This window comes from Lactuca saligna, chromosome 1 (genome assembly GCF_052625555.1).
Source record: "Lactuca saligna cultivar CGN05327 chromosome 1, ASM5262555v1, whole genome shotgun sequence".
NCBI classification, from domain to species: domain Eukaryota; kingdom Viridiplantae; phylum Streptophyta; class Magnoliopsida; order Asterales; family Asteraceae; genus Lactuca; species Lactuca saligna.
In genome coordinates this window covers 58306011-58378099 of record NC_136417.1, presented here as the reverse complement: position 1 = coordinate 58378099, position 72089 = coordinate 58306011, and the positions used below count along the sequence as shown (strand labels likewise).

The following is a 72089-nucleotide window of genomic DNA, read 5'->3' as shown; positions in this document are numbered from 1 at the left end:
GGGTCAAGTACTTACCATATATGGTTACGGGCTTAGACACTAATCCAACATACAGTATACGATTGCTTTTGAGAGGAACCACTGAATTTGGTTCTCTTTTTGGCTTGAACTCTTGAGGGTGATGTTTTTCTTTTCTCCATCTTTTTCTTTTGGCCACCAGTAGAAACTGGTTTGTTCGTATCTGAGGGTTGTTCATTCGAGATTGGGGCAGATTGTGTGCGGTCATACACAACCAAAGTCTCTAGATGGTGTTTTAGATAAATTGAGTCAGATGGAACTGTTTCCTACATATGTTTTGGCAAGCGACGAAAAGGTTCGAAAGTGGATTGGTTCGAAAGCCTATAAGTTCTAGTGGCTTAAAATATATATATATATATATATATATATATATATATATATATATATATATATATACCTCTTTAAGATTCGAATTGAGAGGAATTGATTCTCGTCTTTCTTCATATAGTTATTGAAGCGTCAGAGCCCAAAATCTCGGACTCGATATCTTGTTTGGCTTCTTTTTGATGGAAAACTTCCAAAATTTCTTGCCATAACACTTCTGTCATGTCAACTGCATTGCTTCATCCGGAGTAGATGATGTACACAACATACAACCAGTCCTTTCTCATGATGTCATTACCATGATGCTTTCCTGATAATACACTAAGAATTAGGTGAATCAAAATAGTCCAACGACCAGGTACAACTGGTTTGTTGAACTTCTTGGCCTTGAATTCACTGCTATACCGAATATTATTAAGAAAGGACTGAAACTCTTCAGAGGTAGTTTCTTGAGCATGAAAACCCTTGGGGTTTTCTAGAATACCTTATGGCTTTGAGAAATGTTTTATTGTGCAGAGGAACAATCTTGTTATCGACGAGTTTGGTTCCCAGCACGTCATTCTCGATCTTGATTCTCTCAAATGCTTTATGTACAATACATACAAAGAGTTTAGGGTTTGGGGTTTTGGTGAGTGGAACTGTAACGAGACAATGAGAGATGACCTTGATCATGACTCAAATGGATTCGTCGTAATCCATGGGATCTAAAGACAAGAGTTGTGTTGTTTCCATAATGATAGGCTCAATTGATAGCGAAGAAGCGAAACCCTTGGATGATTTCTTATTGGCTGCAGGTTTGGAAATTTCAAGAAGATTTTCTGAAATCGACATTGATGAGTGCTTGAATGCTTCGAAGAACAGAATATAGAGAAAGCTCTAAGGATAAAGATAGATAATGGTGAAAAGTAGGAACAGTTAGTATTCAAAATCCTTTTATAGGTTGGATACTCTGGTTCGGGTCGAAAGAAAAGAAATGATGATACCCGAACACGAAATGGGTTGCCGAAAATGGCATCCCTAAAAACTGTTACACACAAAAGATGGGATGTCCGTTTGTTCAAAGAAGAAATCCATCGTTTCAGTTCTGAGTTGACATGCGCTTTATAGGAAAGTGTGCCAAAGCATGTTTATTGAGCATTAAAGGATAATCATCATGAAAAATTACCTTTAATATAAACGAGAAAATGTTTTTCATAAAAATAACTTTAATAAACCTTTGAAATTCTTTTATAGCTGAGGATCTCAGAAGAATTGGATTTCGAGATGAGATGTCATAACATACTTTGGAAAGAATATAAACACATTATTAGTACATAGTATAGAGTTCAAGATGACACAATCTCAAACTGAATATCAGAGGTGAAAATGCATGAAGATCTTAGAGGACCGATTTCAAAAGATTTAGATGCTGAGACTTGAAGGATCAGAGCTCAGACAAGGATTAGAGATGAACGCACATTACAGTTTCTAATTTGATTTCTGAGATGAACATCATAACACACTTGATTTTGAAATAAATTCTAAGATGGTATTATTGCAAAAACATCAATGTAACTATATTGACCAAAAGCTTCAAGAGTCGTGGAAAGTTGTACAACTTAACAACTAGAAGAAGTGGTTAGATAAAAATAGACATAAAATGATCCTATATTTTTTGAGAGGAAACGATTCCTAGGTGAAATTAATTTGACTTTGGAATTATTTCACTTTCTGATGTTTCCATCAGAGAGTACAAACCTTTGGGAAGAATTGTGAATCGAGCATCATCATACCCATTTTGTCTAGAAACCCATTAAATTTGGTTTTGTATAATGCCTTATTAATGACATCAACAATTTCATCGTCAGATGGAACAAAAATAAGTTCCATGGTTTCTTTTAAAATGTGATATTTAATGAAATCGTACCGAATATCGATGGGCTTGGTCATGGAGTGCTGAAATGGATTGTGATAATTCACATTTGCACTTTGAGAGTCAAAATAAATAGGAATTTGTTGAAATCGATAACCATAGTACAGAAGTTGTGATTTCATCCAAAGAACTTGTGAAGTACAGCTTGCAGCAACGATGTATTCAACTTCGGTTGTTGAGAGAGCAATATAGTTTTGTTTCTTAGATGACCAGCTAACCAATTTCCACCCAAAAATTTACAACTTCCTGAAGTTATTTTTCTATCCAATTGAACACCTCCATAGTTTGAATCGGAGTATGCCTAAAGAAGGAATCTTTTATTTTCTGGATACCAAATTTCATGGCTCTTTGTTCCTTTGAGATATCAGAATATTTGCTTGACAGCCACAATATGAGACATCTTCTGTTTGAACTAAAATATGACACATAGGCATATAGAGAACATGATGTCTGGACAACTTGCAATAAGGTATAGTAGTGATCCAATAATTCCCCTATACTTCTTTTGATCAAAAATAACACTTGATGGGTCTGAGAAGATCTTGTGTTCGAAATCCATTGGAACCTTTGCAGAGGCACATGTGTCCATTGAATACTTTTTTTAGAAATTCGAAAATGTATTTATCCTGGTGAATAAAGATTCCTCTATTGGTTTTCTTGACTTGGAGTCCGCGGAAGAAACTTAATTCACGATTCATGCTCATTTGCAATCGACTAACCATTAACTTAGCAAAATTAGCTACAATTGTTGAGCCCGTCGATCCAAAAATTATGTCGTCAACATAAATTTGGACAAACGTGAGATGGGTTCCATTTGATCTTCGGAATATGGTAGGATCAAGAATTCATCTTTGGAAATCAGAACACTTTGGAAAATCACCAAGTGTCTCGTACTAGGCACGTAGAGTTGCTTGAGGCCATAAACAGCTTTTTTGGAGTTTGTAACAGTAGTTTAGAAATGAAAGATTGACAAAACCAGGGGTTATTAAAGATATAACTCAGTATCCAGTTGACCATTAAGAAAGACACTTTTAACGTCTATTTGGTAAACTTTAAAGCCTTTGTGAGCTGTATATGCAATAAAGCTTCGGATGGCTTCAAGATGAGCAACAAGAGTGAATGTCTTGTCGTAATCAAAGTACTTTGATCTGAGTGAATCCTTTTCCCACCAATATTGCTTTGTTTCTAATCATAACTATGGCTTCATCGCGCTTGCTTGGGAAGACCCATGTTGTGCCAACAATAGTGTGATCCTGAGGATGAGGGACGAGAGTCTACACTTTATGGATTTTAGTTTAAAATGTTCTAATGCTTCCTTGATGGATTGTAGTTCAACCGTTGAAATGAATGTCGAGAAGTGACACTCATTTTGGATGTTGGTAGTAGAATGAGTTTGACTACTAGTGTTGAGATTTTCGATGACTTGATTTGGAGGATGATCCTTTGTCCAGATGTGTAATCTTGGAAGGTCTTATGTAACGGATGATCCAATATCAACAATAGTGTTGTGTTTCTCCCCATGAACAATTTTAATTTGAGGATGATGCTCCTCCCTGAACTTCTGAACTGGATATGTCGATGTCGTCATCGTTTGGAAAATCAAAGAAGTTAGCATCGTCTTCATTGTTGTTCAAAATGGAATCAAATTTAGTGAATTGAACTCTTAGAATCCATCAACATTTGATTCAAGGGAAGGATGAACATTCTCCCCCTCAACTTAAGAAAGTTGAAATGGATCGGAATAAAATGGATGAAAGGTAGGTGTCGGACTAGAAATGTTTTGAGAAATTGGAGCTATAGTTGCTGAGGATGGTCTAGATCGAGATTCCGAGTCAAGAATGGTTTCTAAAGGTCTGAACAGGCTTTCAAAGTCAACTTCATAAATGATTTGGGAATTCAGAGATCTTGGTTGTGGAGCATCCGACTCCATGATGTGAGTTGTAACATGAGTTGGACCAGAATTCCGAACAAAGTGGTCATCAAAAGTGACATCAAATCTTTCTTCAAGTATAGGAGTTCAATGATTCGGAACTATGTAGGCTTTGGATTTGGCTGAGTATCCTAAAAATATTGCTTCATCGACTTTGGATTGAAACAAGTTGACCACGATTGTTTTTGATAAAGCATCTGTAGCCGAAAACATATAAGAACGAGATACTTGGCTTGCGACCATTCATGGCTTCATACCATGTCATGTTGAGACAATGATTAATGATGCTTCGATTTTGAGTGAAGTAGGAAGTGGACATAAATTCAGCTCAAAGATAAAGAGGATGATTATAAAAGTTCAATATTGATCGAGCCGCTTCAATGAGAGTTCAGTTTCTTCTTTCAACCACACCGTTTTGTTGAGGAGTGTAGGGAGCAGAGAAATCATAGTCGATGCCTTTTTTGGAGAGGAATTTCTGAATGGTGACATTGTTGAATGCCAAGCCATTGTCACTTTTGATTCTTCTAACAAGAAGTTTGAAAAGAACTTCAATTCCTTTGATGAAGCTAATAAGTTTTGAGACTGTTTTGGATTTTAGCCTAAGGAGCAAGACCCAGGTGAACCTTGTGTTGTCATCAGCAATTACAAGAATGTAGTTTTTGTGATGCAAACATTCTACTGTGGAGGGTCCACAAAGATCAATATGAAGTAATATTAATGGTTCCAGAATTGACTTTTCAATGATTATAGATGACTTTTAATGGATTGCTTTCCACATTCACATGCATCACCGATTTGGGACAGGCTCAAAGAACTCTACTCAAGTGATGTAGATCTAGAGCACTCTTCTCGAACACTTCTACTTTCGAAATTTGGAGCCTTCATTTAGAAGCCAGAGGAGATTCTAGATCAAACGTTCAACCAGTACAATCTTATTTTAAGTAGGATGATGAAACACAAAATTGGACGAGAACTGACAGAATAGAAAGTCACGTTCATGAACGGGTTAAGATCTGAATAGAATGTTGTGGTGTTGACGGTTAAACCACATGAGCAGTTCAAAATCTACCCCTTGGGAAAGCTTGTTGGTATTCTTAGGTCACATGAGGATGAAGTGACAAAGGAAGGAAATGTAGTGTCTGAGATGGATCGTTGGCCCTAGTTACGAAGGGAAAGAAGGTTGTAGAGGAAGAAACTTCAGAGTCTGATGTCTCCGATTTTTAACTCACAAAGGAAGAGTATGCTATGATGGTGTAGAATCCTAAAAGGTTTGCAAAGAAGAATTTTGGACACAACAAGAACCAAAACTTCCAGGGAAGTTATAGTTCTGAGAAGGTGAAGGATGAGAGTTTTAACAACTCCCAAAAGGAAGAAGTGAAGAAGGAAAAGAAGCTGATGGGCTACACTAGCTATGACTCTAATTATTATCATGGTAAAAACCATTTAGCTAAGGAGTGTATGCTAAGGAGAATTAATGAGAAGAAATAGGGGGAGGATGATGAGACCTACTATCTTAGAAAGATGGAGGAGATCAATAAAAAGAAAAATGTTGATAATGTTATGCCTGCTTTAATTGTACAGGAAGACAAAGATGAGTTTGGCAAAGTTGAAGTATGCTCGACTGACTCTGAGGATGAAGAAGTTCGCAGGCCAAATCATGGGAGAATCTTTATTGAAAAAGATGATGTTTCACAGTTAAGTGGAAGATGCTTGATGGTCAGCAATAACATCTCAGATAAAAGGTGTTACACTACTGATGGCAGCAAGGTCTCGGATAACTGCTTCGCTGCAAAACCAGTCCCAGAGCAGATAAGTGAATGCAATAGGATGATCAACAAGGTACACTCTATTCTTGATTATCTAAATTTCCTATCTCTCAGTATGTAACTGAGTTGGATGATTTAAATTTTACAGTCTCTAGTTTAGGTGAAAGTTTAAAAATAACCCATTTGACTAATTCTAACTTAACCGATCAACTCAACAGGGTAACATCAAAAAGTGAAGAGAGGCGCATGTGGATTTAGAAGTTAGAGTTATATTTGTCTAGGTCTAGGGATGATTTAATTTATTCGCAACGAGACAATTTGGGGTTGTTGATACAACGAAACATCTTTTGTTTAATTGCTAAACGTCTATATATCAATATCACCTAGTTCCATCTTGATTGTGAAATAGGGAAGAAAATCCATAAAATGATGTTTCCCTTTCTTAAATTGAAAGAAGACAAAATCTTGGATGCTTACAAGGTTGTACTGGACAAAATTGAATCCTACATCCAGCCCAAAGACCATAAAAACATGTTGAAACATATTTTCAATGAAAAAGATAAAAAGAAAATTAAGTCTCATACTATACAGAAGTTTGACTCTTTATGCAGTAAGTTGAGTTTAGAAAATAGACTTGATCTTGAAAATGTATCTAAATTCGAAGATGATAGTGATATGAGTGACATCTCTGTGGAGGATGAGATTGATTGCTCATAATTTGTTAAAAACGAACTTGAATCTGCAAAAGTTTTAATTTCTAAAAATTTAGTTGAATTTGCTCGTATTTCTGAAAATGGTTCAAAGGTTTTGAAAGAAACAACAACTGTTTTCCTAAAGGTTCAAACTATTCCTAGCCAGGATTTTGCAACTAAGGGACTAAACAGAAATCAGACAATTGAACTAACGACCCTGGTAGAAGAAGAAAATGATGATTGGTGCGAAAAATATTTCTAGTCAACTCCCATTGACAATGAAGATGAAACCAAGGGTCTCCCTGAAATGGCCTCCTGGAGAATGAAGGGAAGATACATAGCAGAACCGCTCAACAAGGTCAATTCAATCTATGAGAAAGAGAGTCTAAGTGGAACTAAGAGTGTTCCATCAAAAACATCATCCTAGCTGGATGAAACTCCTATAAAAAAGATGAAACCTAAGGCCAGTGTTCATAAGTTTGTTGAGCAATTTAGTGCTCAGAAACATCAAAGAAATGCTAGATACAATAAAAACCTAAAAGAAACAAAGCATTTCTAGAGATCCAAAAACCCTAACTACGTTTGTAAACAAAATTCAACTAATTCGAGTGCGAAAGTCTCTTCACATGCGAAACCTAAAAGTTTTCCAAAATTCCAGTCCTCATCTCCATAGGTTTCAATAATAAAAGTTTTTCAAAAACCTACTTTTTCAAATCATGCGAAACCTTTGTAGAAAGCAAAATCTCACCTTTCTCCTAAATCTAATGTGTCCTAAACTGCTAACACATCGAAAGATGTTAAGGGCGAAGGAAAGATAGTTTCGGAGCCTAAAATTCCTTTCAAGAGTTTCGAAACTAACTCAAAGGAGTTTGAGAAGAAGTTCTTCAAGCAGTTAATCCCAAATAAACATAGGAAGGTATCCTCAAAGGATAAGAACTCAAAAGATAACAGAATCACTGTTTTTTCAAACCACAATGAAAGCTAATACCATCTTGATTAAACGAACTTATTTGGTTGATGTTGCTGTTACTTTTCCTATTTCTGTGAAATCCTCATGTGGACCCAAACAAATTATGGTTCGTAAATCTATCTGGTTTTTGTAGGTGATACGTGACGAACAGTTTAACACTGAATGGTACATAGACAGTGGCTGCTTATGTCACATGAAAGGAAAGAAGGAAGAACTTCACGAGTACAGAGCATTAAAGGATGGAGGAAAAGTGAAATATGGAAATAACTCGCATGGAGAAATAAAAGGGTATGACATGATAACGAATAGAGAGTTTTACATTCGCAAGGTAGCATATGTGGAAGGCTTGCAACACAAATTAATATGTGTTTCGTAGTTGGTTGTAGGTACCGGTTTAAAATTTTCATTTGATGATGAGGGATCTGAGATCATTGAAAAGGAGACCAAGAGATTACTCTTAGTCAAAGTGTAAAAGTGTAATGTATCCACTCAATATGAACCCCATCAAAGGGAAGCCTAGTATCTACTTACTTACGAAAGCTTCTTCTGATGATAACTGGCTATGCCACCGAAGACTCTCACATCTTAATTTCAAAGACATCAATAAGTTGGTTCTTGGTGATCATGTGAAACGGATTCCTCTATAAAAGTATGATAAGGAACATCTTTGTGCAACCTTTGAAATGGGGAAGCAGAGCACGAAGAGTCATCCAATAGTTGTGAACACCAAAGTGATAGAACCACTTGAACTTCTGCATATAGATCTATGTTGTCCTTCTTCAATTGAACTATTGGTGGTAACCGATATATACTTGTAATTGTAGATGATTTTTCCAGATTCACTTAGGTGTATTTTCTTAAACAGAAAGCAGAAGCAACGCCTAAGCTCAAGGATTTTAAAAAGCAGATCGAGCTTCACCTACAAAAGCTGGTATGCAAGATTCGCAGTGACAACGGTTTGGAGTTCAAAAACCAAGCGTTTGAAGAATTTCTAACCGAAAAAGGAGTAACTCACAAATTTTTGGCTCCTTACACTCCTAAATAGAACGGGTTCGTTGAAAGGCCAAACTGGTCTTTGTGTGAAGCTGCGAGAACCGTGCTCTCATTTGCAAGTCTGTCACTCTACTTCTAGACAGATGCTATTGGAACAACCTGCTTTACTCAAAATTGATCAATCCTCAGTAAGCAATTTTCTATTACTGCTTATGAAATATTGAATATTTGAAAACAAAATGTCAAGTTCTTTCATGTATTTGGTTCCAGGTGCTTCATTTTCAATTCCAAAGAACAATGGAACAAATTCAATGTGAAGACTGATGAAGGTATTTTCTTAGGGTATTATCTGATTGCTAGGGCATATAGGTTGCTCAACAAAAAGTCTAAAAAGATAGAAAAAACCTACTATGTCACTTTCGGTGACAATTATTTAAAGAAGTGTCAAAAGGATGACAGTCAATCAAAGGAGATCTTTCCCAAGCCGAATCCAACAACGATTCCACTCTCCAATCTCTACAAAAATATTGAATCTCCTTGATGAGCTGGAGAAGGCGATATCTTCAGAGTCCAAAGCAGGAGATAACAAAGAGGATGAGTTAAAGAAAATATTATCAACGAAGCTGCAAAGGATCTAGATAAGAGCCTTAGACTAAGAAAGGGCCACAAGCTGTAAACACACCATGAAAGTCCGGATACACATTTTCAGGGGGAGCATTCAATTCCTCAGATGACCCATGAAAGTCCACTCCAGGGGGAGAATCCTCTTCCATAATAAGGAGAACATACATCGGAATGAAAATACGAATGATGATTCAAATGTGCAGTTAGAATTTGAGGATGTAAACAATGAACTGGATTTAACTTAGGATCCATATTATCCTCCCTTGACCAAATAGACCAAAGATTATACAAAAACACAAGTAATAGGAAAATCATCTATGACAACCTGAAATTTCTATCTTGTACAACCATTCAATTCAATCAAAGTCAGACTCGGTTTTGCTAACTTTTAGCACTATTTAGAGTATGTTTGAGCATTTTAAGCGTAGTACCCACCATAAGGAATGATAAGAAGTATATTCTAGAGTTCAGTACACTGCATAAAGCCAAAAAAAACTCCAAGGATTGGAGTTTACGGTCGTAAACTAGAGTTTACGGCCATAAACTCAAGGCTGGCCGTAAACTCTTGGCTGGCCGAGAACTCCCCCTATATATATGATACTTAGCCATTTTTCCAACACTTTTACCACTTCGAAGCCAAGAAAATCGGGTTTTGCTCTCAACTATCATCAAGAATCTTCACTTTTCTTCCAAAAATATAAGTGTTTTAATCTCTTGTCTAGTTGATACATCTTCTTATCTAGCATTACCCCTTGATTCAATCAACTAACTTCATCTTTTGGGGTTAGATCTTCAAGATCTTTAAGAACACCAAGAACATATTTGTGTTTTGGTCCAAAATCACCCTTTTTAAGCTTGTATATCATAAGTATTACTTGCATATACTCGATATCTAGTTGAATCGCATGCTAAACACCTTAAAATCGTCCATTCCCAAGAACATGAGGTGTGTACGGCCTAGAGCATCTCCCTTGGCCGTAAACCCTAGTTAGAGGTGCTTATGAGCCTTAAGCTCTTACTAAGGCTTGGACTTGAGGCTAGAACCCTTCCTTGTGGTTTGTAAGACCTTAAAACACCCCCATTGACACTTTTCATCATGAGTTTACGGTCGTAAACTCATTGGCCGTAAACACATGTGGGCGTGAACACTTGGTTGTAAACTCCAAGTGTGGCCGTAAACTCACCTTACATGCAATCCTTTGTAATTTTTACCTTCCCATTCAAGGGTACCCTAGTCCCTAAGGTGTTTCCCTTACCTGATTAGTTGGATAAACACTAATTTTATACATATATGTGTCATTATATACTAAATAGGATACGTGTTTGTGCTTAAGACTTCACCTAACACTTAGCATCCTATACCACTCTTTCATCCGAACCACTCACTACAGGTGAGTTCATACCCCTTAATCTACCTTTTAATTTATTTTAAATGCTTTTGTGGGGGGGGGGGGGATACAAGTTGAATCATTATAGTTATTATATCAATCACATGTGTTAATAAACATCTACTTTAAAACATCTTTATCAAATTCTTTTCATACTAAAACTATTTATTCAAACTCTTTTAACCTATATATTGTCAAAATCATGTCTATATAGATATAGTTATATAAGTAAGGTTGAAAGGACTTAGGACTGATAACTCGCTTTATTTCCCATTCCTTGTTTGGTTGTGGACTTAGAGTATTCGGTTGTTTGCCCCAGTGTCGTTTGAACCTTAGTTATATATTATGTATATGTATATAGATATAAAAGATTTTCTTTTAGTTCAATACACACGCAGTCATTCGAACAACATTACTAGTTAGCTATAATAGGTATAGTTTAAGAGATTACTACTCACTATTTCTCGTACAATGAAACATACAAGAGTCGGTTCAATTATGAGTCAATACAAACTTAATATTTTGAGAAACAGGAAGAACCTACTATGAAGAGAAACTAAGAGAACAAACACTATCCTATACAAGAGAACATTCTATACACTATAACATACTATACAAACACTAGAATACGATATTAGAATCTGAAATACTACTTCATGATACGACAGTACATTGTTGTATAACTTTGTAACCAAAGTCTCCTGAAGGGAGAGTGGGCATCGTGTGTATTGATCTATATGGGATAGACCCTTCCACACCCCGACTGCTGGCTACAGTCCCATCCGGTAAGGCCAAGGGGTGACAAAATGTCACCTCATTATTTTATGATACCGAAAGGTCGTCAGGTATTCACCCGTCAATCAGCATGGTTATGAACTAATTCACATCTAAACCTTTAATTAACCAAATAGGAATTAAAGGCAATAAGACTCCTAAAGAAGTATAGTACATTTAATACAACCTTGAGTCTTAATTTTATCACTTCATAGTCATTAGTGTCACTATTGAGATAAAACGTTCTATTTTCCTAATAGATGATAGTGATAAATGGGAGAAAACATACTTTTTACAAAGTAACAAAATACTACTATATTTTTCCTACTATTACAAGTACATATACAAACATTACATTTTTATGCAAAAACAAACTTGTAAAACAGTCGGGCCTCGGGTAGAAGGCTACTTTATTTATAAGTAGGAAATACAGGATTTTATGGGAAAACTTTACAAAATTTTCAAGGTTTTAAAACAAACATTTCGAGGTTTTTAACTACTAAATTACACTAAATACTTATGAACTCACCAACATTTTATGTCGATACTCACTTTCAAAATAACTTGTATTCTCAGAGAACCAGTAAGTCAAGTACAACCATGCAGCTTTTGAAGGATGGAGTGGATCCAAGACTCGTCTTTATTTTGATTGTACATTTTTGGTGTCATTTAAACCTTACAAAAGAACACACATGTATTCAACGGTTCTACTAATGCAATGGATGTTGTTGCTTAGTCTTACTATTATTCATTGTTATGATACGATAAATGACGTCGTCCACCCCCGAATGTTTCCACCAATTCGGTTTGGGGGTGTGACATCATCTTCAAGAGTTTTTACGATAGCACAACAAAAGGCAAAGCAGATTGCATTATTCTCTAAAGTCGAGTATTGCATGTTTAATTCATTTATCTCCAAAATTGAACCCAAAAATGTAAAAATCGATGTTGACCATTATGACTGGGTGCAAGAATTGCAGGAGGAGCTCAATGAATTCAAATGCAACAAGGTCTGGAGATTGATACCTACACTGAAGGATGCATCTGTCATAGTTCTAAAATAGGTGTTTCGTAACAAGCTAGACAAGGATGCAAATGTGATACGAAACAAGGCTCGGTTGGTAGTTAAAGGGTATTGTGAGGAAGAAGGTATAGACTACGTGGAAACAGTCACACTAGTTGGAAAACTAGAATCATTTTGCATCTTCCTAGCATATGTTGCATACAGGAACCGTGAGGTATATCAAATGGATGTCAAGTGTGCCTTTATGAACGGGGAACTAGAAGAAATTGTATATACGGAACAACCCCTAGGTTTCATAAACGAAAAGTATCCCAATCACTGTTACATTCTAGAAAAAGCAGTTTATAGTTTAAAGCAAGCTCCAAGAGCCTAGTACGAAACTCTTACTCGATTGTTTAAAACAAGCTAAATTTAAACAAGGATCGGTCGACCCAACCTTCTTTCGCAAGAAAGATGGTGCCCACTTCATGATAGTCTAAATTTACGTTGATGACATCATCTTTGGATCCACTAACCCAAGCTTAACTCCTGAGTTTCGAAAGTTGATGGAAACTAAGTTTGAGATGAGCTCCATGGGTCCGATTATCTTTTTCCTTGGTTTGAATATAAGATAGATTCAGGAAGGAATCTTTATCAATCAGGAGGCTTATACAAAACGCTTACTTGTTAAGTTTGGAATGATGGGAGATTCGAAGGTGAAGGTTCCAATGGCATTCGGAACGAAACTAACACCGTCTTTGGACAAACCAATTGCTGATATGACACTCTATCGTCAAATGAAAGGTTTATTGATGTATCTAACTACTAGTCATCCATACATCATGTTTATGTTTGCTATTGTGCGAGGTTGCAAGAAAATCCTCATGAACCCCACATAACTGTTGTTAAGAACATATTTAGGTATCTTAAACGAACCTCCTCACTCGAAATATGATACCCTTCAAGCTCAAGTTTCTTGGTAAAAGCGTTCTCTGACGCTGATCTCGGAGGTTGTGGTTTGGATCGAAAAAGTACAGCGGCAGGATGTTAATTTCTTGATGGGAAACTTGTAAGTTGGCAATCCAAGAAGCAAACTTGTGTCTCCCTATCAACTATTGAAGCTGAGTACATGGTCGCTGCCTCTTGCACTTCACAAGTAATCTGGATTCAAAGTCAGCATCACGACTATGGTATTAATATGAAGCGAATCCCCTTCTATTGCGACTCTGAAAGTGCCATGCACATATGTCACAACCCAGTGTAACACTCAAAGACCAAACACATCGCACTGAGGTGTCACTTTATCTAAGACCACGTGGAAGATGGAAATGTCGAGATACACTTTGTTAGGTCTGCTGATTAATTGACCGACATCTTTATGAAAGCCTTACCTGAACCAACCTTCAATCGCTCTCTTCAAGGCTTCGAAATGATAGAGGCTAAATCAGTTCCAAAACCACCTTCGCACTCATAAATTTTTGGTTCACCTACAAATTGTTGCAAATGCTCGCAGTGACTCGTAGTCCACTATTCATTTGGAGGTTCAAAGCTTTATGTATCCTTTTGTATATTATCTTGTTATTTTTCTATTTTTATTACTTTTTCAGAAAAATCAAAAATTCAAAAATATTTCATTATTTCCATTTTTATTTATTTTTCAGACGACTCAAAATACAAAAATATTTTCTTTGTTTTTATATGTTATTTCTTTTCATAAAATTATTAAATACCAAAAATATTAGACAATTGAGCAGGATTGAAGGAACACATCATAACACTCTCAATTGCGAATGATGGGGAAGATATTTAACTCTTAATCTTTACACTAGTTAAGTGTCCCTAGAAGCATGTTGTTGCGTGTAGTCTGAATCCTATGAGACTCTATGTTCAACCCTTAATGAATTGATAATACCAATCGATTCTTCCCAATTAGGCTGTTTATTCCCATAAGTCATTGAGCTACCTTACTCTTCTCACATTGAGTAAAGAGTTGACAGCTTGGTCACTTTCGTATAGCAAAAGTACATTTCTCTTCGGAACTATCTCTAATATTTCTCCATTACTTTCGTATTCATGAATGTAACCCTTGAGACTCTCAGATATTACCACTGAGGTTTATGGTTACACACCATCTGTGTTTATAATCTTAAATTGATAATCACCACGAATTGAGTGAAGCCCAAAATCTGACACATATTTACGAATTAACGATGAACAAGTAACATGTTCTAGAATAATCACCCTCGAATTAACGAAAAAACAACCTTCGTGGTTAGTACCTTGGAATATCTTTTTCATTTTTGCGAGATCTTAATGAATTGTTCTAGACCTAAGATATTTCTTCCCAAAAGATCCAATTTTTATTTTTCTTGAGATTTCCATATTATCCAACCACTCAAATTGCTCCAAAGCATACTTGATATTATGACTACACTAGTCAAAAAAGTACTTCATCTGAATGTTCCTACTTAGGTAAAGTTTCAGAGTACGGTTGAAGATTAAGCCACCCTTAAGCCTTAATAAAAGATGTCTTTCACTATTTCTTCACAAACTGATGATCTCATTCAATGGGACACCACACAAGCACTTCAAAGTCTCTCTTAACTGCGAAGGAAGAGATCGTTGCCAGAGATCCATCTGCTTTATCTCTTCAATGACGTCACTAGAATTCCTTAGTAAACTTGTTTTATTTCTTTATCTTTGGAACACTCTTAAACGAAGATCTTTATGATTTTCTAAAGTCTAGTTTGCAGTTCTATTGGTTACTGTCAGATTCAGAGAACAAGCAATGACACTCAGATACAAATGGAGTGATCAGAAAAGGTGGTCTTTCAGGAATATGATGTGGAAAATCTTTTGGATAAGATTGTGGTAATGGCATGTGCAAATTGAAACCTCACCTGATATCACGCCTTATCAGTTACACCACCTGACATCATGTCTATCACACTCGCTTTTTCAGGAACTTTTTTAGGGAAAATGAACTGTCTCTAGCTGTAATTCTCTCTCCTACACTGGCGTATAAAATACATTTGATGGTTCTTTCTCACATTACCATTTTCACAGCATTACTTAGAGGCGCAAACAAACCCTTTTTCTCTCGAGCACTATTAATCTTCTTCTTCGACAATATCTATGGCTTCTTCATCTGAAACTCCATCAGGTGCTGATCAAATTGCATCATCTGGTTTATTGGGCATCAAGGCTGATCAAAATATTATTTTGGATCTCGACCCATCTAAGTAGGATTCTTTTCTTCAACCTCTCATAGAGTTTTTGAAATATTCTTTGTTGTTCATCGCCATCTCGAAAACAAAAAATGTTCCATTGTCTCTTCTCTCCAAAGCATACTCCTATGCCTGATATGAGGAAAGTGGACTAGTCATCAATTTTGAAATTGGTTCTGTCAAGACCACTATCACTGAAGCACTTTTCAACCGACTATTAGGGCTTTCAGATGCTCAAGATCTGATTGATCCTGAAACCATCTCCTTTTCTGTGATTTTGGGGATGTTCTACCAAATAGGTTATAAAGATCATCTTGTTGTTCTATTAAGGTTTATGAATCCAAATCTTCATCCAATATGGAATGGGTTAGTTACTTTTATGTTCAAGAGCTTTTCTAAAAGGACCATGGGCTCAGAGAGTGCAAGTAAGTTATTCCTCAAAATCTGTATGGTTTACACTCCGGAATCAACTTGGACTATAGTTCAATTCTCTGGACTCAACTAGTTCAGAGTATCCTAACTGTAACAAGGCACACATAGATCTCATGTGCTCGATTTTGGGCCATCATAGTTCAGAGGGAAATCACTTGTCATCACATCCATGTGACTGAAGGTTCGGTGATTACACATATTTCGATCATCCATACTTCAAACATTATCGTCTCCGATAGCTCGCGGTTTGCATTTATCGGATTTATTCCAGATGAAGAGTGAAATCATTGCTACCTATCGTAGCCTTCCAGCATTAGATCCTCATAACTTAACCCATGAAATGCAGAAAGTCTTGGAGGAGGCTGAGAAGCCTAAAAAGGGGAAAACGCAAACAAAAGGTTGGACCTTCTGAACCAGTCAAGGCTCTAAATAGAAAGAAGATAAAGAAAGCTACTCACAGAACACAAACTCCTACCCCAAGTGATGCTGAAGCTTCGGAGTCCCAAACTATTTTAATTGTTCGAATACCCGAGCAAGAGTACCAAGAACAAGAAGATGCGGCTACAACTTCTTATCCGATTGTCTTGGAGTCGGCTACTATAAATCCTAAGGTAATATTTTCAGTGCCAACTTCTGTTCCAATAACAGATGACTTTTTCCAGGACTTCACTCCACCTTCTACTACTACTACAACTACTCCTATCTCCATAGCACTGTGTCCAAATGTCTCGGTGGGAGTTTCGCAATCACAGGTTTCCATGGCTCAATCTTCTCCACTCTTCATTTATTCAACTTCCATCACTACAACAATAACAATGACACCACCAGTCAATGTCAACTTATCTGATACGGGGGACAGGGGCTTCTGGTTTTACATCTGGTGCTGCTTTCACTCCTATCTCTCCGCTTCGTCAAGATGATCCAGACATTGTGTTTAGAGATGATCAGGATGATCTTGAGGAATTTCATTTCAGTCCTTTCAATGTTTAGTAGTTTAGTGATGAGGATGCTCCCATGACTACCCAACAATTCAAAGTTCGTCAAGAGAAGTTGGACACTTTAATTGAGTCATCCAAATCCACTTCCAGCTCAGAGTACTCTATGGCAGCTCAGAAAGCATTACTTGAGTCAACACTGAAGGAACATGTTACGTACTTGGAAAAAGCTAACAAAGTTGTTGTTGACTCTTTGTCTATTTGCAAGGAAACGATCGAAAAAGTCGAAATAATACTTTATGATGATCAATCGTTTATGGGTACGTTTGAGACATCATTCGAAGCAAACATTTCCAAAGCAAATCAAGTGATTTCTAGCCTTGGAACTACCCTTCATATTGAGAAGGATGCTCTTGAGAAAATTCACACAAGTATTCACTCTGACTATACTACATTTCACACTTCCACCTCTTCCAAAATAGACAAGCTTCATGAGGATTTGGCACTTGAGAATAAAATCATGGATGAACTTGCTGTCAAGAATGAGAAGATGAAAGTTTTGTCCTTAAAACTAGCGAATGAGAACTCTCAAATTGCTGAGCTGAAATCTGAGAAAGTCATTATTAGAAGTTGCGTGGCTGACGTGAATGCTGATTTGCACCAACTTATTGACACTCGTGATTATCGCCTCACCGTTTCGGTTCATCAACATTTTGACAGAGAAAATGAAGCCTATCTTCTTTATTCTTGAAAGTATTGAATGTGTTTTAGAATCCTTTATTCCAAAACAAGGGGGAGAACATGTGAAGATTCCTGGTGTTGGTATATCAACTGAAGGAGGTAACGATGAACTTGAGCAGAAATCTAAGATGAATGAACTGAAGGGTAATGTATCTTCGAGTTCAAAACGTAAAGAAAAGTTGTTCGGTGATGATGATGAGGAAGATGAGGATGTTGATGCGTTGCTAAGGCTCAAATTCTGAATGAGGCCATAAAACTATCATTCCTATGTGGTCACTTGAGCGAATTCTGAATGAGGCCGTAGACAATCCGAATACTTATTTGCTAGAACTAGTTGGCTCATTCGAATTAAAAAAACTCTAGATTTGCAACTGGATCTGCCTATCACTCTGAAGGCATTCCAGTTTTGTGGTTTCAAAAGGGTTGCGAATATCGATCTATCTGATTCGGGTGCTGATCACATGCTCTTCTCATTCTATTTAAAGCACATGTTACCATATTTTAAAACCTTGAGCTCTAAGAAGTTCTCTGTAGTGAAGGTTTCGTGCCCTATTGAAACTGAAAGCTTTCCGAATGCAAGATTCAAAGTTACAAGGGTTGCTACGATTCAAGTTTACAAATTCAATCTTGCAGATCTTCTATTCCTGAACCTGTATGATTGGATCTTGCTGATCAATCTATTGATGAAAGATGAAAAGAAATTTGAACCAATCATTTCACATTTGAAGAGGATGTTGGTCTTGTACATCTTGGAGATTGGAAAAATGGGTGTTGAGATTGCAGTAGTGCTGAGAAAGAAGCCAACTGTACTATCCAAGGAAGCTTCGAAAGATCATGACAAAATGAAGCCGGGCAGGATACAAAATGATGGATGGTTTATGTCTTTCCACATCTGAGAACGACCTGATTTTGATTATCAAAAAGATTTCTTCCATCTGCCTGATAAACATCTTTTCTCCACATCTTGCCTTGAAAATATTTTGGGGATGATGCATAAAACAAAGCGAACAACATCGGAGACAAGAAATGCTTCTCAAATATGATTCTTTGGTATATATAGGTTCGCGAGACTCTGATGATCATCATGTCAAAACTCTTTAAAGTTCAAAGGTATCAACCACAATGAAGAATCTGCCTTCCTTATTGACACAAAGGGGGAGCTTGTTGGGCTATATTGTGTTGTGTCAATTTTGTATTATCTTAGTATAGTCCTCTTATAATGGGTTGGGCCTATCTAACTCGGTTATTATTGTGCTAGGGTTTAACTATTTATAGTGCATGCATGCACCGTATCTCAAGTCGATACTTTTTGTAACCCTAAACGTGCCTCTACAGTAACAGGTCTTTATCGAGCTCTTCTCACGCAGTGATATTCAATCATTCAGAAATATTTTTATCATCGTTTTGCTTTCTTGATTCAATTACCTTTTTAGAATCTTTTGATCATCTCTAGATTTATTCTAACATATTTTCGTATGACTCTTCCGTGTGTGAACTAACTATTGAGTGAATGCGTTAAGTCACATACTGCATGACTTAAATGGCCTTAGGTTAAGGGATTTGATCCCTACTGCACAACTCTTGTATGAGTCCAACAGTTGCATGATTGAATCTTTTATCCTAATATTGTTTAAGTTGTGTTTTATGTGATAGTGTTCATGCGATAGTTATTTGGCACCGATGGAGGGTCGTAGGCAGTTGGTGGTAGGATGATTTATGTGGGATCATCCGACCAATCGCGATATGTTTAGCCTTACTATAGGGAGTGAGGATGGAGTGCATGTGTATGCTAGTGTGTATCTGGGACGCTGGGAGATAGAGTTCGGAGCTTCGTATGAGAATCCATCTAATTTTAATATGTTTTAGTGCCAGTCGACTCCACTGTTCGAGTGTTGCTTCCTTTGTGATTTGTGGGCTCTTAAGTGATGTGAGTTAGTTGTTAAGTGAATATGTTATGTCACATGTAATCAAGCTTGAATAATCTCAGAGTGATGGGTTTGACCCTATTGCACAACTCTTGTCTGAATCCAACCGTTGTAGGGATGGGTCTTTTACTTGAAGGATTATTTGAGATTTATTACACAACTTAGGTTTTCACTTATTAACTATGATGTAGCAAAAAGCTACTAGTTAAGGTTTGTTAAATCTGGTAGAATTAGAATCATTGCAAGGTTAGGGGGAAAATGACAACGAACCTTGTATTATTAGTGTGAATATAGCATGGTTGTACAATGAAAGATCCATTCAAATAAAATTCATGGTAGAAACACATATTTGTGCTAGAAGTCACCAGTTTGGGTGTTTAGTTAGTTGTAACTATTTAGCTAAACATGATTTCAAATATATCACTAGGAAGCCCAAAATGAAATTAACCCAAATGAAGAAAATGTCCTGGATACATTTAGAATAAATACTTCAGAGGGTCAATGTCATAGGGAACTATGAAGACTAAAGAAATGATTAAGAGTAAACTTAAAAAGGGTTATCAAAATGTTTGGGATTATGCAAGTGAAATACTTATGTCAAATATAGGAAGCACATGTAAAGTATGTGTTATTGTTAATCCAAATGGAAGGAACTACTTTTACAGAGAATGTGTGTATGTCTGTGTATGTGAGTATGTTTTAAGGCTCTAAAAGATGGTTGGAATAAATGATGTAGGTATGTTGTTAGGTTAAATGGTTGTTTCCTCAAATTTCAGATTAAATGTGAGCTTCTTACATCAATGTAAAGATGTTAAATACCTATATCTTCCCAATAACATGGGTTGTAGTGTACATTAAATATAAGGAAAACTGAATTAGTTTTTTGAGCTACTGGATGATGGCTTAGATGTGTCATATAGTTGGGGTCTAATTTTTATTTCATATAATGTACATTACTAACATGATCCATTTTTATTTGTATTTATAGTTCTAAACATAAATTTCATCTAACAAGCAATGTGTTAGGTATAATTTTTTCAATATTGAAAAGGTTTATACAAGTTTAGAGTTTAAGAACTTGGTTTTGAGGGATACAATGACTTGTGTGGAAGGTTATTTCAAGAAGATGATGGAAGACATAAATATGATTTATTCAAATCATATGAATGGTTGATTGCTAAGGACCCAACTATTGGGCCATTTAATGTCATTCTCAACAACTCAACATGCAAATCCTTGTGAAAAGAAAGCCTTACACAAAGTAGTTAGGTTCATAGCAATCAGCCATTTATATGAAATGAAATATTATGTAATTTATTTTGAATAAATTGATTGTTACTAATACTAAATATAATATGTATTTTGAATAAAATGAAATAGCATTATATATAACTGATGCGAACTCAGAATCTGGCTATCGGGTGTTGGTGTCGAATTTGAATCGTGGATCTTGGATGAGCATCGTTAATAGGTTCCCGGCGGGATTCGTAGCTCTAAGAGGTAATAGAACCCTTAGAACCTCCCCATGAACTGTGCCCAAGGAGTAAGCTCTGACAATTAGGTAGGTGTGATACGGAAGTGTATGGGCAAGGTGTTTTATCACCCAAAGCGGGAGAAGTCTTAGGGAAAGTAGAGGTTGATATTTGATAGTTAAAGTTGATATGGGATCTAAGAGAGCTCCCTCTCATTAAGGAGGAAACATTTTATTTATAGGGAACAATTAGGTCAAAGGGAATAACATCATATCTCAAGCCAGCCCGATTAAGGCTCAACTTGTAACACCCATAAAATTCATAAAAAAATAAAGTCTTATCAAACATCCAAAAGCCATTAGTTATTACAAAATGTTATCAAAATAGTTTCATATCAGATCATATTGCCATATTTAAACATACTTTTAGGCAATACTGGATACATTTTTATACATATTTTGGTTATTTACATGGAATAACGGTACTTATAAGAGTAAATTGTATTTTGCAACCAAAATAAGTCATTTTGAAGAATAAGGACTAAAAGTGGCAAAAGAAGAAACTTTGGAGGCTTGGAATATTAAAGAGAAGAAAATCCACGAAAACAGTTGTATGCACGTTGTGGATAGCCTTTACACTACGTGGAAAGGAAAATTTTGTAAGATGAGTACGCGCAAAGTCTAAATCCTTTCCCGATAACGATTCATCTAAGTCCATGACGTGGAGCCCAATTCCACGACGTGGAATGTAATTTCATGACAAGTATATATAACTTTAACACTTACGGGTTTGAGGTTGTTTTTTTGGGAAGCATAGAGTTCTAGAAGTTGTTTTTCAGAAGAATAAAAGTCAGAAATCTTATAGCTTCAACTAAGGAAGAGGAAGGAGATCATACATTGTTTGTAGTTTTGTACATTACTATGCTTTTCAATATGAAGTTTACTAGTGATTATTTTGATGAGTAACTAAATCTAGCTGCTTCTATTAGCTAGATGAAGTTGGAACTCATGGGTTGTTTATATTAATTTAGACTTTTCTAGTTGGTTGATGTCTTATGTGTGATTTTTTATACCTAGCATGCTTAACATGATACTTGATTGCTTTAATTCATATCTTATGTAGTTTAGTGACCATTAATCTACTTGAATTTGACTATCTAGTAATTTAGTGAACATTATATTATTAGAGCTAAGATAAAACCAATCTTAGATAAGCAATTGAAGTATTAAATTTGGATGTGTTAGAGAACTCATATTGTGACCAGAATTGTGTTCGTTGACTCAATCTTACATAGCTCCAATCCTATCTAATAAATGATTATGTATTAAATTACGTGTGAACACGCATAACTCTACATGAATTAATTGAATATTGGTAAATTTGGAATTGAATTTCTAATAATATTCTAATTGGTAACAAACGGGAATTGTCATAATTAATATTTAAACCATTGAGGGAATGTGGATTTAAACTAACAGAAGTGTTTTTATAAGTTGATTGGATAGTTGTTGATAAATTAAGTTTATGTAAACTTGCAAAATTAGATAAAAACCCATTTTACTTTTGTTAGAATTTTAGATTAATTTAATAGTAAGTAGGTTAAATAATTGATTTTGTTCCCTATGTTCGATACCCGACTTTTGTGTTATACTATTTGCGAGGGGTACATTGCTATGAGTCGAATAGCTAGTAGAAGAGTAGGTAAAATTAGGTGTAACTATTTGCACACATCAAGTTTTTGGTGCCGTTGCTAGGGAATGGCTTATTTGATTGTTAATTTATTTTTTTGAGTTAATCAATCCTTTTTGTAGGGTAAAACCTGTGAAAAGTTAATTTTCTGTATTAATTTTTGTTTCAGATCTGATACCACGGCATGGACCTTAAGTACACGATGTGGGTTCAGTTAGGAAGGTATTTTTAGTTTTTTTTTTTTAGTTTTTGTTTAGATTTACGTTTTTATTTTTGTTTATTTTGCAGTAGTTCATGACTAGAGGTTCCAACAAACCTTTGTTACCACTTGAAGGGTCTAGGTTATGGTTTGGTCTAGGCTTTGCATTGTAAAAGGTCTTTTGATTCATTTCATGTATTTACAAGTTATTTAGGTGTTTACGGCCGTAAACAGGTTTACGACCATAAACCGTGTTTACGGATAGAGTCTTCTCTATATATAGAGTTGGTCAAAATCTTTTCTGGTTGTTGATCATTTAGTATTGACGGCTAGGGTTTCTGCAAGTTGTACCAGACGTTTTATAATATAAGCGTATGCAAGCTTGTTTCTTCTTCTTCTTCTACTTCGATTCTTACTATTGTTGATTTATTGATTGGTTGATCACTGGTTAAGATCCGTTTATAGGACCTTACAATTGGTATCAGAGCGGAACCGGTGTCAAAATATCTCACAATCCAGTTTTTGGTCAAAGGATATTGGCTTCATCATTGTTCGAGATTACGTTTGGTGATTTCGTGACTAAAGGGGATCAAATATGCTTACAATTCAAGTTTTCGTCAACTTCTGTGAGTTTACAGCAAAGTGTTCACATCCGTAAACTATATTTACAACCGTAAACTCAAGAATCTTCAATAACCGTAAACTGAGCATCTTTAAAGACTGGAAACAGTGAATCTTCATTGACTTTAATCTCCCTGACCGTAAAGTACGTGACCGTAAACCCGACCGTAAACAGAGTTTTTGAATCTTCATTGACTTTAATCTCCCTGACCGTAAAGTACGTGACCGTAAACCCGACCGTAAAGTACGTGACCCTAAACCCTAAACCCTAAACCAATATTTGACTTTTTCTTGTTTTTAATCTTTTTGATTTAAAAACAAAATTAAAATTAAAAATGGATTCTGAAAGTCAAGTACATCATCACGAACTGGATTCAGTTATGGGAAAAACCATGTGTATTCCAAGATTGTTGTCTATAGATGGGTTTCCTTAATAGAAATAACGAATTGAAAAGTATATAAAAATGAAAGACTTCAAGATTTGACGAAGCATTATCAAAGATCCGGTCAGAATTACTACCATTATTGCGGGACAACAGTTTGACAAAGCAGTTGAAAATTATACTGATGAGGATTTTGAGAAAGTTGAAGAACAGGAAAGGTCTTTAGCCACTCTGACTATGGCTTTATCTCTTGATATAGCTCAAGGTCTTAAAGAATATACCTCAGCCAAAGCATTGTAGGAAGCTTTGATCGTGGTTTAAAAGGAAAATGAAGACATGAAACAAAGCCGTCAGGATATGCTATGACAAAAATTCAACATGTTCAACTACATCGCTGGAGAAACCCTGGAAGCTCAGCTACAACGATTCACCACACTCACTACTGAGATGAATATAGCTAGGATCTTCTTGACTGAGTCCAAGATAAATAAAAAGCTACTGAATGGATTTCCAAAATCCTGGGATATGAACGGAGCTGTTATCAAGAAGACAAAAGATCTAAATTGTCTCACTCTTGTTGAAAGAATGGCGATTATCAAAGTCTGTGATCTTGATGATAAGTAGTGAGAGATTAATCATGTGAATTCATATTCGACTGCAAATCTCAGGATTTCTTCAAACAATGCTCTTTCATCAATCATCTTATCTCCAGGCCAAGCGTTTTCTGTTCAACAACATCATATTCAAACTTTTACTACTCCATCAGCAACATCTTTTACTGCTGCGTCATCCATGCCTTACTCACAAAGCCAGTTGTCTGTTACCCCACAAGCTGTTCCCTCCTCCAATGTACCAGTTGTGGCGTCTTCCTCAAACTCCAAATAAAATGATGAAAATCTTGATCTTGCCGTTGGACTTATCAATTGTTATAATGCCCTTTTAGCCGGAGAGCTCCCACCTCAACTATCATTTGCTGACTTGGATCAAATTCATGCAGAATATGTCGAAGAGATGGATATTACGTGGCAAATAGCTATGGCAGTGTTCAGGGTGAAGCAGTTCACAAGGAAGACAGGAAAGAATAAATGGGGTATGAATGCCGACAAGAAAGTAGGGTTTAACAAAGGAAAACTGCGATGTTTCAATTGTGTCGAGCCAGGTCATTTTGCTCATGAGTGCTCGAAACCAGATAGAAGGATGAACAATGATAGAACGATGGTTACTGTAGGAAATAATCGTGGAAGTGCTGCTATCAATAGTGAGACTGCAATGGTTGCTTAGTCTTTTGACTGGGAGGACCTGATTTAAGCCCTGAATATTTCACGACCTGCAAATACTCACTTGGCCCAAATCAATGATGATGTTCCTATGAAGAATGATGAGGCTGATCCAGAAGAAAAGATGGTGGAGTTGCAGTTTGCCCTAATGTTATCCTCTACCTCATAATCCAAGAAGAATGAGGTAAGTTTATCTTCTTGTTCTCACTTAGAAGCAAAAATCAAAAACTTTAGGACACTTCAGGAAGACTATAGAAAAAAATGTGAAAATTATGACTATGTTAAGAGACAAGTTGCTAGATTGACTACTGAGCTTGACACATTAAAACACAAATTTGAAACTGCAAATTTTGATTTTAGAAAATTTGATGTGTCAAGCGAAGTAGTTGCCAACATGATAGACAATTGCTTACAATTTAAACATAAACGACAAAAGGGTTTAGGATATGATAAAGTGCCTCCTCCTTTTAATCATAAATATCAGTATCACCGTGTAACTGATTAGGAGATTGCCAATAAACCATTCATGGTATATGGCAAACCAACTGGTTTTGTTTCAGGATGATTTATTAATACTGAAAGTACTAATGTTTCTACTTCTCTTGCAAATCAATCCTTAAATCAGTCAAAGCACGAAGCTGAAGGATATGTTTCTGATAATAAAAATATGTCTGAACTTGATAATAAATCTGTGTCTGGACCTGCTGTTTCTATTTTGAATGAAAAATTTAATGTTTCTAATGTTAAAATTGATGATATTGCATCGGAGCATGTTGAGTTGAATTTTTTGACATATTTGATGACTTGTTTGATAATCCTGATACTTCTGATGATTCTGTTACAAGCACACCCACTCCACAAGTCACACAATCTAATGCACCCTCACTTATCGCAGAATCTGGTTCTTGCACTTGTTCTTGTGGGAAAAGTAAGGGTGTCATTGAAGAAAATAAATCTGAAAAACACAGTACCAGTTTCAATAACAACAAACAGATTTCTTTCAATTGTGGTACTGGTGGTCATATTGCTAGGAATTATCCCAATTGGGCTTTTGTATATTTTCTGTCACCAAGAGGAGAGAATGAGTCTAGAGGAAGGCCTTTAACTAGAAAGTCCTCAAGAAATCGCTCTCGAGATGATGATTGGAAGGATGATCAAAACAAAAAAATGGCAGTTTTTCAAAAGAATAAATAGGTTTTTAATAACAAAGTCACAAAAAGTTTTCCAAAATTGAACAAGGCTCCGTCAAGATTGGTTTCATCAAAGAATATATTTGGATCTTCAACCACTTCTGGTAGAAAATCCAGATGCTCAATGCATGGTGAAAGGAAAAATGTTTCAAAACCACCTGTGATTGTTAAGAAACCTAAATATAAGTGGATGCCCAACTTAACTCCCAACCAATCATCATCATCCTCTGAAAATGTTGTAAATGATTATGTAAAGTTAAAGGTTTCAAAAGACACACTGAGTCAGCAAAAGGTCAACCCAAGAAAATGATGACCAGGGCTCCTAAATCTAAATAATCCCGTTCATTTTGAAAGGACAGTTGCGGAGGAATGTCGTCAGACCTTGGTATGTCAACAACGGCTTCTCCCGACATATAACCGAGTCATCTCCCAACTAAGCAACATTCAATCTTTTAATGGGGGATATGTTTACTTTGCGGGCGGAGAAGGTGGAAAGATCACTTAGAGAGGAATCATAACAAATGGAGTGCTGAGTTTCGAGAACGTCAACTTTGCTCCTGAGTTAAAGCATAGCTTGTTGAGTGTTTCTCAGATTTGCAAAAAAGGCTATTCAATGCATCTTGATAAACAGTGCATGATCCTTAAGCCAGGCATTGTTATCCCGAGAGAGTGGATCCTTGTCAAATAAAAGCAGGATGACAATGCATATATCATATATATGAATAGTAACATTCCTGAATAAGTCACCTGCCTATTTTCGAAGGTCTTAGAACAAAATGCAATGTTATGGCATCGACGACTCGGTCATGCTAACGCTAAAAATCTGAATCGTCTTGCGAAAAAGGAGATGGTACGTGGCTTACCTGTCAGAGACTTTATAACATTTGAGAAGTGTGTGTCATGCGCCCATGAAAAGCATCATAGAAAGCCACACCTGCCAAAACAGGTTAATTTAATTAACCAGGCGCTCCAATTATTGCACATGGACTTATTTGGTCCGGTCAGTGTCCTAAGCATCAACAGAAACTCATATTGTCTAGTTATGATCGATGAATTATCTCGTTTTACATGGTTTTTCTTCTTATCCAACAAAGATGGGGTTGCTGATCTGATAAAGAAGTTCATTGTGATGATTGAGAACCAAACTAACAATCGGGTGAAGGTGCTTCACACTGATAATGGAACAGAATTCAAGAATGCAGTTCTTAATCACTTTTGCGCCAAAAAAGGAATTGTGCATCAATGCAACTCTGTTCTCACACCTCAAAAAAATGGTGTGGCACAGTGGAGAAATTGAACAATGAAAGATGCTGCAAGGGCGATGCTTTGTGACTCCAAGTTACCTGTCTTCTTTTGGGTTGAGGCGATTAACACTGCTTGCTACGTTCAGAATCGTGTTTTGATCAACAAAGCCATATGAAGACTCCGTATGAAATTCTTTATGGTCATAAGCCTTCAGTCAGTCACTTCCGTGTATTTGGCTGTCGTTGCACCCTTCTTCACCTGGAGTCCAACCTGAAGTTCAATGCCAAAGCCGATGACTGTTACTTTGTGGGGTATGCTGCACGCACGACGTATAGGGTTTACAATAAGAAGCAAAAGTAGATTGTTGAATCTTTCGATGTGCGATGGTTGGAGGAGAATGAAACGGATGCTTGAGTGGGTCCTGATTTGCTATTTGATTAGACATTGTTATTCAAATCCTTAAATATGTATTCAGATGGATCATCTGGTTCTTCCTCTGGTTTGAAGATTGTTGTTGAAGATGAAGACGAAGATGTTTTTTACAGACCTCCAACAGGGGAGTCATCTGTTCCACTTGGTTGTCCAGAATCTCACGCACAAGATGATACTCTAGATGCTGATGCTACACCTCTTACTCCTATTAAAAGAGAGTTTATGTCTAGAGATGCTTCCGCTGTTACTCCAACTTTCATGGAACTACTCTTTCCTGAACAAATTGCTGATGAGTTTGTAGTTGATTCATCCAATGAGGTAGGTTCATCTGATGTGGAACATTCAACAAATGATGGAGTCATCAACATTCACAATCTTCCTATTTCACTCAATGATATTAGCTAGGAAATACCTTCAGGAACTCAACGCGATCATACGATCGAAAACATCATTGGTCAGCTGGGCGATAGGGTAAGAACGCAAAGTTAGAGTGGAGATGTCAATACATGTCTCTATTATTTCTTTATCTCTCAAATAGAGCCAAAGAAGGTTGAAATGACTCTAAATGAGCCCAGTTGGGTAGATGCTATGCATGAAGAGCTGAATCAATTTGAAAAACTTGGAGTTTGGACACTGTTTGAACTTCCTAAGGGTAAAAAGTCTCTTGACACGCGCTGGGTATACCGCAATAAGTTGGATGATTCTCGAGTCATAGTACGTAATAATGCAAGATTGGTGGTTCGCGGGTTTAGACAGATCGAGGGTCTTGAATACACTGAGGTTTTTGCTCCGGTGGCTAGCTTGGAGGCTATCCGTATCTTCCTTGCATATGCTTCCTACATGAACTTCACATTGTACCAAATGGATGTCAATACAGCCTTCTTGTATGACAAGGTAAAGGAAGAAATATATGTTGATCAACCCCATGGGTTTATTAACTCGAAGTTTCCCAATCATGTTTACAAGTTGGATAAGGCGTTGTATGGGTTACATCAAGCTCCTCGAGCGTGGTATGCGACTCTCACAAAGCACTTGCTCAAATATGGATACTCTCGTGGCACTACTGATCAAACTTTATTCATCAGGCATGTAGGTAATGATGAGATTCTAGTCCAAAACCTACGTTGATGACATTATTTTCGGATCTACCAGTCTGCAGCTATGCAAAGAGTTTGAAGGCATTATGAAAAAGAGGTTTGAAATGAGTTCGTTGGGTGAGATGACCATGTTTTTGGGGCTTCAGGTCCAACAGAAGTCAACCAGAATCTTCCTCCGTCTAGCAAAGTATGTGGAGGATATACTTGAGAAGTTCAGGTTTCAAGACACAAAATTTGTATCGACACGGATGGCCGAAAGACCCCTGCTCAATCCAGATACTGATGGCGAATCCATAGATTAAACTCTCTATAGATTGATGATCGGATCGCTGATGTATTTAACTGCAAGCCGCCTAGACATCATGTTTGCAGTTTGTCAATGTGCACGTTATCAGGATAATCCTAAACTTTCACATCTTATTACTGTCAAAAGAATCTTTCAGTATATCAAAGGCAGGCCAAAATTGGGTCTTTGGTACCCCAAAAATTCTGAATTTGATTTATATGAATTTGGTGATAGTAATTATGGAGGTTGTGAGCTTGACAAAAAAAAAACTACATCAGGAGGGTATCAATTCCTTGGTGATCGGCAGGTATCATGGCAGTGCAAGAAACAACACATTGTCTCAACCTCAACAACAGAAGCAGAATATGTTGCTACCTCTGCTTGTTGTTCTCAAGTTATATGGATCCAACATCAGCTGTTGGATTACGGTTTGAACTATCTAGAAACCCCTATTTTTTGTGATAATGAGGCTGCAATTCAGATTACTAAAAATCCTGTTCAGGATTCCAAAACCAAACACATTGATATCAAAATTAATTTTATCAAAGACTGCTATGAGCGTTCACTCATTCGGTTGGAACAGGTACCCACTGCTAATAATGTGTCGAATCTATTCACAAAGCCTTTTAACAAATCTCGATTCAATGTGCTTGTGAGCTTTTTGAAAATGATTCGTTTTTGAGGATTAATTTTTTTTAGGTTAGTTTAAATTTTTGCATTTTAATTTTTATTCTCCCCATGTACAAATTTAGGGGGAGAAATAAACAAAAATCAGAAAATACTTTAAAAATCCAAAAACATTAGAAAATCAGAAAATTAAAAAAACTATGTGCTGTTTTTTAGTCTTGTTTACTGGGAAGTGATATCATCAAGTGATAACAGGAAATCTGAATCAGTGTAACGTACCAAAGCTAAATTGTGTAAGCTTTGTGTTCGATGCACTGGTAGGCATGAAAGATTTTAAATGGACCTGACTAGGTAACGCTGACTTAGGAAATTTAATGAGTTGACAAAACTTGACCTAGATAGATCCATTTAGCCTTATAATACGATGCTCGAATAGTTTAAGCAGGGAGATATACATGAGAACCCATTGGTTCCATTAAAAGAATTCGTATTTAGAACTGTGGTTTTACTTTTCCTCGATGTACGAACTTTGTCCTTAATTCCGACTTTGATGGGACAACTGGGGAATTCCGATAAATTAGGTTTGTAGAAAATTGTTTTATTTCTTTCTATTTGTTAGTCATATGTTGCTTCCTCTGCTGATTGGAACATATCTGACCTAGAATGCAACATATGCAACTATGTTTCTCTGCATCTTCTTCTATGCTATTCTCTCTATCTGTTAATCATATATTGTCTCGTTTGCGTGATTGACAATCTGACCTGGTACACAATATATGCAATCTTCTACTTCTCAGTCCCTCTAAACTCTAGTCATTCATATGTTTCACTCTCTACATGATTGGAAGAGATCCAACCTGAGTGAACAACATATGCATTCTTATTCTATTTTCCCCCGTAATCATTGTTTGCTCACCTGAAGTAAGGAGTATTTTGGAAGTCGTTGATTGTCGAAGTATATGTTGAAGTGGGAAACATGTTCTAGTACACCTAAAATTGAACACTTACAGGTTGTTCGTAGATCTCGCTGCTTGATTTAGGTGGACAACAATATTCTTGGTCATCGTCAGCTGAATGGTCTTTTATTAAAAATATCTAAATTCATAGGATTTAGTGTCTTCTCACTAATATTTTGTCCTAAATTTTGATCACAAATCTTTTGTGTTTAATTGGACCATAATACCAGCGATCAATCAGACATAGACATGAAGGTAAAAGTACTGATAAGTGGATCAAGGAAGTCTAATAACTTTGATCCCAGTATCACAAAATTATGCTCAGTGTTAGTTGAAATGAATGAAGGTTTTTTTTTTTTTTTTTTTTTTTTTTTTTTTTTTTTTTTGTTTTAATTCTTAATTTTTGCTTTCATTTAGTTTTATTTCACTTTTATTTCTTCTTTTTTATTTTTTTTATTATTTATTATTTTTTACTTTTATTTTATTTGTTTTATTTTTAGTGTGTTTTAAAATGTAAATCTTTAGAAATTATTTTAATTTTTAATTTAATTTAATTTTTATTTTTAGTTTAATTTAATTTAATTTAATTTTTAAATTTTTTGTTCCTTCAAAATGTTTTATTTTTAAAAATTTTAGGTACTGTACCTCGTTTTAGACAGTGTGGATTGCAGCCCAATTTTTCAACAAGATATATAAATAAGTTTACAGCCGAAATTTACTCCACTTCTTCATTTTCTATCTTAACGGCCGTAAACTACACAGTGTTCTCTCTCTCCTTCGAATTTGTTTTGTGATTTTTTGAGAAATTGACTTCTGATTCCTATAGGTATGCTAAAACCGACCACTAATATGTAATTACTACATCAAATCGATGGATTTTGAGGGTTTAATTGAAGAAAAATGACTATCGATGTTTACGGCCAGGCTGTTTACGACCAGACCCTTTACGGCTTGGCTATTTACGGATCGGCTGTTTACGTTCAGACACTTTATGACTTGGCTATTTACGGCTAGGCTGTTTACGGCTAGGCAATTTACGGTCAGGATGTTTACGACCATGAACTTCCTTTTGGTCAATAAATTGTTGACATTTATTTTAAGGCCAAAAATAACTTGTTTGATTGAGAAAAATATAAACTTTATATTGTTTAATACTTTGTTTTTTCACTTGGTCTTTTTTGTGCAGTTCAAATGACAAGTCTCAAATTCACTAATAGTCACAATCTTGCAATTCTACTGGTAGAACCTCCTGTTGCTCATGGGGAGTTCAAGTTAATGATTCATGGGCTAAGGGAGTGTTTCTTATCTACTGCTCTCACAGTAAATCATGTTGTTTATCAAGGCATCATAAAAGAGATTTCTGGAATACTGCTAAGATGAAGAAGGGAAATGATGGATTTGTCACTGTTGAAGCTGATGTGAATGGATGTAATGTTGTCATAACAGAGAATTTCATCAAAGAGGCTCTTCTGATTGATGATCAATCTTCATTTCCTACTAAGATTGGAATCAATGATACCCAAGAAATTCTTGTCAGGATGGGGTACGAAGGAAATTTTCCTCCCCTTGTGAAGAAATTGTTGCCTCCCTACTGGAGATTTTTGGCTCACATCTTTGTGAGCTGCATATCTGGAAGAAGAGTTGGTGCTGACGAGATTTCCTTGAGAAACACAAAGGCTATTACCGCACTTGCTGCAGGAATCGACTTCAAATTTTCAAAATTTATCTTGGAGGAATTTGTGGTGAATATCGAAGCAAAGACACGGGACACATTGTTGATGTATCCTAGGTTCATTTAGATGTTAGTTGATGTGAAATTCCCAGAGATGGTCAAAGAAGGAGAAACACTGGATATGAAGTCCCTTGGTCCGCACACAGTTGGACTGATCAAACAAAATCGCAAGGGAAAGGTCGTCTTTCAAGGAAAGTTTCCTTTGGTTAAATTCGGAAAGTTTGTTGAGTTGAATGAAGCATCTGAATCTCATGGATCTTCCAATAAAATATCTTTAGAGCATGTATATTCAGATCAGGTATCTTCAGATAATGATGTCATAACTGTTTCTAATCATGAAAAAGAAGCTACTATTCATGGTGCCACTGTAGCTGAAGAACATGATATGACATATGTGCCTGTTTGAAGTGATTATCGTGAGGGAACTAGGGAAACTGCATCTGAAAACACTGAAGATGCTCATGATTCATTTGAGGATCTCGATCTTATAGGATATGACAAGGATGATATTCCCCTAAAATTTGGAAGCAATGAAAATCTTTTGTCCGATGAAAATCTCGATGTGTTCTTTGACAATATCCATGATGTTGCTCATCCAGCAACGGAGATACAGGAAACTAAACATGTTCTTGAAACCATGCCTCGCATCTCCAATTAGATGGTTGACAGTTCAATTCCTAATGAGATAGTTTCAGGGATTCCTCCCCTTGATAAGGTTCTTCCTACCATAGAGCCACATGTGAGTGATCCTACAACAACTTTGACCTCCTGGCCTTTTGTTAAAAGAAGAAGGCTTGATCCAAGACCTAGTGTACTGATCTCTGAACCATCTTAAGGACAACCAATTCATCAAACACCTATTTTTACTGTTGACTCATCTGGACGATCTCATGAAAGACCAAGCACCATCGTTGATATTGGTGGTTCCTCAACACCTGCAAAATTTTCTTCTCCTCGACCAGATCTTGATACTGCCTCTGTGAGGCTTGCTTAATATTTAGCTAAAGAACAAAGCTCAATGCCTTTTCCCCAAGCTCAAGGAATTTCTATTGGAGAAGGACACTCTGTAGTAGATAATCCTTCTATCCTTGAGCTTCAAAAGGAGATAAACGTGCTTAGTTACAACAATATTGAGCTTGACATTCAGGTACCTGATCTTATGACTGAAAATACCAAGCTCAAAATTCAAGTTGCTGATCTTGAATAGGACAAGACTCTAAAGACAAATCAAATCATTGACCTTCAAACTCATTTTGGTCTCGTCACAGCCAACTACTTTGACTTGAAGAAGAAGTTGGAAAAGGAACTTGGAGACAAATTTAAATCATCCGTTGATAAGTCAAGAATGTACCTGCCCTCTCAAGCTCCTCTTGAAGTTCCACCACCTACACAAACACCTCGAGTTGTAGATCGATTTGAAAAGGAACCAACTCAAGCTTCTAATTTTGTTGCTCTGAAACTTGCTAGATTGGCAAATCCGCTGAGAAAAGACAACTTTTGTTTAAAAGGAGCTCAGATCAAAATGCTCGTAAAGATCAGCCCAAAATCACCATTATAGACCTTGAAGAGAAACCTTTTAGAGACATATATGGTGATAGGTCAGGAATTGTTTCATGGGGCTTTCATGATGCGCTCAACATGTGGCTCGTGAGACAGAAGAGTGGAAATACGGAGTTCTACAAATATTTTCATGATTTTCATTCCTGGACGAGGGTTGATCTCACAGAATTATCGAATTCTCCTTTTTCAAATCCTTCACATGATCCCAAGGAAACACATTTCAAGCAATTTTTGGAGGATCAAGTGAAGAAAGGTTTTCCTGTAATGAAGACTGCAGAGTCAATCATCAAACAATACCCCAATGTGCTTGATCCCAAAACCAATCTTTCTCTTCTAATTGTGATGTGGCCTGCCACCATCCAAGTGAAATAGATTCCTATGCTTCAAAATTATCCAGACGGATCATTGCAGTCCATGCTTTACTGGGTCTTTGATGAAACTACAGCTTCTACTGTAATAAAACTTAAAGATGGATGAATTCGACTATATGATAAAAGAGATCTATTTCAATTTTGTAGATGGGATATTCATCAGTTGTATCATCATCAGATAAAGGTTGGAGAAGATATTTTCAAGCCATCTGCTAAAGAATATACTTCTATGGTTGTTGATATCATCAACAAAGGATGTGGAACGGAGCTATGGGCAAATAAGATGTTCTTGTTGTCAACAAGTATTAATTCAAGCTAGTCCCAAACCAAGGGGGAGATTGAAAGGTCCAGGTTATGGTTTGGTTTAGGCTTTACATTATAAAAGGTCTTTTGATTCATTTCATATATTTACAGGTTATTTAGGTGTTTACGGCCGTAAAACCTGTTTACGGACAGAGTCTTCTCTATATATAGAGTTGATCAAAGTCTTTTAAGGTTGTTGATCATTTTGTATTGACGGCTTGGGTTTCTGCAAGTTGTACTAGACGTTTTATAATATAAGTGTGTACAAGCTTGTTTCTTCTTCTTCTACTTCGATTCTTACTATTGGTTATTGATTGATTGCTTGATCACTGGTTAAGATCCATTTATAGGACCTTACACCACCACTTGAAGATCCACAGTCCGCCCTTCACAAAAAGACAGATAAAAACGTGATAGAAGGCCAACCACCAAAGAGCTCACTATTTAAAAACCTTAAATCGGTTTTTGAGTAGAAGAAAGGAAAGAATGTGGGTGAGTCCAGTAGTCAAAGGAAGGAAGATAGAAAATTAGAAATTTTGAACAAAATCCAAATCAAAAGAAACCAATTACGATACTAACCAGAGTTTGAAGAAAGTGATTTCGAGGACGAGCTAAAGAACGAGATGGTAGATATTGCTGATATGTCCATGTGAGCGTACTAGATGCAGATAAGAGTCGATGATGGTCCCAGTTCAGTACAACCTACAACTCCCGCCACTGCAACATTCGAGTTGAAAGGACACATTACCTCACTTAAGGATTTACCATTTTCTGGGAAGGATCATGAGGATGCTTACAAGCATTTAGATGAAGTCAATAACATTGCGGATTATTTTAATTTCTCGGATGTTCCAAGAGAGACTGTGTTGTTAAGGATGCTTCCTTTTATTTTTAAGGGAGCTGCAAGAGATTGGTTAAAAGCAATTCCACCTTGTGCAATTACTACTTGGGCACAGATGCGAAAGCAATTTTTGGAACAATTCTGCCCACCTTCAAAAATAGATAAACTCAAGAAGGCGATAGCAAACTTTGAGCAAAATCCGGGTGAATCACTTTATGAGGCATGGGAGCGTTATAAAGGGTTACTAAGAAATTTCCCTTAAAATGACCTTAACATACAACAAGAAGTGTGTGTATATATATATATATATATATATATATATATATATATATATATATATATATATATATATATATATATATATATATATATATATATATATATATATGATGGGGTGAATTTCATGACAAGGCAACTCCTTGATTCTCAAGGACCACTTACTAGGAAAATTCCAGGTGAAGTAAAGGAGTTGGTTGAAGAGTTCTCAAAGTATTCTCGTGAATACCATTATCCAAGACATGATGGAGCTAAAGGGATTTGGGGAGGAAATTCTGAAGAGATGGATGTTGTACTAGCTATGCTTGACACCATGGATAGAAGAATAACCAACATGGACCATTCAATTCATGCTATTAGAGTTGATTGTGAAAGGTGCAATGGTCACACTTAACAAAGGTTTGCCACTTGGATGAACATGGAAAATAAGTTGCAAGTTTTCTACTCCAGTGGGGACAAGTATGATGAAAATTGGAGGAAACCAAAAAGGGAGCGGTTACCATATGATGAATACAAGAAGAAGAAGGAAGAGAAGTATAGGCAGACTGACCGAGGCTTCTACAAAAAAGAACAACCAACTCCCGAGAAAAAAGTTGATCTTGGGTATATGTTACAAAGATTACGGAGGCTTCTAAGAAAAGGCATGATGAAACGCATGCAGTGATAAGGGAATATCAGAATATCATGAAGGAACAACAATCCTTGCTAAGGAGTCACCAAGCATCAATCCAAAATATTTAAGTCCAACTAGGTTAACTGACTACTGTAGTACAAGATAAATTATCTCCAAAAATCCCCGAGAAAAAGCCTCAAGCACATGTCATGATAATAGAAACCGAAGAGGATACCATTTCTAAGTTCCTTGAAGCACTAGAAGTCGATCCATATCAGTCTAAACCAAATGCAAAGAAGTCCATAATTGAAGAAAATAAACTTGTTGAAACACTGAATCCACGACATAGACATCCCATTTCCACGACGTGGGATAGGTATGATTAGGAACGTTTGGATGATGTTCTTGCTTATCGTCTTCCTTTACCATTTCCTTCCTGAGCTAATAGCCATCCACAGGAACAGGAGCATTTGAAATATATGCAACAAGTGAAGGCTATTCCAATGTATACCTATTTTGTTGATTCTTTCTCTAAAGTTCCTGAGTATGCCAAGTTATTAAAAGATTTAATCGATACTCGCTAGCAATTAGAAAGGAATTCAAGGTAATTCTAAGTCATCAGATTTCTAAAGTAATTATGGGAGAGTTGCCAAAGAATATGGGAGATCCTAGATGCCTCACTCTTCCATGTGAATTTGAGAATAATCTGATGAATTATGCTTTAGCTGATTTTGGGGCTTGCAAAAACCTAATGCCTTACTCATTTTATCAAAAGCTTAATATTCCAAAGTTGAAGGCTACAAGAATGACAATTCACATGGCCAATCATTTAGTGACAAATCCTAGAGGCATTGTAGAAGTTATTTTAGTGAAATTTGGAAAATTCATTTTTCCAATTGATTTTGTCATAATGGACATGAAAGAAGACAACAATGTTTGAATTATCTTTAGTTTCCCTTTACTTAATACTGCTAGAGCCTTGGTTGATATTCGTCAATCCAAGCATACCTTAAGAGTAGGAGATGATGAAGCTACTTTTGGAGTAGAATGAACTTAAGGAATTAGAAAAAACTTATAGCATAAGAGATTAGACAAGTCAACCACACCAAACTGAGAGCATCTGTTCTGATGGTCTTTGAAGTTATTGCCTACAAAACTCCAACATCTTGGGTGAGTGAAGGTAGTGAAGAATTGGTGTCCAGTGATGAAGAGGATGTTACTTATAATTTAAGGAGTTCAATTATGGAAAAGAGGATGGTACTTGTAGAGCTTAAAAGTGAAGAACTTAAACATGTGGAGAATAAGTGAATTAAAAGGAAGCTCGAAGAAGGAGATGTAAAGGGTAAACAAAATTCAAAAAAGGTGTATCTTAGACGATTCCAAGCGTATAAAATGAAATAGAAGGATTAAAATGTGCAAATGGTGGTGGATAATCTGAATAATTCAACATAAGGTGGCACCGAGTCCGACTCAAGAATCCAACAAAAAGAAGCACTTCTCAGGAGCCAACCCGAGCTTGGTTTGAATTTCTTTTCGTTTTCGTTTTTTTCTGAACTTAGGTTAATTTTCGAATTTTAGTTGATTTATAGGATAATTAATCATCTAATTGTTTTAATTATTAAAGAAATTAGTGAAAATCATGTGTGGGTGTAACATCCCAAAATCGAGACCCAAATTTTTTTGTTTAATTATATTACTTATTATAATAGTGTACAAAAACATCATTTCAAAACATCAAATCATAGATCACAAGTCTCAAAAACCATAACATCAAATAGTAAAATATCAGAGTACAATCCCAAGGTTCTCAAAGTGGAAACTGTAACGCCCGCAGATTCGGGCTACTCAATTTAGAGACAACAAGCATTAAAAATGACTTTTTAATAGAGTATTATTTAGATTAAATAATTGTAACCAAGTTATATTATATGTCACAAGGGTTTCGTACATATAAAGAACGCCGAAATCCGAGTTATATCGAAGAAGTTATGACCCGGCGAAGTTTTCCGTCAAAACCGACACGACACCAGGATTCGTAAAAAGTGAATTTACGAGAAAATGCATTCTAGCCTTAGTGATCTAAAAAAAAGTCGTAGTATATGTTAAACCAAGAGTGTGCATAAAAAGAACGTCCAAATCTGACTTTGTATAAGGAAGTTATGATTTTTCTAAGATTTAGCATAACAGTAAATAACATGGAAATTCAAATTTTAGATCGGTCAATTTTTAGACAAAATAATCTAAATGAGAAATGAATATATCATTAATAGGAGTTAAATGATAAAAAAACAATCGAAAACGGAGCTCATATGCGTAATATATGGACGAAGCTTAGTCTCTACTCTTCAAGCGCGGCGAATTCGATGCAGATTTGTAAATCTGAGATAGAATAAGAATTGACCGACGAGGTCTAAATGAAAGTTTTATTACTCATAAATACCAAAGTTTGGATATAAATAAGTTCGATAATATTGCTCATATGAGAAAGATATGGATGAAACTTAGTCTCTACTCTTTAAGCGCGGCGAATTCGATACAGTTTTGTCAATCTGAGCTACAATGAGAATTAGCTGACGGGGTCTAAATGAAAGTCGTAGTAATTGTAAATACCAATGCATGGATATAAAGAACGTAAAATAAAAGAGCTCGTACACGGAAGATACAGACGAAGCTTAGAGACTACTCTACGATAAAACCCTATAAATAAAGGGTGAATCCTTCATATTTCTCACACCTTTCACCCTCTCTTTCTCTCTCTACTTTATCTCTCTATGCCCCCTAATCCCCTGAGCCTAGGTAAACCCCTAGCTCTCGAAGGAAACCACGAGGCTCCCGGAGTCTCAAGAAAAAGGGTCTTTCGGTTTGGAAATGCTGTTCCAAGCGAAGCCCGTTTTTCGAGAAAACCCGCTATAAGTTTTTTCAAAGGAAATTGTTTTAAAGTAAACAAAGTGCTGTCCGAGAACCGCATCACCACCTTATCAGGTGAGTGTATAGTTACTTTCATCTTACACATAGATATGAAGTATTTAATATAAATTACATGTTGTGAGTGAATAGTTACTTTCATCTTACACATAGATACGAAGTATTTCATATAAATTACATATTGTGGGTGCATAGTTACTTTCATATTACACACTGATACGAAGTATTTAATATAAATTACATGCTATGTGTGCATATTATCTGAATACTTGTTGTCTATGTTGGATGAATGATTTTATACATGCTTCAAATGAATTAAACTGTATGTGTATTTTATATCTACAAAATATGTTGGGTAAAACATGGTAGATTAAATATGAGTCGAATGATGAGATGAGAGGTGATATAGACCATGAGATAAGGGTGAGAGGTGAACAATGAGAGAAGCCTTTTACCCAAATGATGGACCCATCATCTAGTAAATGATGGATGACAACCACATACTATTTTAGACAGTCCAGTGGAACACTAGCAAGCTCGCAACTTGTAGATGTTGTGAGCGATGTGTTCACCCGGTGTACTCTAAACCTTGCCGACTATGCAGACTTAGTGCCTAAACCTTTGCGATCATACAGACTTGATGCATAAACCCTGGTGACTATGGACACTTAGTACCTAAACCCTGGCGAATATGCGGAATTAGTGTCGGTTGTATAAACCCTGGCGACTATGCAGACTTAGTGCCTAAACCTGGTAACGATGGACTTCATTCCAATTCCTTAGGATTATCCTTAGGAATAAATGAATGAGGAATAGCTGATTTTTAGGGTAGATCTTTAAGAGTAAAGAAGAAAATGGGGATGGGTAATTGGGTTGATTAATTGTTTGAAGATTAAACATAATAATTATATTGTTGTGGGTTGAAAACCATATGTACTCACCAGGTTCCCCAACCTTACCCACTTTGGTTATTTATATCACAAGTGTTGATATGAAGTCACATTACACTAAGAGATTAAGAATATATAAATCACTAGTTATAATGAATGTAAGTTATGTTAATGCTTATGTTTCTGTATTGATGATGAGATCCTAAATTTTTTAAAATGAATAAAAATACTTTTCTTCGGAAATGCCTTGATAATGTATTTATCAAGTTTTACTGGGAACAAATTCGGCATCAATTTTATTAAAAGAGGTACTCTGATTTTCATAAAGCATAAACAAAATCGGTCTTTTCTGGCCATGAAAAAGGGGATGTTACAGAAACCATGTGTGTGCGATGCGCTGCTACCAGGCTGATCCTTCCCCTTAGCTGAAGAGGTACCTGAAACCAAAACTGAAAACTGTAAGTACAAAGCTTAGTGAGTTCCCCCATCATACCACATACCATATAATCATACATACTGTTGGGCAATTATGGGGTGCCCAACATGCCCATGTCAAGCCTTTCTTGGGTTCTGACTTACCCATGTGAAGCCATTATCAGGTGCTGACCTACCCGTGTCAGGCCATTTTGGGGTGCCTAACTACCCTCCAGTGTATCTCAGCCGGTCTCAGGGACTATTTCACCCCTACTACTATCACATAATAACATATCATAAACATGTTATCAAATATATTCGGGGTGTCCGAAATACCCTTCGGTCCTAACGACCAAATCGGGGGCCTATTCCCCTCCTACTACCACTGTAACATAGAACATATCATACTTGCACATAGAATACATCAAGTAATATAAAACCAGACAATTAGCACAAAGATAATCATCTCAACTATAATCAATTACTTGTGGGTCGGCCTTGGTGCCTTAAACCCACTTCTACTGAAGGGTAACTCACCTCAACGTCGTGTAGTGTTTGCACTGTCCTTGGTGTGAAAATTGACTCTCCCCGACTCCTAAATATCTACAAGATAAGTTCTCTAAGTTATCGATTCATACTCATAACCCTTACAAGAGTCACGCAAATCCAAGTCAAAGTCAAAGTCAAAACCTTGGTCAAAGTCAACTTTTGGTCAAAGTCAACATCAAATTGACTCGACTCGTCGAGTTGTTCCACTAACTCGCCGAGTCCCCATGCCCACAAAATGCCATAATCCCATCTCTACTCGTCAAGTCTAGCAAGAGCTCCACTAGTTCACCTTCAACCACTCATCATGCCATCTTCAACCGACTCGCCGAGTTCGTCCTTGAACTCATCGATTCCATCTTCATCCAGATGAACGTGTCTAGTCTACGACTTGTCGAGTTCTCCATGAACTCATCGAGTCCATCTTCAATGGGTTGGGACATTTCCTTGAACTCATCAAGTTTGTTCATCCACTCGTCGAGTTCCATGATTTCCAGGACCCTAATGAGCCTAGGCAACTGAGGGTTCTTTTTTCTAGCATCTGGTCCTTCAATAGAAATGATTTGATGGGGAAATACGACGTGACTCACCGAGTCCCTCTTTGTCCAAAACTATTCAGTCAATTCCAGTGGGTCTTAATGCATCGAAATCATAGATCTGGCCTCATAAATCCCCTTTTATACGTAAAGTCCTAAACTTGACATCCATGCATGGCGGTTTTTGGCTCAAAAATCCATAAAAGAAATCTACAAGATGCATGGGGTGCATATGGAAACAAAGTTGGCACCTTTATGCCATATGGACCCCCAATAATTCTAGATCTGAAGTGCAACACCTATCACACATATAAAATCCAATTATGACACCACTATGCCCATGAAAAGGGTAGAATTAGCCCCAAATCAAAATCTAAGAGATAGATGGTAAAGGTTCCCGCTTTTTACCTTGAATGAGCGGAGAATGGAGTAAAACTTCTAGATCTTCTTGCTTCTACTTGAACTTCCAATCCTCCTTCTTCTTGTCCAACTTCAACCACACACAAAAAGGCACCAATATGCTCAAGAACACTCAATAAGGGCTTAGGGTTTCAATCTAGGGCTTCCATGAGTTGGGAGGGTGATTGATGCATCGCAACACACAGCAAAATCTTCCACGCTCTCTGGCAGGGATAAGATTGGCGCCTCGCACAATCTCTGTCTCGGAGTTTCAAATGCAGCCTATTGCTCTGACCCCCAGCGAAAGACTATGACTTTCCTTGTCAAACGGGTCAAAGGCACGACTATCTTGGAGAAGTCCTGAATGAATCTCTGATAGTAACCTACCAATCATAGGAAGCTCCAAATCTCAGATGGAGACTTCGGGACCTCCCACCTCATCACGACCTCCGCTTTGGCCAGATCGACTAAAATCATGTCCTGGTTTACAAGGTGCCCAAGAAACTGCACCTCGTGTAACCAGAGCTCACACTTAGAGAACTTGGCATACAATCTCTCCCTCCTAAGAGTATCCAACACCTCTTGCAAGTGTTACTCATGCTACTCCCGAGTCCTGGAATAGACTAAGATGTCATCAATGAAAACTATCATAGACCGATCCAACATCGGTCTACACACACGGTTTTTGAGATCCATGAACGCAGCAAGATCATTGGTGAGCCCAAAAGGCATCACAATGAACTCATAATGACCATATCGCATCCGAAAAGCAGTCTTCTGCACATCCTCCTCTCTGACCGTCATCTGATGGTATCCCGAACACAGGTCAATCTTGGAGAACCAAGATGCTCCCTGAAGTAGGTCAAAGAGATCATCAATCCTTGGGAGTGGGTAATGGTTCTTTACCATCACCTTATTCAACTCCCGGTAATCTATACACATTCGATGCGACCCGCCCTTCTTTTTCACAGATAGAATCGGAGTTCCCCAAGTTGAACTAATCGGCCTGATGTATCCCTTGTCTAATAGCTTCTGCAACTGTGTAGACAACTCTTGCATCTCAGGGGGAGCCATACGATATGGTGCTTTGGCTATCGGAGCCACACCAGGGACCAGTTTGATCCGAAACTCTACCTGCCTCTCTGGAGGTATCCCAAGCAGCTCTTCTGGAAATACGTCTGCATACTCTTGTACTACCAGTACATCACTCACTGTCACCCTACCCACCACTTGGGTATCTAAGACATAAGTGACATAACATGTGCACCCCTGTTGGAGATAACGCCTGGCTCTGGCTGCCGAACATAAACCTGTTGCACCCTGTGGCCTCTCACCCTGAATCACCAACTCTTCCCCACTTGGGGTCCTAACACGAACCAATTACTGTGTGCAGTCGATCACTGTCCCATTGCAGCTTCACCAACCCATGCCTATAATAACTTTGTTCCGCCGCTATGGTATGTGAACCAAATGTACCAAGTAGTGCTCCTCGTACAACCTCATAAAATAATCTTTGAAAACCTCTGACGCCGACACTGATTGGTCATCCGCAATCTAAACCTCTAGAGGGAAATCTAACATGCCCAAAGACTCAGGAAACCTCTTGCTAAGAGTAAGAGAAACAAATGATTAGGTAGCACCCGAGTCAAATAGCACCTAAACCTGTATATCGTTCACATGGACCAATCCCGTCACCACATCGGGTATGGCGTGTGCCTCCTCAGTTGTCAACTAAAACACTCGGCTCCTCACTACTGGACCCTCTGAATTGATCTTCCGGCCATCCATAACTCGTGCAGTCGTTGGAGTTGGCGGAACTGCTACTACTGCTGTAAATCTAGGGCAGTTGGCCTTTTCATGGCCCCTCTGATTGCAATGAAAGCAATTCAGATCCGAAGTCTGAACAGTAGGGGAAAGAGCAGTACAATCCCTGAAAAAATGCCCCGTCCTACCACACTTGTAGCAGCCTGATGATCCCGCTCTACAAGCTCCATCATGCGACCTGCCGCATTTCCTGCATCGGCTCTGGTCTGGATGGCCCTTCAACCTAGCATCGAATCCCTTGGGTTTCTTCCCTAAAACCCTAGTAACCTGCTTCGTCTCTGCCTTCCTCTTCCTAAGGTGCTCTAAATCAATCTCTCTCTCCCTTTTCCTGGCAATCATGAACTCTAGGGTCGGGCAGGCTGAATAGTTGACATCCTCCTGGATGTCAGCCCTCAACATATCATGATAGCGGGTCTTCTGCTCATCCCCTACATACTGGGGTACCAACAAGGCCATCTCCTGCAACTTGACCATGATCTCTTCCATTGACTCTGTAGTTTGTGTCATATCAAGAAACTCCCTTGCCAACTGCTAAAGCTCCACAGCTGGCACAAACTCAACCTTGAACCTGGTCACAAAGTATGACCAAGTCATAGCCTCAATGGTTGGGGCTCCCAGTGAGTCACCAATTGACTCCCACCAATCCCTAGCTCTGTCCCTCAAGCAACTCACAACATATAGGACCTTCGACCCCTCCAGGAAGAAGTTCATCAACTGCGTAAACTCAATGTTTATGATCCATCTCCTGGCTGCAATGGGGTCCTTCACCCCATGAAAGTCTGGTGCACCACTCTCCCCTAAAGTCCGTGATGTTGGATAAGGTGTCTAAGTCCATAACGATTTCTGGTAAATACTTGACCCGACCCGGCATGGTCCATTTGGGTTGCATGGCACCATGAAATTGGATAAACTAAATGAGAGAAATAACACATATGGTTTATTAATATATTACAAGTTCTAATATATTAATAATATTATTTAATTACTTTTTATCAAGAATTACTTTAGAATTAATTAAGTGATCAAAAGAATAACTAATTAAATATATGGGTAGATTATATGAATCTTCCATATTTTATATAGTGGGCTAAAAGGCTCCATGGATTATCAAGTTGGGTTCCACCCATAAGGTTCTCCATGGATGCTCCATGGAGTTAACCCATGGATTGAAAAATGAAGAGCCATGTTACATTAAGGTTTTACCTAATGCAACACACTATATAAGGACAATGTCTCTCCCCAAAATCGGCTACATAAGAGAAATAAGAGGGCTTGGCCGATTTTGAGTGTGTTAGAGTATTCTCTCAAGTTTATACTTTGGATTTGGTGTTGTGTGAAGCATTTGAGGCATCACACTTGAGGTGCTAGACTCACAAGGTTTCAATGAATACTTTCAACAACAAGGTATGTAATTCTATCTTTTATTTATTTTAGAATTGTTCCCCATGTATGCTAGATAGGATCATAGCCTTGGAAATCAACTTTGCATGATAACTAGACAAACATATATACAAGGTTATTAGGGTTGCATGTACACTTAGGAAGTGTTAGAATGCTCAAAACCCAACAGTGGTATCAGAGCCTAGGCTTGCTTGTTTGACTTTTGTGCAAACTGCTTGAAAAATCGAGTTTTCTGCTTTCTGCCCGTATGAACTCGCCGAGTCCATGGGGGGACTCGACGAGTCCATGACCAAATGCAAGCTACTCGTCGAGTCAGTTCATGCACTCGACGAGTTGAGGCTGCAGTTTTAAGAATTTCGGTTCTTGTTGCTGGAAATGGACTAGGAATATTACCCTAAACTGTTTTGTTGTTTTAAAACTTATTTTAGTTGGTGTAATGTTCATGTTAATCCATTTACAACAACAAGTTATCAAAATTACAAGTTTTTAAGTGTAATTTTTGATTCATGAAAATGTTCATATTCATGTTGATCTTATGATTTTTAGATGATCATAGGAATTATTTGTAACCTATGTGGTAGATTAATTCATGATCTTTATGTGTTTTAATGGAGTCCATAACTTTTCCTCAAGTTATGGAAAACCAAAAGTCACTTTGCTTTAATACCATTAAAAGAACACATGGGTTATTAAAATGAAGAGTCTTCATTTTTAATACCCTAATAAACTCATAAGTTACAAGAAATGAAAAGTTTTGAAAGTTTACAAAACTTGCCCTCAAGTTTTGTAACAAGTAAAGTCTTGATTAAAACTTTAGTTCCAACCCTTAGAATTTTAAAAGTTAACATTCAACCCTTATACTTATAATATTATAAGTTAATAATAAGCATAATATATATATATATATATATATATATATAGGTATAAGATCAAAGTCGTCTTACCGCTAGTACGCCTCATTCACGAGCCGATCTATAAGGTGGATATAAGGTTGTTGCCTATAAAATGGCAACTTAATGGGTGTCCACTCTCACCCACTGCTTGCTTGACTGGTGAAGGGTCGTTAGCCGAACGGGTAAGACAAGGACTTATAAATTCTCATTAAAAGTATGATGAATATTATAAAGTAACTAAATGTTTTATTAAATTCCCAATCTTAGTTACTTTAGAAAAAATGTGAATAAGGTGCTAATCCATGAAATCACACTTTACACTTTGTCTAAGTTGTTAGTGGAGCGTATGTGGTTAACCGGCACACTAACTTGGACTTAACAAGGTAGGTAAAGGGTGACTTAATATTTATCACAGTATAGATGAAGCGTGTGTGGTTAACCGGCACATCGATTGAGGGGAAATTTATTAAGGTTACCAAGTAATTTCCATGGTTACTTCACACCTCGTTTTATGATCCTCGGCATCCCAGTCACAAAACTTGGAGGGCATACTCGAGATTGAAACATGCCTTTGAAAAGTTCATTGAATCTCAAAAGAATTTAGGAGTTTCTAAGAACCAAATTAAATTTTTAATATTTCGACTTTGGTGGAAATTGGTGAATCATCATTCACCTACCTTTCAAATATGTTATTACTTAGATTGCGGCATACCTCTTCTAAGTATAATATATTGTGATTGTGTCCTAGCCTTAATACTACATTTGGGTGTTTTATTAAGGACTATCTCTAATTCTAAACTAAACTTTTCTTCTTTTCAGATGTCTGCAAACACTGCTGGTTCTGGCTCTAATTCTAATGGCTCCTTTTCTCTTATGAACTTGTGTGGGAAAGTCACTATTGATAGATCCAACTTTAATGAATGGATCAAAAACATCCGAATGATTACCCACTACGAGGACAAAGAATGTGTCCTCGATATGGAGTTAAGGAGATTGATGAGACAATTGCTACTCCTCAAGAGATCGCTGACTTTAGGGCACACGAAAGGGATGCCACCAAGGTGGCATGCCTCATGATGGCCACTATGACAGCCAATCTCCAAAAGTCCTACGAGGACTACTACCCTTTTGAAATGCACCAAGATTTGATGGAAAGATAACATCAAAGTGCACGGAAAGAGAGGTATGAAATCATCTCCTCCATGATAACAACCCGAATGAAGGATGGAGAACCCATCACGGACCACATGTAGAAAATGCAACGATTTGTGGAACGCTTGCTGAAGCTTAATGTGAACTTCCCCGGGGAGCTAGCAATAGATATTATTTTGCACTCCTTACCCTCATGTTATGATCAATTCCGCATGACATACCACATGAACAAGGAAGAGGTCACTCTCAGAAAACTTCAAGGACTCTTAAAGACCGCAGAAAGTGGTCTTAAGGGTAAGACAATTTTTACTACTCCTACTCCTACCAACTCCATCCCTGTCTTGGTAATCGGGAAAGGACGAGGGAAGAAGAGAAAGAGTACTTCGAAGGGTACCAAGGTTAGGACCCTTGATGGCTCTTCTTCAAGTGGGACCAAGAAAGGTTTCATCACTCCTTCTTCTGACCCAAAGGAGGCTGAATGCTTCTATTGCCATGAAAATGCACATTGGAAGCGGAACTGCCCAAAGTACCAGCAAGATGTGAAGGATGGGAAAGTTAAACCCAACCATGCAGGTATTTACACTATCTTATGTAATAACCCACCCCATTCTAACTCATCGGTCCTTGATATCGGTTATGGTATTCATATTTGTTCTGATTTGCAGGGACTAAGAAGAAGTGAGAATGTGGAGCAAGGAAGGATAAACTTGATCATGGGAAACAGGAAAGCTTCACCTGTCACCAAGATTGGAGTTTATACTTTATTGCTAAGTAGTGGTTTAGTTTAGATTTGAATAAATGTTGTTATTCGCCATAAATGGCAAGAAATATTATTTCCTTTCATGCATTGTATAAACAAGGTTTCACCTTGTCATTTGATAATGAAGTTGGTTCGATGAATGCTTTCTTTAATAATAGTCATTATTTTAATGCATTACCTTGTGACGACGTGTATGAAACTATATCTGTTGTAGATAACTTAGGAAATGATGTTTTGTGTATTGATTCTCCTAATAATAATAACTTGCATAAAGCTTCACTATGGCATTGTCGTCTTGGACATATAATCAAGAAACGCATAGGCCAACTCCAAAAGGATGGAGTCTTGGAGTCATTTGACCTAAAGTCTGATGATAGTTGCGAATCATCCTTACTTGGAAAAATGACAAAGTCACCCTTCACAGGTTCTTGTGAGAGGGGTGAAGGTTTGTTGGACCTTGTGCACACGGATGTGTGTGGACCATTCAAACATGCCACAAGGGATGCTAATCGTTATTATTTGACTTTTACTGATGATTACAGTAGATATGGATATGTCTACTTAATCAAGCATAAGTCAGAGACTTTCGAAATGTTTAAGGAATTTAAACAAGAAGTCGAGAATCAATTGGGCAAGAACATTAAGATGCTTCGATCCGATCGAGGTGGTGAGTATCTTAGTTCAGAGTTCCTCGACTACCTTAGGGAATGTGGGATTGTGTCACAATTGACACCTCCCAGGACACCGCATTTGAAAGGTGTGGCCGAGAGGTATAATCGAACCTTGTTGGATATGGTTCGTTCCATGAGGAGTCGAGCTTTGCTACTAGTCTCATTCTGGGGGTATGCTTTAGAGACTGTCGCCCATATTCTTAATCTAGTCCATACAAAGAAAGTTGCCAAAACTCCTCACGAGATGTGGACTGGTAAAGTTCCTAAAGTAGACCACATCAAGATTTGGGGTTGCGAGGCATTTGTGAGGCGCGAGTCTCATGATAAGCTAGAACCCCGAAGCGAGAGGTGTATTTTCATCGGCTACCCACAAAGATCCTTTAGTTACCTCTTCTACAGACCTAGTGATAATGTGGTCTTTGTAGCAAGAAGAGGAGTCTTTCGAGAGAGAAAATTTATAAGCCAAGGAGATAGTGGGAGGCAAATTGACCTTGAAGAACTTCAAGAGTCAAGCAGTGAAGGAACTTCAAACCCTAGCCCTCAACTTGAGGAGGAAACTCATGTTGAGCCAATTGACGAGTCTGTACCTTTGAGGAGTTCCACGAGAGTTAGGAATACACCTGATCATTACTATGGTTTCCATATTACTGCGGAAGGTGTGACACTTATTAGTGATGAGACACTAGTAGGTCTGGATGAACCTAACAGCTACGCGGAAGCCATGGCAGGCCCCGAGTCTGCGAAATGGAAAGAGGCTATGGATAGCGAGATCCAATCCATGTATGACAATCAAGTTTGCAACTTGGTTGAGAATGTACCAGGTCGTAAGACTGTAGGGTGCAAATGGCTTCAAGAAGAAGACCGACATGGATGGTAATGTACACACTTATAAGGCTCGACTAGTTGCAAAGGGCTTCTCTCAAATTCCTGGAGTGGATTATGATGAGACTTTTTCTCCAGTAGCCAAGATTAAGGTGCTGTTTGTTTTTTCTGAGGCAAAATGTCTGCAGTCTGCGGACCACATCTGTAGACCTCTGCAGTAGAAGAGGTGGACCAAACGTTTGCAGTCTGAAAAAAGAAGACTGTTTGTTTTTTTAACATCTGCGGGCTATTAAAATAAACTGAAATCTAAATAAACTGATTTTTTAAAACTTCAAAGCAAATTTTTTATATATTTTTACGACTTTATTATAAACATATAACGAATCTAGATCAACTTTTATGTATTATTATATAAAAAATAAAAATAAAAATGGTATTAATTCATATACATATTTGATAAAAACCAACAACTTTGATTGCAAAGTTATAACTAAACATTATAATTAGTGATCAAAGAATTTGATACATAAATAGATGGAAATAAACTTCGATTTTTTCAAATAAATCTATTAAAAACGTACGATAAATATTTTCTCGAGAAATTGATGATACTCTATTAAATAAAGTTTTACAAAAATTTGGCAAAAAAATATAAGAATATATTATGATTTTTTTTTTTCATATTTATATAAACAACTTCAACGAATATTATTATAATAAATTTTTATTTATAAATTTGTTAAAAATATCATGTTTGTATCGTCAAATGTTTTTTTTTTAAGTTTTGTAATTTTTTTTTTCATATTGTTTATCATTAATAAAGTTGGAAAAAATATAAATTAAAAAAAAACTTTAAAAAAATAAAGATATATATGTTTTTTTAAGCTAGAAGATGTCTGTAGATGTTAGAAGACTCTGGTCCACATCTGCGCCAAGAAGAGGGTGCGCAGACATTTTTAGGTCTGCAGTCTTCAAAAAAACAAACAGTCTGCGAAGACTAATGTCTGCGCGTGGTCTGCGCGGTGCAGACAGAAGACGTCTCGCAGATCTGCAGACAAAAAACAAACACTACCTAAGTCTATCAGGGTTATGTTAGCCATAGCTGCATTTCATGACTATGAAATTTGGAAAATGGATTTCAAAACCACTTTCCTTAATGGAAAGTTGAATGAAGATGTTTAGATGAGTCATCCAGAAGGTTTTGTCAGCAAGGAGTACCCTAATAGAGTGTGTAAGCTTGAGAAATCCATTTATGGATTAAAGCAAACACTTCGCAGATGGAATCTTTGCTTTGATGAAAAGGTCAAGGAATTTGGCTTTTCTAGGAGTGAAGATGAATCTTGTGTTTATGTCAAGGCTAGTGGGAGTATAGTTAGCTTTTTGGTATTGTATGTGGATGACATACTACTCATAGGAAATGACATCCCAACTCTGCAGGAAGTTAAGTCATGGCTTGGGAAGTGTTTCTCTATGAAGGACCTAGGAGAAGCCGCCTATACTCTAGGGATAAGGATTTTGAGAAATCAGAGTAAAAGACTAATTGGACTTAGTCAAAGTACATATTTCGACAAGGTGTTGAAGAGATTCAACATGCAGAACTCCAAGAAAGGAGAGTTACCCATCCTCGGTGGGAGTGATGACTTGAGAGTTGTAGGGTATAGTGATGCTAGCTTCCAAACTGATAGGGATAATTTCCACTCTCAGTCGGGCTGGGTCTTTACCTTAAACGGAGGAGCAATCACTTGGAAGAGTTCCAAGCAGGAGACAGTGGCTAATTCCACTTGTGAATCAGAGTATATAGCAGCGAGCGAGGTAGGAAAGGAGGAAATATGGCTAAACAACTTCATTGGAGACCTTGTAGCTGTACTAGCTATAAAGGAGCCCATGGAAATTTTATGTGATCGTGAGAGTGCGGTTACCTTAGCCACGGAACCTAGGGATCACAGGAGATCCAGGCACATCGACAGAAAGTATTATTTTATCAGACATCGCATAGAAGAAGGAATCCTCGTGGCAAAGAGCGTATAATCGGATGAGAACCCATCAGATCCCCTCATGAAGGGACTGAGTAGGGTTAAGCATCTCCAGCATGCTCGGAGCATAGGGCTGAAGGATGATATAAGTTTTAGGAGTTAGATAAATTATGAAATTTGTAAAGTGTAATTGACATTTGATGATGGATAAAAGTTGTGTTTATTTATGAGTAAAGTGTTACCATCTTTTGTCAATCGTTTACTATAATTTCTTTTGCATGTTTTGACTTCAAGAAATAATTATGTTTGGTATATCATATTATTCAAAACTCCATAGTCGGTCATATATCGGAAGTAGGTATGAATCAAGACTGTCATGATTGGTTGCAGAGGTCTAAGGTGTTGGGCATGGCTACAACAGTCATGAGTGCTCATAAGTTTTGAGCATTGGACACAACCCACGCTCACTGGAATCACTTCATGGAATTTGTCTCGAGTGATCGTGAGACGGTAATATCATATAAGTCTTCAAACCTAGAGATATGATTTATTACTTACGAGTTGGTTATGCATTGATTGCACGAAAACGCACAGGTAACTCGATGTTATAAAACGTGCTTTTGTGTGTAATTCAATGAGTGGTAGAACAAACATATGAGTCGAAGTTTATCTGTTCCTTCTTGGATTAGAAGCTGATATCTGGGCCCCTCGATGATTTTTTTTTTACCTATGTACCGGGCTCGGTCAGAACTAAGTTGATGTGTTCAATTAAGTTCTTTGTCAAACAAATCGAAAATCGGGAAACAAACTGCTGGAAAGTAAGTAAGACATTGTTCCATGTATTTGTCCTGCTGATATCTAGAACAGAGGATTATATGATCACTTATCTTAAATGTCGTATCAACATCTTCTCAGTTCCGAGAGACCTTGAACGAACTACGATTGCCGATCGGTTCCTGAAGTATTGCAGTTATAGTTATTAGACTTATCCAAGTGGGAGACTGGTGGATAAGGTGTCTAAGTCCATAACTATGTCTGGTAAATACTTGACCCGACCCGGCATGGTCCATTTGGGTTGCATGGCACCATGCAATTTGATAAACTAAATGAGAGAAATAAAACATATGGTTTATTAATATATTATAAGTTCTAATATATTAATAATATTATTTAATTAGTTTTGATCAAGAATTAATTAAGTGATCAAAAGAATAACTAATTAAACATATGGGTAGATTATATGAATCTTCCATATCTTATATAGTGGGCTAAAAAGCTCCATGGATTATTAAGTTGGGTTCCACACATAAGGTGCTCCATGGATGCCCCATGGAGTTAACCCATGGATTGAGAAATGAAGAGTCATGTTACATTAGGGTTTTACCTAATGCAACACACTATATAAGGACCATGTCTCTCCCCAAAATCAGCTACACAAGAGAAACAAGAGGGCTTGGCCGATTTTGAGTGTGTTAGAGTATTCTCTCAAGTTTATACTTTGCATTTAGTGTTGTGTGAAGAATTTGAGGCATCACACTTGAGGTGCTAGGCTCACAAGGTTTCAAGGAATACTTTCAACAACAAGGTATGTAATTCTATCTATTATTTATTTTAGAATTGTTCCCCATGCATGCTAGATAGAATCATAGCCTTGGAAATCAACTTTGCATGATAATTAGACAAACATAGATCCAAGGTTATTAGGGTTGCATATACACTTAGGAAGTGTTAGAATGCTCAAAACCCAACACTTGAATGGCAGTGTGTGCATACCCGACTGGTTGGATGCCAAGTCAATCAAGAATGTCCGAAGGCGATCCTCCATCTGCTCGATAATCCCTTCCTTGATCGAACTGAAAATGATCGAAGTCGCCTCAAGGATACCTCTCATGATCTCAGACGCGATGAACTCGTGTAGCCCGTCATCAACCTTCTTGGATCCTACACCTGAGCCTGAACCTGATACTGACCCAGACCCTACTCCATGTTGCATAATCGTCATACTTGAAATAAACACGATGATGTTAGGGTCACACATACTCTCGAGAGGTCTCACACACTCTCTCCAAGTTTCCTGGTTCTATCTCATCCTTCCTTGATTCGAGTATAGATCCTCTGCTTCTAGTAGTACAGACCCATACTATCTTCCATATCTATCTATATTTTCCTCAAGAATTGCTTTGACTTCACCAAGTTCCTTTTTACTAATACATCTTTCCATCTAATCTCATCCAAGGCTTGTCCTAGGGCACTCTCCGACTTACTCTTTTCCATAAGCTGCACACGGAGTCCCTACCATCTTTCACTAACTAGCATTGCGAATATTATTACATATTCGCTTACTAGTTAGTTAAAGCTAGCTAGAACCCCTATAAGCACAAAGCAAGCAATATTCGTGCATTGAGTAACCATTACCAAGCATAACCTAATCAGGCTATCGTATTGCTGACTAACCAGCCCTAGCATATAACTCAATAAACTCATACAACAGGTATATAAGGCATCCTACCTAGATCCTTAGCCCTAATCTAGCATGCAGTTCTCATAATCACATCATATAACTTAATATAACATTTTTAGGTATCTTGGGGAAAACTTACTTGAGCTCGGCTGGTCGCACGCATCACACACCTTTTTCTTTCTCAAAACTCTTTATTTTAAATTTTAGAAAACTATTTTTCTTGTAAAAATCCTTCAAGCCCTCGATTTGAGTTCAGACACACCCGAAGGTCTGCCCGAATCCCTCAAACCAAGGCTCTAATACCAACTTGTAACATCCCAAAATAGAGACCCAATTTTTTTTGTTTAATTATATTACTTATAAAAATAGTTTACGGAAACATCATTTCAAAACATCAAATCACAAATCACAAGTCTCAAAAACCATAACATTAAATAGTAAAATATCAGAGTACAATTCCCAGGGTTCTCAAAGCGGAAACCATGTATGTGCGATGCGCTGTTACCGTGCCGACTCCTTCCCCTTAGCTGCAGAGGTACCTGAAACCAAAATTGGAAAATGTAAGCACGAAGCTTAGTGACTTCCCTCATCATACGACATACCATATAATCATACATACTGTCGGGCAATTCTGGGGTGCCCGACCTGCCCATGTCAAGCCATTCTGGGGTGCTGACCTACCCATGTCAAGTCATTATGGGGTATTGACCTACCCGTGTCAGGCCATTCTGGGGTGCCTTCCTACCCTCCGGTGTATCTTACCCGGTCTCGAGGACTATTTCACCCCTACTAATATCACATAATAACATATCATAAACATGCTGTCAGACAAATCTGGGGTGTCCGACCTACCCTTCGGTCCTAACGACCGAATCGGGGGACTATTCCCCTCCTACTACCACTATCACATAGAACATGTCATACTTGCACGTAGAACACATCAAGTAATAGAAAACCAGGAAATTATCACAAAGACAATCATCTCAACTGTTATCAACTACTAGTGGGTAAGGCTTGGTGCCTTAGACCCACTTCTACTAAAGGGGAACTCACCTCAATGTCGTGTAGTGTCTGCACTATCCTCGGTGTGAAAATCGACTCTCCCTGACTCCTAAATCCCTACACAACAACTTCTCTAAGTTATCATTTCATATTTATAACCCTTAGAAGAGTTACGCAAATCCAATTCAAACTGAAGGTCAAAACCTTTGTCAAAGTCAACTTTTGGTTAAAGTCAACATCTAGTTTACTCGAATCAACGAGTCCCCATGCCCACAAAATTCCAATATCCCGTATCTACTCGTCGATTCTAGAAAGAGCTCGATGAGTTCACCTTCAACCACTCATTGGGAGATCTATAACCGACTCGCAGAGTTCATCCTTGAACTCGTCGAGTCCATCTTCATCCAGATGAACATGTCTAGTCTATGACTCACCGAGTTCTCCATGAACTCGCCTAGTTCCATGATTTCCAGAACCCTAATGAGCCTAGACAAGTGAGGGTTCTTTTTTTGTCAACTGGTCCTTTAACGGAAAGGATTTGATGGGGAAATACAACGCGACTTACCGAGTCCCAATAACAAATCGTCGAGTCCCTCCTTGTCTAAAACTATTCGATCGATTTCAGTGGGTCTTAATGCATCCAAATCATATATCCGGCCTCCTAGGGCCGCTTTTATACGTAAAGTCCCAAACTTGACATCCATGCATGGGGATTTTTGGCTAAAAAAGCCATAAAAGTATTCTACAAGATGGATGAGGTGCATATGGAAACAAATTTGGCATCTTTATGCCATATAGACCCCCAATAGTTCCAAATCTGAAGTGCAACACCCAACACACATACAAAATCCGATTATGGCTCCACTATGCCCATGAAAAGGGTAGAAATATCCCCAAATCAAAATCTAAGAGATAGATGGTCATGGTTCCAAGCTTCCTTCTTCTTGTCCAACTTCAACCACACACAAAAAGGCACCACAAGGCTCAAGAATTCTCAATAAGGGCTTAGGATTTCAATCTAGGGCTTCTCTGAGTTGGGAGGTTATGGAGGCTAGTTTGGGATGAGATAAAGTGTTTAAATAGGGTGCAAACCCTAAACATTAGGGTTTTGACCAGACAGCTCCTACTCGTCGAGTCGGTCTCCTGACTCGTCGAGTAGATCTCTAAAACCCCCACATAATGTCGAGTCTACTCGACAAGTTGGGCCTCTAACTCGTCAAGTCCCAGAGTAGAATACAAAAATACTTGAATTTAAATATGTACCAGGAACCAGGTGCTACAGTGGGGTTCTAAAAGATTTTAAGTGGTAAATAAATTAATGTTTTTATATTAAAAATGGACATTTTCATATTAAAATTGCAATTCCGTGTTGTGGGATAAAAGCCCATATTGTGGAAATATAATATAGCCCGATCATCCTAGGCCCAACATATAAGTCTGCAACGTGGAAATGAAATCCACGATGTGGACTTTAAAAAACACGAATGGGGGGACCGGTTTATACTTAAGAGTTTGACTGTTCCATTTGTTTAGTCTTTGCACACGGATAAAGAATCTCAACCCCACACTCGATTTTCTGCCACTTTCTACCATTTTCATCCAAATTTCTTGCATCTTTTGTACCCTAACATCATTTGGTAAGTGTTACTTCCATAAAATTTATATTTTTCTTCACATTTAATGCATTTGGTAGTTAGGGTTTCTTTAGAGATGAAAGACTTAAAATTGGGTCCATTGATTGGTTATTTTTGATTGCATGTGTGATATAAGTCCGTAGATTAATGAAATAAACAAAGCCCATGTGAAATTTACGAAGGATTTTGACCACAGATGGTCCATTCCAAAACCACGTCTCGGATCAAGTCCACGACGTGGAAACTGGGCGACCGGTTTCTTGTTTTGACTTATAATTTAATATCTTGGTTATTTTGGTTAGTTTCATTTTTGTTTGTTATTTTAGGAAAATGGGTCCTCGAATAGTAGCTACTCAACCACAAGGTCCTATTGATGTGGTGAGTTTTCACCTGCTATACCGGTTTTCACAAAATATTTCCTGTGCAATGTTGAATAATTATGAAAATTGTTTGGGATGGTTATATAACCGTGAGTTTGCAGTTGCACCCGCTCTGGATTGGGCGTGGTTACGCGGGGTTGGTATGGTGATGGAGCTGGAAAGACATTGGAAGAAAGTGTTTATGAGGAATGGCTTTTCATTTACTTGCAACAATTGGAGGAATCTATTTTCTCTTCAAGAGCCCGCCTATCAGGAATTATCCGTGGAGTTCTTTGCCACCGTGAGTTTTGATGATAAAACTGTCGATCCGACTTACAACCCGACACTTGTTTTTATATTGGGAGGCGTGTACCGTGAATGCAGTCTTCGAGAATTCGCATGGCGCATGGGACTCTATACTGAGGAGGAGATGCTCTCACCATTTTTTGTCCTATTCTTGCAGGGATGTGTTAGAGACTTCACCTTTGGGATTTTTGATGTCCAGTTTTGGAAGACTATATCAAATCACGAGTACAATTCTAGTAATGCATGCGAAGGGCAAATTCGGAATCATGTGTGTTGTTTTTTTCATCCCCTCATTACTTTCACGATCAATCATAAAAATCACGGAGATAATGTGTCTCTTCAAAACTTGTTTTATTTAGGGAGCATAATCACCCCCAGTGTTTTTTGTGACCTTCCGTATGTGCTTCTATGATTTAAGGGTAGAAAGGCAACTAACTCTAGACCCGGTAGTTCCATCACGGGTGGACACTTAGTCACCTGACTTGCTCGGTCTTATGGAATTTTGACTCCTAATTTTATTAGGAATATAACACACTTTCAAGATAATGAATTAACTATCCATGTTTTGGGTGTCATACGAGTTGTAGTGAATGTGGGGGTAGTTTATGTGATGCCCCCGGAGGATGAATATCAACATATTGAGATACAAGAAGAATAACCTCAGCCAAGGCGAAGGAATGTGAGAGGTCGAGGAGAGAGGGGACAACCACAACAACCACCCTGACCATTTGAGGGCGATATACTGACCGACTTGTTTCAAAGTCGGGTTGGTTTATATTTGGACAATCTTCGTGGAGGTGTTAACTACAACACCCAAATGCTCGACACTTTCTCTATACACATGATGCCACCTCATTGGGAAAAACTATGGATAAGACAAGGAGATGGGGTGGGGACTAGTGGAGCTCAATACGATGAAGATGATTATTAGTTCTTCATATTTGAAGTTGTTTGCATTTGGTTTTGGAACTTTTTTTGTTGTTGATTTCGTTTTAGATTTCCTTCTCTTTTCTATAACTTGTTTTGTTGCATATTTTGTGAGTTTTCGTGAGCAAGAAGTTGAGAGTTAGAGATATGTGCGTATACAAGTTTTTAGCCGAATGTTTAGAGTCAAGAGTCGAGACCCATAATCCTAGATAAGTGTGGGTCTAATAAAGAGACAAGTGAGTTAGGAAAGTGTCACATTATATGCAACTCAGAAGGATCTTAATATGTTAAGACACAAGTCCACATTACACTTATTTAAACAAGAAGAATTTTTTGTGATGCCCAGTTTTCACGACGTGGACACCAATTACAAGTCGTGGATTGAGTTCAATACGTGACTTCCAAAAATGTGATTATTTGAAGCCATGTCGTGTAATTCTACACTACGTCATGGAATCCAAAAGTTCCATTTTTTGTTAATTCTACACCATTCCATGTGACGTATGCTTTCCTACATTGGTATATTCTGTTTTGAAGCTTTTCTACATTACCTTTGTTGAAGATTGAAGTATCGATTTCAAATTTTGTCAGCACACTTACATGTCTCATTTCTTGAAATTCCAAGTTCCATATTTGAAGAAGTCCAAGTTCAAGATGTTCAAGTTACTCACACGTGAAGAAATCGATATCGCCACTTCTACCCACGGGAGTCTATTCCTTTTTCTCCCTTTTCTTGCTGCTAATTTATTTTATGCATACAATGAGCACATTGTATGTAATAAGTGTGGGGTAGGGGTTGAAAAAGTAAATTGCTAGAAAATTATGAAAATTTTAAAAATTAATTTGAAATAATAATCTAAAAAATTAAATCTAGTAATAAATAGTTTAGACTTAAGTTGCTAAGTTTTTGTGGGATGATCCAATGAGAGCTTAAATGTTTAATTGAGCTAATACATGTTATAGTATATTTGTGGCTTCTCACGTCTTAGTGAAAAGCCATGAGATATGAAAAGGTAATCTGGTAGTTTATATAGCATAATATATTTTGCAACCTAAACCTGAAATCTATCCAGGAAAGCTTACGTAGTCATTGCACATAGACTAATACCTTTAGCCAATAAAGTTTGTAGCTAAGCTCTCTTGCTTAAGCATGTAGGATTTGCGTGATAAAACAAGTGATAATTTGAAAAAAGAGAGAGAGAGAGAGAGAGAGAGAGAGAGAGAGAGAGAGAGAAATTACCGAAAAGTTGAAGAATTTTTGGAGCAATCAAAGTATGAACATCAAAAGATCAAAAATGTTGAAGAAAAAAAAACTGAAGATACCAAAAATCACACAAAAGGTGGTGAATTCAAAGAAATCAAAGAGGAGATACTAAAAAAAAAGTGAAAAATTCCAAGAGCTCCATTGTGGTATCTAAAGTTTTAATTTCTAGATTATGTATGCTTGGATAGCTTAACCAAAATTACCTTGAGGTTAAGAAAGAGTTATGAGGATTGATTTAGAGGGTTACAGAAATGAGTATATATAAGCTACGGGTGAAGCTTCATAAACTTTTTATTAATAGATTTAATTTTTTAGATTATTATTTCAAATCCATTTTTAATTTTTTCAAAATTTTATAACTTCCATAATTTTCTAGCAATTTACTTTTTTGACCCTTACCCCACACTTATTACATACAGTTCTCTCATTGTATGCATAAAATAAATTAACAGCAAGAAAAGGGAGAAAAAGGAACGGAATCCCCTGGGTAGAAGTGGTGAGATCGATTTATTTATGTGTGAGTAACTTGAACATCTTGAACTTGGACTTCTTCAAATATGGAACTTGGAATTTCAAGGAATGAGACATGTAAGTGTGCCGAAAAAATTTGAAATCAATTCTTTAATCTACAATAACGTAATGTAGAAAAGCTTCAAAACTAGAATAGACCAATGTGGGAAAGCATACGCCACATGGAATGGTGTAGAATAGAAGAAAAAAATGGAACTTCTGCATTCCATGTTGTTGTGTAGAATTACACGGCGTGGCTTCAAATAATCACATTTTCGGAAGTCATGTATTGAACTCAATCCATGACGTGTAATTGGTGTCCACGTTGTGGAAACTGGGCATCATAGAAAACACTTCTTCTTTAAATAAGCGTGATGTGGACTTGTGTCTTAACATATTAAGACCCTTCTGAACAATATATAACGTGACTCTTTCCTAACTCACTTTTCTCTCGGTTAGCCCCACACTTATCTAAGATTGTGGGTCTCGACTCTTGACTTTAAACACTCGGCTAGAAACTTATATACGTACATATCTCTAACTCTAAACTTCTTGCTCATGAAAACTCACGAAATTTGCAACAAAACAAGTTATAGAAAAGTGAAGGAAATAATCATCCGTGCATAGCTCTACATGACTTAATTGAAGATTGGTAGATTTGGAATTGAATTACTAATAATATTCTAATTGGTAACCAACGGGAATTATCATAATTAATATTTAAACCATTGAGGAAAAGTGGATTCAAACTAATAGAAGTATTTTTATAATTTGATTAGATAGTTGTTCATAAATTAAGTTCATCTAAACTTGCAAAATTAGACAAAAACCGATTTTACTTTTGTTATAATTTTAGATTAATTTAATAGTAAGTAGGTTAAATAATTGATTATGTTCCTTGTGTTCGATACCCGAATTTTGTTCTATACTATTTGCGAGGGGTACACTGCCCTGAGTCGAATAGCTAGTAGAAGAGTAGGTAAAATTAGATGTAGCTATTTGCAAGCATCATCAAAGAATCCCAGAAATCAAAATTGTAACAACCCAATTTTCAAAACAAAATTTTCATTTTACATTAACCAAAATACTTTCCATAAACCATGAAATCTCAAACACAATTGTTTCCAAAATTCATAACAAATACAATTTTATTTCAAAACATCAGAGTGTCCCATAAAAACTCCTGAGAGACAGTACACGTTGCACCATCAACCCTTGCTCTTGCTTTTGGGCTCAGATGTACCTGAAACAAATCCATTAACTATAAGTTAATGCTTATTGAATTCCCCAGAGCATAGTTCCCTAGAGCATATCCCACACACAATCCACATAACACATATCATATTAGCTATAAAAGCTACATACATCACATAAGCCATGCATACAACATATAAGGAAGCCATGGAAACCCTCGACGATTTTACACCTAGTGCCACTAGAACCCCCATGTGGTCTTACTACCTGCCATGGGAACCCCCACATGGTCTTCCTACCAAGAAAATATCATAGAAACTAATGATGCAAATATACTAGGATGCCATGGAAACCCTCCAATATCTTATACCAAATACCACGGGAACCCCTACGTGGTCTTAGCCTAGTGCCACGGGAACTCCACGGGGTCTTCCATGAAAATGTCATACAAAATTAATGCATAATTAATCAAAAAGCCACATATCATAAAATGTGATGGCCTTGGTGCCTTAGTCCCATCGGTATGGTGAAAAGACTCATCACTCAAATGCTGAACTGATAAGCTAAGATCAGATATATCCCACACACTGCTCTCCTCAACTGCCTATAATCAACATGTGATTAACTTGTCACAATCCCATAAATACCCTTAAAGTCAACATCGGTCAACCTTGGTCAAAGTCAAGGTCAACAGTCCATGTTGACTTCAACTCGTCGAGTGCATCCAACAACTCATCGAGTTCCTCCCCAGTTCATTCCACTGAATCCCGAGCTAACTTCCCGAGTCACCTTAGTGACTCGTCGAGTTCATCAAATGTCCAGAAAACCAAAAGTCCATTCAGACCAAAATCCCAATCCTTCACTACACTAAATCATAACTCAAAACTAGGAAAACCCTACCTCGACTCGTCGAGTCAACTAAGGGACTAGACGACTTCCTTCAGCCACTTTTATGTTCATCCCTTTTTAGTGGGATCTAAGGTCCCAAACTTCATATCTAACATCACCTAGTGTAGATACCACGTAAAGTTGCAAACTCTACGTGCATGCAAGGCCTAACAAGGCTATAACATCAAAAATAAGTTTCCTACAAGGTTTTAGTGCATGGAAAAGGCCTAAGCTTGATAAAGTTAGCAACTTTATGTCATTGGGGACCTAGAGACATCCAGATCTGGAACCATATCTTTGTGATAAGTCCAGATCCGATTATGACCCTAAGCAAATAGAGATCAATCCCTAAACTTCAATTTGTCTTCTCAAAAGCACCAGTTTTACTCTCTAAGACTCACACACACTCAAGGAAGCTCAAATATGTAGCTACGGTTTCTTTCGGAGTTGTAAAGACGATAAGGGAGGCTACAAATGAGCTATAAATCCTTTAAATAGGGTACAAACCCATGGAAATTAAGGTTTCCATCTGCAGAGCCTACTCGTCGAGTCGGGGCCTTCTGACTCGTCGAGTAGCGTTTAAATCCCACGTCTTCTAATAGTCTCTACTCGACGAGTTGGAGCTCTCCAGCTCGCCGAGTCCATGCACAAAACCCTAAAAATTAATTTATTAAAAAACATACATGGAAGAGGCATTACAAAAATCATAAAATGAGAGGAGGTGCACGATCAAGCCTTCGCCTTCCCGCAATCATCCAAAGTACCTGAAACAAAATCCAAAACTCTAAGCCTGAAGCTTAGTGAGTTCTGCCAAAATACCAACACTATACAAACCAAAATGATAACATAACAAACAACATGGATATAGAGTCTTCAATATGACTGGACTACCCTCGTTGGGCCTTCAGTCTATTTAGCCCACTCACAGAACCTTCAGCATGTCTGATCCGCCCTCTCAGGCCTTCAGCCTGTCCGGACCATTCTCCGAGCCTTTGGCCTGACTGGTATGCCCTGATGGGCCTTTAGTCTATTTGGACCGTCCTGAGCTTGTTTTCCTAGAGCACAAAGCAGGACCGCCTCAACCCACCCGCAATCACATAATCAACACATAAATATTATACGCTAGTTAACATGCACAAACAATCATACAAATCTACAGATCAATAATCATAGCATCATCCTATATACTAGGATACTGATCTAAAAGATCACTAAACATAGCATCATCTTATATACCACGATACCGATCTAACATATCACTAAACATAGCATCATCCTATAACCAAGATACAGTCCAAAAGGGTTAGCATTAGTGCCTTACAAGTAGTGCTGAATAGTGTAAGTCCCCAATCTGCTTGTGTATCAATCATATTCGTTTGATGCCACATCAAAATAGAAAAGAAGGAGAAGAATAATAACTTGAATCTATAATGTATTAAAGATATGAATGAAGATCCTTACAATAGATTCACACACACTCTTTTCGTCTCTCTTGTTTCTCTCTCTAGAACACACCTTAGAATACACACACTTAAGCTCCTTGTCCTTGCAACCACATGCACTCCTCACCTTATATATATGAGACATGGGTCGTGAACAGGTTCATGGCTGTAAACCTGTTCACAGCCGTAAACACAACCGTACACACATATATGTTCGTAAACACTGAGCTGTGTACGGTCCTAGACATAAAAATACATTTTCCTAGAAAAGAAAAGTATAAACCATAATTTTGACCCAACAATCTTCCCCTTGGTTTATAGCTTTCTTTTCTAATTGACCCAACAAACTCCCCCTAAAAACGTAGTTGGCTTTTCTTGTTAATCTTCATTGAGGAGCTTGGCTTCAGCTTAATCTTCAAATTCTTCATAGCTTCCAGATGAACTTGATGAATCTTCAATGAATGACTTCATCTTGAGCAGTTGAGATTTTCTTCAGAATTTGACATTGATCGCACATTGGGTGAGGAGGCTTCTTGATAAGATTCTTAAAAGATAGCGCTTTCAGCATGAGAATGTTCAGAGAGAATGATAGGGAAACTGATTCTTCTTGATCACTTCAGCAGGCTCAAGATAGCAGCAAATTGATTGAGGATACTTCAATGCAATTTGTCACAAAATCTTCAAGTACAGCTTGACCTTGCTTGTGGGGTTGTAAGATTGAATGTTGGAAGAATAATCTTCATTTCTTGCTCCTTCGAATGTGAATTCTTCGATGCTCACAGATGGAGTTTTGGCTTAGAAATTCTTGATACAGTCTCCACGAGTCTCATCTAAATCTGAATTCAATTTTCAAGACAAACAAACACTAAAACAAAACTTAGCACACAATATTTTTGGATTTTTTATATTTTCTGAAAAAAAAAACAGAAACAAAAATATTTTTGGATTTTTATTTTTTTAAAAAGAAATAAAGCAAAAATAACTTTATTTTTTGGATTTTTTGGTTTTTCTGATTTTTGTTTGGTTTCAAAATTTTAATTCTCCCCCTAAATTTGTGCATAGAGGAAAACTATGAACAAATTTAATCAAAACAAAAATATTTGGGATCAAAGTTGTGAGACAGTCTTAACTTTTTTTATCAGTACCTTTACCTTCATGAATAGATCTGGTCAATTGCTGGTATTGTGGTCCACTTAAACACGAAGAATACTGACAAACTTTTCCAAATATACCATTTAGCTAATGACGACCACGTGTATTGTTGTCTACTTAAATTAAGCAGCGAGATCTAAAGACAGCCTCTAAATGATTCAATTTTAGTTGCACTATAATGTGTTCCCCACTTCCCGATATACCCTAGTTATCAAGAACTTCCAAAGAACTCCTTACTTTAGGTGAGTAGACAATTATTAAAGAGGAAGTCAGATTTAGAAATAGATGCATATGTTGTGTTCTAGGTCGGATCTCTTTCAATCACGCAGAGGGGGCAACATATGACTAATAAAGATAGATAGATTGAGAGGTAGAATATTGCATATGCTGTGTTCCAGGTCAGATCATTGCAATCACGCAGTGGAAACAACATATGACTAACACATAGAAATAATTTCATAGATAAGGAGGTGCGTAAAATTAGAGTTGCATATGTTGCAATCCCGGTCGGATCTCTTCCAATCATGCAGAGGAAACAACATCTGACTGGCATATAGAAAGCAAGAAAATAATTTCCTACAGACCTACTTTATCATAAACCCCCAGTCGCCCTATCAGAACAAGAATTAAAGACATAATTTCGTACATCTAAGAAAATTTGAACCAGTATTCTAGATACGTATTAATTTAGTGTATCCCATGGGTTCCCGAGTTTATCTCACTACTCAATCTACCCGAACGTAGTACGGTCAGTACAAACAATTATATCTAAATCTACACTATCAAATTCTCCGTTCCTACCAGCACATTGAACACAGAGTCTAGATAATTCAGATTCAGTCCCTTACACATGTTTAGACTGCTCGTTATCACTTTCTTGATATCACTTCCCAAAACAACCTACTAAAGAAAGTCATCTAAGAAAAAAAAACTATATTCAAAATGACTCAGTTTAAGATAAGCTCAGGAGTATAGAGAAGAAAACTTAAACCGTAAGTCACCGATTGAATTTTCTTCCAGAAGGTCTGAGAACACCACGCATAATCTCAGAACATATCTGAAACTTCTTCTTGTCATTAAGCATTGAACCCATGAGTGATCCCTTCCTTTCTTCCCTTCCAACAATGGCCACATTTTTAATACCCTAATAAACTCATAAGTTACAAGAAATGAAAAGTTTTGAAAGTTTACAAAACTTGCCCTCAAGTTTTGTAACAAGTAAAGTCTTGATTAAAACTTTAGTTCCAACCCTTAGAATTTTAAAAGTTAACATTCAACCCTTATACTTATAATATTATAAGTTAATAATAAGCATAATATATATATATATATATATATATATATATATATATATATATATATATATATATATATATGTATGTATAAGATCAAAGTCGTCTTACCGCTAGTACGCCTCATTCACGAGCCGATCTATAAGGTGGATATAAGGTTGTTGCCTATAAAATGGCAACTTAATGGGTGTCCACTCTCACCCACCGCTTGCTTGACTGGTGAAGGGTCGTTAGCCGAACGGGTAAGACAAGGACTTATAAATTCTCATTAAAAGTATGATGAATATTATAAAGTAACTAAATGTTTTATTAAATTCCCAATCTTAGTTACTTTAGAAAAAATGTGAATAAGGTGCTAATCCATGAAATCACACTTTACACTTTGTCTAAGTTGTTAGTGGAGCGTATGTGGTTAACCGGCACACTAACTTGGACTTAACAAGGTAGGTAAAGGGTGACTTAATATTTATCACAGTATAGATGAAGCGTGTGTGGTTAACCGGCACATCGATTGAGGGGAAATTTATTAAGGTTACCAAGTAATTTCCATGGTTACTTCACACCTCGTTTTATGATCCTCGGCATCCCAGTCACAAAACTTGGAGGGCATACTCGAGATTGAAACATGCCTTTGAAAAGTTCATTGAATCTCAAAAGAATTTAGGAGTTTCTAAGAACCAAATTAAATTTTTAATATTTCGACTTTGGTGGAAATTGGTGAATCGTCATTCACCTACCTTTCAAATATGTTATTACTTAGATTGCGGCATACCTCTTCTAAGTATAATATATTGTGATTGTGTCCTAGCCTTAATACTACATTTGGGTGTTTTATTAAGGACTATCTCTAATTCTAAACTAAACTTTTCTTCTTTTCAGATGTCTGCAAACACTGCTGGTTCTGGCTCTAATTCTAATGGCTCCTTTTCTCTTATGAACTTGTGTGGGAAAGTCACTATTGATAGATCCAACTTTAATGAATGGATCAAAAACATCCGAATGATTACCCACTACGAGGACAAAGAATGTGTCCTCGATATGGAGTTAAGGAGATTGATGAGACAATTGCTACTCCTCAAGAGATCGCTGACTTTAGGGCACACGAAAGGGATGCCACCAAGGTGGCATGCCTCATGATGGCCACTATGACAGCCAATCTCCAAAAGTCCTACGAGGACTACTACCCTTTTGAAATGCACCAAGATTTGATGGAAAGATAACATCAAAGTGCACGGAAAGAGAGGTATGAAATCATCTCCTCCATGATAACAACCCGAATGAAGGATGGAGAACCCATCACGGACCACATGTAGAAAATGCAACGATTTGTGGAACGCTTGCTGAAGCTTAATGTGAACTTCCCCGGGGAGCTAGCAATAGATATTATTTTGCACTCCTTACCCTCATGTTATGATCAATTCCGCATGACATACCACATGAACAAGGAAGAGGTCACTCTCAGAAAACTTCAAGGACTCTTAAAGACCGCAGAAAGTGGTCTTAAGGGTAAGACGGTTTTTACTACTCCTACTCCTACCAACTCCATCCCTGTCTTGGTAATCGGGAAAGGACGAGGGAAGAAGAGAAAGAGTACTTCGAAGGGTACCAAGGTTAGGACCCTTGATGGCTCTTCTTCAAGTGGAACCAAGAAAGGTTTCATCACTCCTTCTTCTGACCCAAAGGAGGCTGAATGCTTCTATTGCCATGAAAATGCACATTGGAAGCGGAACTGCCCAAAGTACCAGCAAGATGTGAAGGATGGGAAAGTTAAACCCAACCATGCAGGTATTTACACTATCTTATGTAATAACCCACCCCATTCTAACTCATCGGTCCTTGATATCGGTTATGGTATTCATATTTGTTCTGATTTGCAGGGACTAAGAAGAAGTGAGAATGTGGAGCAAGGAAGGATAAACTTGATCATGGGAAACAGGAAAGCTTCACCTGTCACCAAGATTGGAGTTTATACTTTATTGCTAAGTAGTGGTTTAGTTTAGATTTGAATAAATGTTGTTATTCGCCATAAATGGCAAGAAATATTATTTCCTTTCATGCATTGTATAAACAAGGTTTCACCTTGTCATTTGATAATGAAGTTGGTTCGATGAATGCTTTCTTTAATAATAGTCATTATTTTAATGCATTACCTTGTGACGACGTGTATGAAACTATATCTGTTGTAGATAACTTAGGAAATGATGTTTTGTGTATTGATTCTCCTAATAATAATAACTTGCATAAAGCTTCACTATGGCATTGTCGTCTTGGACATATAATCAAGAAACGCATAGGCCAACTCCAAAAGGATGGAGTCTTGGAGTCATTTGACCTAAAGTCTGATGATAGTTGCGAATCATCCTTACTTGGAAAAATGACAAAGTCACCCTTCACAGGTTCTTGTGAGAGGGGTGAAGGTTTGTTGGACCTTGTGCACACGGATGTGTGTGGACCATTCAAACATGCCACAAGGGATGCTAATCGTTATTATTTGACTTTTACTGATGATTACAGTAGATATGGATATGTCTACTTAATCAAGCATAAGTCAGAGACTTTCGAAATGTTTAAGGAATTTAAACAAGAAGTCGAGAATCAATTGGGCAAGAACATTAAGATGCTTCGATCCGATCGAGGTGGTGAGTATCTTAGTTCAGAGTTCCTCGACTACCTTAGGGAATGTGGGATTGTGTCACAATTGACACCTCCCAGGACACCGCATTTGAAAGGTGTGGCCGAGAGGTATAATCGAACCTTGTTGGATATGGTTCGTTCCATGAGGAGTCGAGCTTTGCTACTAGTCTCATTCTGGGGGTATGCTTTAGAGACTGTCGCCCATATTCTTAATCTAGTCCATACAAAGAAAGTTGCCAAAACTCCTCACGAGATGTGGACTGGTAAAGTTCCTAAAGTAGACCACATCAAGATTTGGGGTTGCGAGGCATTTGTGAGGCGCGAGTCTCATGATAAGCTAGAACCCCGAAGCGAGAGGTGTATTTTCATCGGCTACCCACAAAGATCCTTTAGTTACCTCTTCTACAGAACTAGTGATAATGTGGTCTTTGTAGCAAGAAGAGGAGTCTTTCGAGAGAGAAAATTTATAAGCCAAGGAGATAGTGGGAGGCAAATTGACCTTGAAGAACTTCAAGAGTCAAGCAGTGAAGGAACTTCAAACCCTAGCCCTCAACTTGAGGAGGAAACTCATGTTGAGCCAATTGACGAGTCTGTACCTTTGAGGAGTTCCACGAGAGTTAGGAATACACCTGATCATTACTATGGTTTCCATATTACTGCGGAAGGTGTGACACTTATTAGTGATGAGACACTAGTAGGTCTGGATGAACCTAACAGCTACGCGGAAGCCATGGCAGGCCCCGAGTCTGCGAAATGGAAAGAGGCTATGGATAGCGAGATCCAATCCATGTATGACAATCAAGTTTGCAACTTGGTTGAGAATGTACCAGGTCGTAAGACTGTAGGGTGCAAATGGCTTCAAGAAGAAGACCGACATGGATGGTAATGTACACACTTATAAGGCTCGACTGGTTGCAAAGGGCTTCTCTCAAATTCCTGGAGTGGATTATGATGAGACTTTTTCTCCAGTAGCCAAGATTAAGGTGCTGTTTGTTTTTTTCTGAGGCAAAATGTCTGCAGTCTGCGGACCACATCTGTAGACCTCTGCAGTAGAAGAGGTGGACCAAACGTCTGCAGTCAGAAAAAAGAAGACTGTTTGTTTTTTTAACATCTGCGGGCTATTAAAATAAACTGAAATCTAAATAAACTGATTTTTTAAAACTTCAAAGCGAATTTTTTATATATTTTTACGACTTTATTATAAACATATAACGAATCTAGATCAACTTTTATGTATTATTATATAAAAAATAAAAATAAAAATGGTATTAATTCATATACATATTTGATAAAAACCAACAACTTTGATTGCAAAGTTATAACTAAACATTATAATTAGTGATCAAAGAATTTGATACATAAATAGATGGAAATAAACTTCGATTTTTTCAAATAAATCTATTAAAAACGTACGATAAATATTTTCTCGAGAAATTGATGATACTCTATTAAATAAAGTTTTACAAAATTTTGGCAAAAAAATATAAGAATATATTATGATTTTTTTTTCATATTTATATAAACAACTTCAACGAATATTATTATAATAAATTTTTATTTATAAATTTGTTAAAAATATCATGTTTGTATCGTCAAATGTTTTTTTTTTAAGTTTTGTAATTTTTTTTTTTCATATTGTTTATCATTAATAAAGTTGGAAAAAATATAAATTAAAAAAAAAACTTTAAAAAAATAAAGATATATATGTTTTTTTAAGCTAGAAGATGTCTGTAGATGTTAGAAGACTCTGGTCCACATCTGCGCCAAGAAGAGGGCGCGCAGACATTTTTAGGTCTGCAGTCTTCAAAAAAACAAACAGTCTGCGAAGACTAATGTCTGCGCGTGGTCTGCGCGGTGCAGACAGAAGACGTCTCGCAGATCTGCAGACAAAAAACAAACACTACCTAAGTCTATCAGGGTTATGTTAGCCATAGCTGCATTTCATGACTATGAAATTTGGAAAATGGATTTCAAAACCACTTTCCTTAATGGAAAGTTGAATGAAGATGTTTAGATGAGTCATCCAGAAGGTTTTGTCAGCAAGGAGTACCCTAATAGAGTGTGTAAGCTTGAGAAATCCATTTATGGATTAAAGCAAACACTTCGCAGATGGAATCTTTGCTTTGATGAAAAGGTTAAGGAATTTGGCTTTTCTAGGAGTGAAGATGAATCTTGTGTTTATGTCAAGGCTAGTGGGAGTATAGTTAGCTTTTTGGTATTGTATGTGGATGACATACTACTCATAGGAAATGACATCCCAACTCTGCAGGAAGTTAAGTCATGGCTTGGGAAGTGTTTCTCTATGAAGGACCTAGGAGAAGCCGCCTATACTCTAGGGATAAGGATTTTGAGAAATCAGAGTAAAAGACTAATTGGACTTAGTCAAAGTACATATTTGGACAAGGTGTTGAAGAGATTCAACATGCAGAACTCCAAGAAAGGAGAGTTACCCATCCTCGGTGGGAGTGATGACTTGAGAGTTGTAGGGTATAGTGATGCTAGCTTCCAAACTGATAGGGATAATTTCCACTCTCAGTCGGGCTGGGTCTTTACCTTAAACGGAGGAGCAATCACTTGGAAGAGTTCCAAGCAGGAGACAGTGGCTAATTCCACTTGTGAATCAGAGTATATAGCAGCGAGCGAGGTAGGAAAGGAGGAAATATGGCTAAACAACTTCATTGGAGACCTTGTAGCTGTACTAGCTATAAAGGAGCCCATGGAAATTTTATGTGATAGTGAGAGTGCGGTTACCTTAGCCACGGAACCTAGGGATCACAGGAGATCCAGGCACATCGACAGAAAGTATTATTTTATCAGACATCGCATAGAAGAAGGAATCCTCGTGGCAAAGAGCGTATAATCGGATGAGAACCCATCAGATCCCCTCATGAAGGGACTGAGTAGGGTTAAGCATCTCCAGCATGCTCGGAGCATAGGGCTGAAGGATGATATAAGTTTTAGGAGTTAGATAAATTATGAAATTTGTAAAGTGTA

The 72089-nt window shown here is 37.3% G+C and overlaps 1 non-coding gene across 1 annotated transcript; it reads right to left on the bottom strand.

The window, feature by feature from the left end:
- Positions 1-36098: 36098 nt before the first annotated feature.
- LOC145027929 (small nucleolar RNA R71) lies at positions 36099-36205 on the bottom strand. The gene has a single exon (XR_013675691.1). It is a non-coding gene; the product is annotated as a small nucleolar RNA R71 (small nucleolar RNA).
- Positions 36206-72089: the final 35884 nt, after the last annotated feature.